The sequence below is a fragment of the Leucoraja erinacea genome, chromosome 18, assembly GCF_028641065.1.
Source record: "Leucoraja erinacea ecotype New England chromosome 18, Leri_hhj_1, whole genome shotgun sequence".
NCBI lineage: Eukaryota > Metazoa > Chordata > Chondrichthyes > Rajiformes > Rajidae > Leucoraja > Leucoraja erinaceus.
The window spans coordinates 31,369,966-31,442,054 of NC_073394.1; the positions used below are offsets into that span (position 1 = coordinate 31,369,966).

Sequence of the window (72,089 nt, forward strand, 5' to 3'; positions counted from 1 at the left end):
AAAACGTCACGTATTCCTTCTATACAGAGATGCTGCCTGTCCCGCTGAGTTACTCGAGCATTTTGTGTCTATCTTTGAGGAATAAAGGTCTACAAAAACACTGGCAATTCACATTCTTCTTTGAATAATAGCAATTTTTCCAAGATCAAGGAAAACCTTCAATATTTTAGCTACGTCTCAGCAATGACAAAAGGAATGCAGTGACAACAGGGCCCCCGCAGATTCAGAGAGATGGAAGAGAGTGGGGAGCAAGGAAATGAATAAGATTACGCACTCATTGCTTGGATTTTGGTGCAGGAAAGTGGCGAGACAAGCTGAGAAACCTATTAATACAGGTCATACCCACCCTTCCAACATTAAAGAACCAGTATTCACCACAGTGGCTCAGTACCACTACCTAAAAGGCAGCCAGGGAGAGGAAACCAACCCTGACCTTGCCAGCAATGCTCACACCAAAAGCAACAGGAGAGCTGTTTTACGAGTCGTCCTTCACTGCAGCAGAGGTGCCGGAAGACTGGAGGGTGGCAAAGGTTGTGCCTCTTTTCAAGAAGGGCTGCAGGGAAAATGCTGGGAACTATAGGCCAGTGAGCTTAACACCTGTAGCTGGAAAGTTACCAGAGTATTCTGAGGGATAGGTTACAAAGGCATTTGGACGGGCAGGAGCTTATTAGGGATAGTCAGCATGGTTTTGTACGTTGGAGGTCGTGTTTCACAAATCTGAATTTTTTTTTTGAAAATGTGACCAAAAAGACGACGAGATGTTGTATACATGGATTTCAGTAAGGCATTCGACAAGGATCCGCAAGGTAGGCTGCTCTGCAAGGTTAGATTGCATGGGATCCAAGGAGAGATCGCTGAATGGATAGCAAATTGGCTCCATGGAAGGATGCAGAGGGTGATAGTGGAAGGTAGCTTCTTGCACTGGAGGCCTGTGACTAGTGGTACGACTTAGGGTTTGGTGCTGGGCCCATTACTGTTTGTCATGTACATCAATGATTTGGATGAGAACATACAGGGCAAGATTAGCAAGTTTGCTGATGATGCAATAGTGGCTGGGCTTTGCAGATAGTGAAGATGGTTGTGAAAGATTGCAGCAGGATCTGGATCGATTGGCTAGGTGGGCAGAGGAACGGTTGATGCAATTTAATACAGAGAAGTGTGAAGTGTTGCATTTTGGGACGTCAAACAAAGGCAGGACCTACACAGTAAATGGTAGGCCACTGGGGAGTGTTGTAGAGCAAAGAGCAGAGGAATCTAGGCGTGCATGTTCATGGTTCCTTGAAGGTTGAGTCGCAGGTAGATACGGTGGTCAAAAAGGCTTTTGGCACATTGGCCTTGGCCAGAGTATTGAGTATAGAGGTTGGGAGGTTATATTGCAGTTGTTTAAGACGTTGGTGAGACCGCATTTAGAATATTGTGCTCAGTTCTGGGCACCATGTTATAGGAAAGATATTGTCAAGCTTTAAAGGGTTCAGAAAAGATTTAGGAGGATGTTGCCAGGACAAGAGCATGTGACCTATAGGGAGAGGTTGAGAAGGCTGGGTCTCTATTCCTTAGAGGCCAGGAGGATGAAGGCTGATCTTATGGAGGTGTACAAAATCATGGGAGGAATAGATTGGGTAGATGCACAGAGTCCCTTGCCCAGAGTAGGGGAATCGAGGACCAGAGAACCACAATGGGGTTATGGGGAACAAGGAAATGGCAGATGAATTGAACAGGTACTTTGGATTCGTCTTCACTAAGGAGGACAAACAATCTCCCTGATGTACTAGTGGCCAGAGGATCTAGGGTGACGGAGGAACTGAAGGAAATTCACATTCGGCAGGAAATGGTGCTGGGTACAGTGATGGTACTGAAGACTGATAAATCCCCAGGGCCTGATGGCCTGCATCCCAGGATACTTAAGGAAGTGGCTCCAGAAATCGCGGACACGTTGGTGATCATTTTCCAATGTTCTATAAATTCAGGATCAGTTCCTGTGGATTGGAGGGTAGCCAATGTTAACGTGTCACCAGCGCCATTTTGAATTGTGACGCGGCTGACGGGCCTCCCCCAACCGCGCAGGCGTAGATGGTCGTAAATATACACGTACTGTACATACTTATGTTCCGCAAATCATCCCGCGGGCCTGATTGGACACCTTTGCGTCTCCCCGCGAGTGCGCAGTGGGCTCGGTATCCGCGCTTGTGCAGTTGGGGCGGCAGTCGCACATGCGCAGTTGGGGAAGGCTTACCGGGCCAGGAAATGTCCCGAAATTATTTCATTTGCCTAAAATTACCCGAAGACAACCAGAATTTCCCAAATTTTGGGTAATTTCCTTCAAAGTGGAAACACTGGCAGACAGGAAACAAAGAGCAGGGATTAACAGATCATTTTCAGTATGGCAGGCAGTGACTAGTGGGGTACCGCAAGGCTCGGTGCTGGGACTGCAGCTATTTATAATATACATTAATGATCTAGATGATGGGATTGAAAGCAACATTAGCAAATTTGCAGATGACACAAAACTGGGTGGCAGTGCGAACTGTGAAGAGGATGTTATAAGGATGCAGGGTGACTTACAGGTTGGGTGAGTGGATAGATGCAGTTAAATGTGAGGTTATCCACTTTGGTAGCAAAAACAGGAAGGCAGATTATTATCTGAATGGTGTCAAGTTGGGAAAAGGGAAACTACAACGGGATCTGGGGGTCCTTGTTCATCAGTCACTGAAAGTAAGCATGCAGGTATAGCACGCAATGAAGAAAGCGAATGGCATGTTGGCCTTCATAACAAGAGTTGAGCATAGGAGCAAAGAGGTCCTTCTGCAGTTGTAAAGGGCCCCAGTGAGACCATTCCTGGAGTATTGTATGCAGTTTTGGTCTCCAAATTTGATGGACATTCTTGCTATTGAGGGAGTGCCGCGTAGGTTGACCAGGCTAATTCCCAGGATGGCGGGATTGTCATATGTTTATAGAATGGAGCGGCTGTGCTTGTATACTCTGGAATTTAGAAGGATGAGAGGATACCTTATTGAAACAAGATAATTAAGGGCTTGGACACGCTAGAAGCAGGAAACATGTTCCCGATGTTGGGGGAGTCCACAACTAGGGGCCACAGTTTAAGAAAAAGGGGTAAGCCATTTAGAGCAGAGATGAGGAAAAAGTTTTTCACACAGAGTTGTGAGTCTCTGGAACTCTCTGCCTCAGAAGGTGGTGGAGGCTGGTTCTCTGGATGCTTTCATCTGAGTTAGATAGAGTTCTTAAAGATAGCGTTGTCAGGGGATATGGGGAGAAGTCAGGAACGGGGTACTGATTGTGGATGATCAGCCATAATCACATTGAATGGCGGTGCTGGCTCGAAGGGCCGAATGGCCTACTCCTGCACCTATTGTTTATTGACATAGGTTCAAGGTGAAGGGTAAAAGATTTAATAGGAATCCGAGGGGTAACTTTTTCCACACAAAGGGTGGTGGGTGTATGGAACAAGCTGCCAGAGGAGGTAGTTAAGGCTGGGACTATCCCATCGTTTAAGAAACAGTTGGACAGGTACATGGATGGGATAGGTTTGGTGGGAGATGGACCAGGCGCAGGCAGGTGGGACTAGGTGTAGCAAGGACATGTTGGTCCATGTGGACAAGTTGGGCCGAAGGGCCCGTTTCCACACTGCATCACTCTATTGGTTAGAATGGTGCAGTGGTTTTAAATATCTGGGAGTTCACATCTCTGAGGATATGACATGGACATCACACGCCACAGCACTCGTGAGTAAGGCAAGGCAGCGCCTTTACCACCTCAGGCAATTGAGGAAATTCAGAGTGTCTCCGAGGATCCTCCAGTGCTTCTACTCAGCGGCGGTGGAAAGCATCTTGTCCGGAAATATTACTATCTGGTTTGGGAATTGCTCTGCCCATGACAAGAAGGCTCTGCAGAGAGTAGTGTGTTCGGCCGAACGCATTATGGGTACTTCACTCGCCCCCCTGTTGGAACTATACATCAGGAGGTGCAACTCCAGAGCCAATAAAATCATGGGAGACCCCTTCAACGGACTGTTCCAGCTGCTACGGTCAGGCAAACGCCTCCTTTGTCATTCTGTGAGAACGGAGAGGTCGAGAAGGAGTTTCTTCCCAGAGGCCATTCGGACTAAACTCCTATCTCACCAGGGACTAACTTTACTGAACCTTTTTCCTTCTGCCCACAATATTTAATATGTAAAATAATATGTGATTCTGTTTGTAGTTTGTTTGGTTGTTTTTTGTTTGTTTGTTTTTTTGCACAAAGTCCGCGAGCATTGCCACTTTTCATTTCACTGCACATCTCGTATGTGTATGTGATGAATAAACTTGACTTGACTTGAAAATCGCCCCATAGCAGAAGCGTCCACTTCGCTGGGCCTGGAAAATGGAAGTATCCTGAGCTAATTCTGCTACCACCATCATCTATTGCGACCTGATGGCTTCCACTGATTGACACTGGAAGATTGGATCCTTTTCAGGACGGACGATGACAGCTAGGTCAACATTTGTAACAAGATGGACACGAAAAAAAGGTTAGAAAAGCTGGAACTAAACCAGGAAGGAAAAAAAAGGTTTTAAGAGGGGAGAAGAATTATTGGATGGAGACAACAAAAACCTCTTCCAAGCAGCCTCATCTCAGGTGCACAGGCCCTTGTTCCTTGCAAATTGGACAGGGACAAGGTATAAGTTTCAGTCGGAGCAGAAGGCAGATCAGATCATGACTATTTAATTGAATAAGAAATATACTATCTTAAGGGGTTGGACAGGCTAGATGCAGGAAGATTGTTCCCGATGTTAGGGAAATCCAGGACAAGGGGTCACAGCTTAAGGATAAGGGGGAAATCCTTTAAAACCGAGATGAGAAGAACTTTTTTCACACAGAGTGGTGAATCTCTGGAACTCTCTGCCACAGAGGGTGGTTGAGGCCAGTTCATTGGCTATATTTAAGAGGGAGTTAGATGTGGCCCTTGTGGCTAAGGGAATCAGGGGGTATGGAGAGAAGGCAGGTACGGGATACTGAGTTGGATGATCAGCCATGATCATATTGAATGGCGGTGCAGGCACGAAGGGCCGAATGGCCTACTCCTGCACCTAATTTCTATGTTTCTATACTGCCTGCTCATGCATCCTCCTCAATATAAGTGTCCCTTCTCGTAATAGTAATCAAAAATATTTTATTTTTTTATACAATAGGCTAATATTATCTGATAAATAGGACCTAAATTCAGCTTAATCACAGAGATGCTCTGCATAGACCCATGACCCAACCTCAAAGAAATGCAGAAAGCATGGTCAACTGAAGATTTTGTAATCATCTTTACTTGGTCCCTTCTTTTAGTGGTGGTGTTGATAGATGTGGACACTTGAAAAGAAAGTTGTGCTATTTGCCTTACAGAACCAGCAACAAATGTTGTTGTTTAACTACTGCCAAGCATTGCACATTAACTTTTTCTGTTGCACAAGATGTAATGTATGGTATCAGTGCAGAACCTCCAACTGTTTACAATTTACATAGATCAATGAAGGCTCCAAAGATATGATTGCTAATTTTTCTGATAACACAAAGAGAAGTAGGAAAGTTGTCACCAAGAGGTTGCAAAAAAGGGAATAGTTAAATGAGTGTGAAAAGATCTGGCTAACAGAGTACAACGTTACTGAGGAATTGTCTATTTTGGCAAAAAAAAAAAAAAATAGCTATAGAGATTACAGAGAGTACTCAATGTCTTTGTGCATTAATTAAACGCTAGTAAACAGGTTATGCAAGTAATTAGCAAACATAGAAATACTATTTTTAATTGCTGGTGGAATTAAATATAAAAAGTAGGTAGCTTATGCTTCAATTATAGAGAACCATTGAGCATGGACAGAAGTCCCTCGGCCCAACTTGCCTATGCCAACCAAGAAGCCTTATCTAAGCTAGTCACATTTCCCCGTAATTGGCCGATATCACTATAAACCTTTCCTATCCACATAGCTGTCCAAATGTATTTTAAGTGTTGTTGTGCCTGCCTCTAGCAGCTCATACATATAACATAAATATATACCAATTTAGAAGGTAGACACAAAATGCTGGTGTAACTCAGTGGAGAGTTATTACAGCATTTCGTGTCTACCTTCGAATTAAACCAGCATCTGCAGTTCTTTCTTACCAATTTATAAGACTTTGGTGAGAGTACGTTTCGACTCGGTGCTCAGTTGGTTTTCTTATATCAAGAATTATATAAATACATTAAAGCAGTTCAGAAAGGTCAACAAGATTGATAGCTGGAATAGGCAGGTTATCTTGAGATAAGAATGGACCAGCTAATGTCATCCCACTTTTTAAGAAAGGCGGAGAGAGAGAAAACAGGGAATTACAGACCAGATAGCCTGGTATCGGTGGTGGAGAAGATGCTGGAATCAATTATAAAAGATGAAATAGCGGCACATTTGGATAGCAGTAACAGGATCGGTCCAAGTCAGCATGGATTTACGAAGGGGAAATCATGCTTGACTAATCTTCTGGAATTTTTTGAGGATGTAACTAGGAAAATGGACAAGGGAGAGCCAGTGGATGTAGTGTACCTGGACTTTCAGAAAGCATTGATAAGGTCCCACATAGATTAGTGGGCAAAATTAGGGCACATGGTATTGGGGGTAGAGTGCTGACTTGGATTGCAAATTGGTTGGCAGACAGGAAACAAAGAGTTGGGATTAATGGGTCCATTTCAGAATGGTAGGCAGTGACTAGTGGGGTACCGCAAGGCTCGGTGCTGGGACCACAGCTATTTACAATATACTTCAATGATTTAGATGAAGGGATTCAAAGTAACATTACCAAATTTGCAGATGACACAAAGCTGGGTGGCAGTGTGAACTATGTGAGGGGGGATGCTATGAGAATGCAGGGTGACTTGGACAGGTTGGGTGAGTAGGCAGATGCAGTTTAATGTGGATAAATGTGAGGTTATCCACTTTGGTAGCAAAAAAAACAGGAAGGCAGATTATCATCTAAATGGTGTCAAGCTGGGAAAAGGGGAAGTACGACAGGATCTGGGGATCCTTGTTCATCAGTCAATTAAAGTAAGCATGCAGGTACAGCAGGCAGTGAAGAAAGCAAATGGCATGTTGGCCTTCTTAACAAGAGTTCAGTATAGGAGCAAAGAGGTCCTTCTGCAGTTGTATAAGGCCCTAGTGAGACCACACCTGGAGTATTGTGTGCAGTTTTGGTCCCCTAATTTGCTATTGACGGAGTGCAGCATAGGTTCACAAGGTTAATTCCCGGGATGACGGGACTGTCATATGCTGAGAGAATGGAGTGGCTGGGCTTGTATACTCTGGAATTTAGAATGATGAGAGGGGATCTTATTGAAACACATATGTTTATTAAGGGTTAGGACACACTAGAGGCAGGAAACATGTTCCCGATGTTGGGGGAGTCCAGAACCAGGGGCCACAGTTTAAGAATAAGGGGCAAGGCATTTAGAACGGAGATGATGAAACACTTTTCACACAGAGAGCAGTGAGTCTGGAATTCTCTGCCTCAGAGGGCGGTGGAGGACGGTTCTCTGGATACTTTCAAGAGAGAGCTAGATAAGGCTCAAGATCGCGGAGTCAGGGGATATGGGGAGAATGCAGGAATGGGGTAATGATTGTGGATGATCAGCCATAATCACATTGAATGGCGGTGCTGGCTCGAAGGGCCGAATGGCCTACTCCGGCACCTATTGTCTATTGACTAGATTCGTATTTGCACACAGATATGCAGGGAATGGAGGGATATAGATAAAGTCCTTTTTTGGAGAGGAGGCTTCTTCTGGTAGGAGAATCTATAACCAGGGCCAGGGATCGCTGCTTAGAAATAGGGCAGATGAGGTGAATTCTTGCCCCCCCTCCTCTCTCTGAGGCTAATACGTCTTTTCAACTTCCTTTCCACACAGAGTATTGGAAGCAGAGCCTTTGAATACATTTAAGGCAGAGGTAGATAGATCCCTGAGAAAGCAAGGAAGTGAAAGGTCGCCTGTGGTGGGTGGGAACATGGAGTTCAGGTTACAATCAGATCAGCTACGATTTAACCGATTGGCAAAGTAAGCTCGGGGGACAGAGTGGCCTCCTCCTTCTTCTAATCCACATACATCCAAATGTATCACATTTTTATAAAAATAAAACTATGTATAAAATACAGTGTACGGTAAGTGGCTGACACTGTCAATTGAAAGTGAGCAGCCTATCGGTAGCAACCACAGTGATATAAGCATTACAGCTGGTCATTCCAAAGTCAGAAGATGAGGCATACTGTCTTTTAACGTTAATGTCTGCAGGAAGTAGATCGCCGTTTCCCTGGTAAAAGAATGTGATTACTTGGCTGCGTTGTTCTAATTCCAGTTGTGTCCCTGTTAAAACAAAGCCAGTGAATGGCAGTGGGGCTCCAGCCAGTTGTCACAGGCCACCTTCTGCTGAGCGAGGCTGGAAGTCATCCTTCCTTGCCCAGGTCTGGTCCACCCGGGTCACCACCTCGCAGCGGACAAGCAGCACGTCGTCCTTCACGTATGTGTGCTGACTGAGGGCATTGAGGTGCAGGAAGGTGACGTAGCCAAAGCCTTTGGGGTTGCGCGGCTGGGCAGGCCGCTGAAACGCCTGCAACTCAGGCTTGCTCTCCATGACCTCCTCATGGTTCTGCTTGATGGGGCCCTCAGACTGGTCGAGGATGGAGAGGCGGATGGTGCCCTGTAAAGGCCAGGGCAGGTAGCTGTCATATTCGCCCTGCATGGTGTGCACAAAGAGCGAGATGTAATTGGAGTAACGCTGAGCACTGCGTGTCTGCAGATGCAGGCGGAGGCAGAGCTTGTAGCCCGGTTTGCCCGTGTAGAACCCAGGGCTGTGGAGCACCACGGGCTGGTCCTCTGCCTGCGCCAGCAGGTGGCCACTGAACTTTTCCACCCTCCAGATATAAATCCCGTGGCACTGCTGAGCCTCCAACTCACCCAGGCGCTCCTCCAACATGCGGGCGCTGCGCTTCAACTCCCCCATCTGGTTGCTCTGCGTCTCCATCTTGGCCGCCAGCTCTCGGATCTGGTGGTCTTGGCGGACCAGGCGTCCCTCCAGCTGCTCGACAGTCTCCCTCAGGTTCTGAACCAGGGGTGAGCAGTCACAGGACACCAGGGGCGTTGGAACAGGCGGGGGGAAAGGCTGCATGTGGGAGTGCGCCGGCTGGAAGTCAACCTCAGAGTTCAGCGTGTCGATGCAAGACATCTGCGAAGTCATTCCCGTGCTTACGCTGCGCAGAGTCTGGGCCATCATCCGCATGTGGGCCTGCGTGTAATCCTGCAGGTGCATCGCCAGGTCGTTCCTCTGCATCTGAACGACAGGAAGCGGGTAACGTTAGCTGGCTGTCCTGATTGTATTTGTCAGTGTAATACAATTTTATAGATAACACCAAACAACTTTAATTTATGTAGCACTTTGGTCACTAGTTAATCTAAGGTTGGGTCACCAATAATAGATTAGGTTGGGTGGCCAAACAATAGATTAGGGCTTTGTGGCTGTTGGAAGTTAAATCAGGGACAAACAAGAGCTCAAATTTGGAGGAACCAGCAGATTTCTGAAGTTTTTAAAGCTGGATGAGATCTAGAATCACAAGGTCACAACCTCGTTACAAAATCAGGATGGAAACAATATAAGAATATGGTTACAGAGCAAGAGAAGATTGATGGGGCTAGATATCTGAAGTAAATGCTGGTGCCACACAGGTCAGTCTATGTGGAAAGGGGAAAGATCACACTTTATTTTAGACTCAGGGCACTTCATTGTAATAAACAAATACTTTTCAGACTGGCAGCCTGTGACAGAAGGGTGCCACAAGGATCAATAATTGAGGACCACCTTATTCACAATCTGGTTGAGGAGACCAAGTGTCAAACTTCCAAATTTATTGACAATACCGAACCATGTGGGAGGGGAATATGGAGGAGAATGTAAAAGGCTTCAAAAGGGGAACTGAACAAGCTGAATGATAGCATGAGAACATGTCAGATGGAATACAAAATGAAAAAATGCACACTTACACTTTGGTCTACGTACCAGGAAAGCAAAGTATTTAATAAATGATAGACTACTCATAGATTGAGTAGTGTTGACATTCAATGGGACCTAGAGGTGTTTGTATACAAGCTCCTGAAGGCTAACATGTATGTACAGCAACTGATTCGCCGAGCAATGGTATGTCTGCCTTTATTACAAGATGGCTTGATTATACAACTAAGGAAATATTAATGCAAATGTATAGGGTGTTGGTGAGACCACAACTTGAATATTGTGCAGTTTTGTTCGCTATACCCAAATAACATAGCGGAGTCAAGGGATATGGGGAGAAGGCAGGAACGGGGTACTGATTGGGGATGATCAGCCAAGATCACATTGAATGGCGGTGCTGACTTGAAGGGCCGCATGGCCTACTCCTGCACCTATCGTCTATTGCCTAATAAGGTTGCACTTACCATAGAGGGAGTATCAAAGCTCGATTTTAGAAAAAACGAATCATATATTTTTTAAAGGGCTTGACAGGTTGGATGCAGTGTGTTTTCCCTGGCTAGGGAGTCTAGGACAGTTTGTTAATGTCAGCCTTTCAAAGCTGAGATGAAGAGAAATGTCTTCATTCAGAAGGAGGCAATCTTTTCCGATTCACTATCCCACATGGCTTATTCTTTATGTTCATTCAACACAGAGATTGTCATATTCCTAACCATACAAGAATCATGGGAAATGGTGATAGCCCTGGAAAATGACACTGAGGTAGAAGATCAGCCTAGATGTTGGCAGAGGCGGCTGGGGGCCTCTTCCTACTACTAGATCTTATGTTTTCAAATTGGTAAAGGAAGAATTTTCAAGCATAAGAGCAGAGGAAGAGACTGGGCACTCTTGTTAACAACATTCAGGACTCATTCACGGAGGAAACTTTAATGACACAAGTAAGAGTAGGATCATTGGGACACTCAAAACTTTTCTTTTAAAAAAATATATAATTTATTTATTAGAAGTACAATAATGTGGCACCTTTTTTCAGGTGCCAAATATATATTGGCATGTTACATTTTATGCACAGCTTCCTTTTTTTTAATGAAAGAGAGAAAGAGAGACTAGATAATAGAGAATAGAAAAACATGTGATGTATAGTGTGTGACAAAGAAAAATGAAGAGAGAGATTGAAGAAAAGAATAAAAAAAAAGAGAGAGAAAGAGAAAGAGTAGAAAATAGGAGATAGGAGATGAGTATTTATATTCTTGGCCATCTTTCACCCAGTCCTAAAACAGTTGGTTTTTACGATTTTGTTGCACCATATGCTTCCAAGAAGTCAATAAATGGAGACCAACTCATTAAGAATTGGTCTGGTTTATCTGTTATCTGCATCCAGAGAAACAATTGATATATCTTCTTTTTCCGTTTTATGCGAGTACATTATATTAAACAGGCGTCTCAAATTATTAAATGATTGTCTTTTAGGTATAAACCCCGTTTGATCTGGATTTATCAATTTATTAATATATTTACTCAATCTTCTTGCTAAAGTCTTTGCTAAGATTTTCTGATCTGTATTTAAAAGTGATATAGCTCTGTATGAGCCCGGTTCTTCTAAATCTTTATCTTTTTTTGGTATAAGCGTAATAGTTGATTCAGCTAATGTTTCTGGTAGTTTATTTTCTTTAAAAGCGTGAGTATATAATTTAAGTAAACGTGGAGCCATTATCTCGTGAAATCTTTTGTAAAATTCATTACTAAAACCATCTGGTCCAGGCGTCTTACCATTTTTCAATGATTTTACTGTTTCTCCTATTTCTTCAAGTGTAATCTGAGCTCCTAATTCCTCTTGTTCCGAGAGGTCAAATTTTGGAAGATTACAGTTATCTAAAACATTTATAATTTTACTATCTATTTTAGTTTTAGATGTATATAGATTTTGATAAAATTGAGCAAATCTTTTATAATATATCCTCAGGTAGTGTTAGTAGTTCACCTTTCTCTGATTTAATTTTAGTGATAGTATTTTCCTTTTCTTGTTTTTTCAGTTGATGAGCTAAGAGTTTATGTGGCTTATCACCAAATTCAAAATGTTCCAGGAACACTCAAAACTTTTCAACCAAACATTAGATCATGACAAGTCCACAGTAATTCCATCTGTCAGTTGATTTTTTGATCCTGTGGTCTGAAATTAACAGTTGGAAATTTTCAATTGGTCCACATACTTGGTGAGAGAATTCCAGAGTTCCACTTTCTGTGAAGTTCCAATTTCTGACATCATCCCTGAATGTCTTTGCTCTCGATTTTAAGCATACCACCCACTTGGTTAAAATATAAAGATTCCTACTCAATTCTCATTCCCTACCTTCACCCTTTTCACCTGATCAGCTCAAATTTGGACTGAACAATGCTTGATAATAACTGAAATGATAGGCTAAATCTAAATTCAATGATTGGTTCCTGGTATACACAAGATCCCACTGGCAGAAGTAAGTGATACTATCAGGAACAATCCTTGCTCTGGAATGACCATTATTAACATTGAGGGTAATTGTTCGCATAGAAATCGCTACCATGTGTCCTCTTTAGTCAATGGATATATAATTGCCAGATATAAATGTTATTCTGCTGCTTGTAAATAAAAATATTAGGATAAATCCTTACTCTGCCGATGCACAATTATCTAGAATGTCAAGGGCGGCACTGTGGTGCAGTGGGTGAGTTGCTGCCTTACAGCACCAGAGACCCGGGGTCGACCTTGACTATGGGTGCTGTCTGCACGGAGTTTGTACGTTCTCCCCGTGACCGTGTGCGTTTTCCCCAGGCACACCGGTTAACTTCCACACCCGAAAGACGTACAGGTTTGTAGGTTAATTGGCTTTGGCAAAAATTGTAAATTGCCCAGTGTGCCAGTGTAATGGGCATCACTGGTCGGCACAGATGCGGTGAGCCAAAGGGCCTATTTCCGCACCATATCACTAAACTAAATGGTCATTAATCTGCACATACACAATGTTCAGCTAGTATGAGCAAGCATTGGTCTGGATTGTAGTTATCAGGAGTAAACCCCTACTATCAACAAAAATGTACATAACCTGTAACCTCTCCTGGTTGATGAGCCATCAGTATTAAGACAAGTATCAAAAACATGCGTGCTATCAGTGATGAATCAGTCAATGGTTTTTTTTTTGCTATGTGCTGTTTTAATAGCCACTAATCCATTTTAAATAAATGCTAACACTAAAAATAACTGGAACTCAGCTCCACTTCCTGTTCTAATCTTGCACATCATGCACTATTATCAGTGTAAGAGGAAATACATCCTTTGCTTGCAATTGCACAGGATTACATTGTCACGCAAAAATGCCTTGAATCGAGCTTCTTAGTGGCACCGATTACTCTACCATTGACTCACCTTTTCTGGGCAACCAAAAGTACTGAATGTGCAGGGAACGGGGGCTTTTGGACAGTCCAGGTTGTAATGGTTTGGCATCTGTAGAGAGAATTATTTAAGTTAAAACCAAGTAGAGCAGAATGAACCCTTCTGCAGTGCAGTTTCCTGTGGTCTGGCTCTGGGGTGGCACTATGTAATAATAATAATAATAATACATTTTATTTATGGGTGCCTTTCAAGAGTCTCAAGGACACCTTACAAAAATTTAGCAAGTAGAGGAAAAACATGTAAGCGGAATGAAATAAATAGTAGAGACATGACTAGTACATGAAAATCCATCCTTTCCCTACATAGGCCCTAGCTTCCTCTAGAGCAGAGAAAAAAGATCCCACAACTATTTTCAGTACTAGCCAACCCTCAACCACGTTGATCAGATAACCTACATTCCTCAATATAACAGTCTCAACATGACTACAGTAAACCATTAAGATCTCATATCTTAAATTAAACCCAAAGAAAGAAATACTTAAAAATTACAACAGAGCTTGTGGCCTATTGCTCCAAAATTATGGAAAAGATAATATGCATTAATTTAGATGTTTTTACTAGAAATGGGATGCATGTAGAATTGGAGTAAATGGGCAGTTATGGTTGGCACAAAGACTTGGTGAGCAGAGGACATGCTTTTGTGCTGTATGACACTATGACTCTACAAGGAAAGTCAGGATATTGTTTTGCAGAAAGGATTATGATCAATAACATTTGCATGTCCACATAAATGAAATTCAAAAAGATGCAGGTACTGGAAATATTATAAAAATAAAGGATTGGAAACACTCAGTAGATCAGGCAGTATCTCTACAAAGAGAAATAGTTACTTGGACTTGAAATATGTTTTTCCACAGTTGTTGCCTGACCTGCTGAGTGTTTCCAGCATTTTGTGGTTTTATTCATTTCCACTGATCTGGCGAAACACATTTGGGCTGATTACATCCCTTACTGCACCAGGATCATACAAGCCAATTCAGGCTCAATTTGACATCTACCATTTGTAAGATACTTTTTCTGCTTCTGAAATTGGAAGCAAGAAAACATTACCCAAACACGATAGAAAATGTTATTCTGATAAATATAGCAGGTTATCCTTTCATTCCTTTCTCCCTCACTTTGATTTCCCTAACAATGATATGCTAGAGCCAACAAGCCATTTGCTCACGCTCCTGCATTTGGGGAAGGGGGGGGGTGTGGGGGAGGAGGGAGGGGGAGGGTGTGGGGGAGGGGGAACCATCAAAACCTTCATATATTTTGTACTATTTCACCGATCGGAACAAAACTTATTTGACTTGCAGCAGAGGAGGATGGTGAGTAAGGTGGCAAAAAATCAGAGCGCTATGGAGATCGTTTTTGCGCAAATTTAATTACAACGCAGGTAAGAAGTGGTCAAGATGAGATTTTTAGTAATATATAGATAATAATTAACAGCTTCTCCACCTTAAACTCATCCACGCACAGGTCTTTATGCAGCCCTCTTCTCTGACTTGTGAGCCATGTCAGAACTCACCAGAATCGAGACTGCACAAGCCGCCATCGCCGTTACCGACGGGCCACCACCATCCATCAGCCTGGACAATTGACCTTGTGACATAAATTTAAACCTCACCTCAGCTTATGTAGTTATTTTTTTTAAATATCTGTACAAAAAGCTACTATCAGTGATGGGAACTGTGAAACGTGGATGGCCTTTAAAATCACATCTGCTTTACCAACACCCAACAGGGAAGGAAATTTCCCAATTTGAACTTAGTTGGCCTATATACGAATACAAACTCTCTAACATGGTTGCCCCTTAACTGTCCTCTGCAATACCTTGCAAGCCGCAGTTCGGGGAACAATTAGAGGTTGCTAATAAATGCCAGTTTTATGAGTGATGATGGCCACATCCAATTAAAAAAGTCTCTGCACCTGCCCTGGACACTGAAAATCTAAAGGACAATCCTCAGTAGTTGGAAAGAAACTATCTGTACAGCGAGAAGCCATTTCAATATTCTTTAACACTGCAATTTTCTGATCTGTTCACATTTCAAAAGTAAATAGTAGGGTAAACACACCAATTTTCATGTAAAATGTTAATATGATAATACTACAAAATCTTTCCAAAAACAATATATTCACTTTTCCACGCTATTATAAAAAAAAGTTAAAGAGAAGTGGGGGGCAAAAAACCTTTTTAAAAGGTCTCTTGATGGTGTAGTACATGAACGATAACAATCAGCACGGGAGCACCTCAAGGCTGCGTGCTCAGCCCCCTGCTGTACTCACTCTGTACTCATGACTGCGTAGCCGGTCATAGTGCGAACTCCATCATCATGTTCGTTGACGACACCACTGTTGTGGGACGTATCACTGATGGGGATGAGTCAGAGTATAGAAGAGAGATTGAGCGACTGTCCATATGGTGCCAGCACAATAACCTGGCCCTCAACACCAGCAAAACCAAGGAACTGATTGTGGACTGGAACGAGTAGGATGGGGACCCACAGTCCCGTTTATATCAACGGGTCAATGGTTGAAAGGGTCAAGAACTTCAAATTCCTGGGCGTGCACATCTCTGAAGATCTTTCCTGGTTCGAGAACACTGATGCAATTATCAAGAAAGGAAATCAGCGTCTCTACTTCCTGAGAAGATTACGGAGAGTCGGTTTGTCAAGGAGGACTCTCTCTAACTTCTACAGGTGCACAGTGGAGAGCATGCTGACCGGTTGCATCGTTGCTTGGTTCGGCAACTTGAGCGCCCTGGAGAGGAAGAGACTACAAAAAGTAGTAAACACTGCCCAGTCCATCATTGGCTCTGACCTTCCTTCCATCGAGGGGATTTATCGAAGTCGCTGCCTCAAAAAGGCTGGCAGTATCATCAAAGACCCACACCATCCTGGCCACACACTCATCTCCCTGCTACCTTCAGGTAGAAGGTACAGGAGCCTGAAGACTGCAACGACCAGGTTCAGGAATAGCTACTTCCCCACAGCCATCAGGCTATTAAACCTGGTTCGGACAAAACTCTGAACATTAATAATCCATTATTTGTTATTTGCACTTTATCAGTTTATTTATTCATGTGTTTTGTAGTCAATGCCTATTACGTTCTGTGTGCTGAAGCAAAGCAAGAATTTCATTGTCCTATCAGGGACACATGACAAGAAACTTGAACTTGAAACGGGGCCAAAAGTAAAATTGTGTATTAGTATGATAAGTATGAAAGAATAGGTGTGCAGCAGGGCCAAATTAGTTCATGCCCGAAGGTGGAATTGAAGCACTGGGAATACAGTTGCTGCCGTTAGAATTATTTTAAACATGGAGTACTTTAGTATCTGAGGAAATGGATATCCAATCATCAGCTATCACCATCTATTGTCTATTCCCACAACTTTCAACTTCATGATGGAGTGAACATCACTGACGAAGTTGTGGATGTTTGGGCATGGAAAGTCATTCATTCCTGCAGTAAAACCCTGGGCTAATGTACCTCCAACCATCACCATTTCATTAATGCTGGGTGAATCCATATTGTGGTTGTTTTCTAATATTCCTTCAAACTTGATCGGGTTTTTCATGTCACATCTGATTAAGCACAGTCACTCGTGTTTGGACCAAGGCAGAAGTAGTGCAGTGTTGGTGGAGTTTATCGATGCATACGTTCCACTGCCATCAATGAATCTTCCATCATTTTGCTGAAGATTAAATGTAAGTGGATTTAACAGTTCCTGCTTTTTGTGGCTAACACACAGCACGAACTGAGGGGGTTTTGAGAGCAAATAGCCCCAAACATTTCACAGGAGCATTTTCAAACAATGTTGATGCTGAACCACATATGGAGACTCTGGGACATAACCATCACCCTCCACATCTTACAGCTTCTCAGTTTTCCAGGCAACTACCAGTTCAATATCTGTAGTGGACCAGTTTAACTAAAGGCTTGACTAGTTCTGCTGCACATCGCAATGGACATTTTATTGGGCCTATGTGAATCTCGATTGCTCAACTATACACGTCTACTCTATCCACATATATCAATGTACACCTTATGCCCCGTCCCACTTAGGAAACCTGAACGGAAACCTCTGGAGACTTTGCACCCCACCCAAGGTTTCCGTACGGTTCCTGTGCAGTTCCCAGAGATTTTTGTCAGTCTCCCTACCCGCTTCCACTACCTGCAACCTCCGGTAACCACCTGCAACTTCCGGGAACCGCACGGAAACCTTGGGTGGGTCGCAAAGTCTCCAGAGGTTTCCGTTCAGGTTTCCTAAGTGGGACAGGGGCTTTACCTAGCAATATGGTTTATTCAAGAAGTTAATGCACTGTCATCTTATCCAGCCGTAGACAAAACCAAGAGATGGTTAATAAAAGCTGGCTTTGCCTGATAACGTCAATTTTAAAAATAGTGGGCAGTCACACACCATTTTTGATTAGATAATATCCACTCACCTGTTCTCTGATGAGCTCCATGTTGCAGTATTCACATGTGACATTGGCCAGTGGGCAACTTTGATCATGACCCTAAGATAGAAATGGAAATTAGATTTAGTAAATAAAATCCAAAGAGGAACTTTATATGTCAGAAGATACATAGTCTTATTGAACCTTGAGTAGCCTTATCAGACAGGACAGTGTCGTACTAAGGGAGGACCATGTTTCTGTAGGATATTCCCATATCTCTCCCCCAATTTTTCCTTCATCCAACATAAATATAGCAGAAAATCTGTCATATTGTTGTTTGTGAAAGTTTGTTGTGAACAAAGTGGCTGCAGTATTTCAACAGTGGCAATAATTCTACTTCATCGGGTGAAAAACGTCTCAGGTCCGTGATGATGAGAAAGTACCACAAGTTTAGTTTCCAGATACAACCTGGAAACAGGTCCTTCAGACCACCAAGTCCATGCTGACTATCGATCAATTGCTCACACTAGTTCCATGTTATCCCACTTTTTCCAAGCACCGCCTACACACTAGGGGCAATATACAGAGACCAATCAACCTACAAACCCGCACGCCTGTAGGATGAAACCGGACCACGTGGAGGAATCCCACGTTGTCACAGGGAGAGCGTGCAAGCTCTACAGACAGCATTCGAGGTCAGGACCATCCCGGTCCTCTGGCGTCATGAGGCAGCAGCTCTACAAGCTGCGCCACAAGTTATGCTCTATCTCTCAAAATACTCAATGCGGCGAGTTACAAAAGAGATCTGTAGGTCAATTATAACATCTCACAGCACAGCTAGGTATCAGTACGCCACCCATTTCCCCTTGGTTCCTCTTAGCTGAACTCTACAGATCGAGCAGCAAATGGATAGTGGGAGAAAGTAAGATTCTACTTACAGGGATTATGCTGACTCAAGAGCAGCAAACAAAGGGAAGCCCGGAATAACATCTCGTTTGAGGCTCTGGGGAAAAGTGATGCCTACTCATACATTCGGGATTTTTTTCAGGTCGCTTATGAATCTAGTGCCAATCATCGTCATTCTATGCCCCAGGTTCACAACCCATCTGTCAATCCGTACAGTTTTTCACCTGCTATTCTCTCCAAGCCCTTCGTCTTTTTAAAAATACTCCCCCTTATAACCACACCCGTTCCAAGAAAATCATCCAGGTGTTCCAGTCTTTATAGATAGCAAAAGTCCCCGAGACCTAGAATGATTTGCATTTTCTTTTCTGCACCTCTGAAACCTTAATACCTTTCCTAGGTATTCTGGCTTACAAAGCATGACTTACTGAAGACATTTACAGAACAGGAAGAACGCCAGCAATATAAACAAATGCAAGCTCTGGGAAATAATGAATACTTTGCAAAGAGAAGCCCTGCCTTTTTCTCATGATAGGGCATCAGCATGGCACAATTCTCGCAAGCAACAGGCCTTTTCGGACAGTCTGAACCCATGTGCTCCTGCAGTTCCTTTCTCCAGAGCACGGACTCACATTGCGGGCAGTTGACAAAGGTGTACTCACAACACACCTGGTGATCCTGCAACACACACAGTGCAAAGTATCAATGGCAAATTCAGCTGGCAAAGCACAAGTTAGATTACAAACAGTCAGGCATTCCCAGATGTCAGTTTTGCACCCTTCTCTAAGTGGCATTCTTCCTATAATTCAATGAGGAAAACTGAATCTATTTGTGGCCTAAACAATGTTTTATGCAATTTTTGGATAACCTTCTTGCTCTTACATTCTGATTCACGGTCACGGAATTAAGCTCAAGTGCATTATAAATCACTTATCAATCTACCTATCATGCCAACCTCAGGGATGCCAGGACATGTATTCCTAAGGGCTGTAATTCATCTATACTTGTTAATGTCCTAGCTTTTATTGTATATTCTTTTGTCTATTTGCCGTATCCAAATACCTGACATCAAACTTCTCTGGACTGAATTCCACTTACCATTTTTAAGCACACCTGACCTGTCCACTACAGTTTCCTGCATCCAAAGTTTACTTACTCACAATCAAAGGCATGGCCGACTTTTCTATTACAGGTGCACAACCTTTTATCCGGAGTTCCGGAAACCGAAAAGCTCCGAAAACCGGACTTTTTTCCAGGATGTCGTCTGCACACCAAAGCTCGCGTTTGGCGCCAAACTTGACCCGAAATGACCCAGGGTCAACCCAGGTCTGTACTACTGTAGCGACTGCCTCCTCCCCGGAGACCGGGGAGACACTTAAACATCTGTAAATCATTGCTTAAATGTTAGTCAGTTAGTCTGGAGGGCATTTATGTGAAGGGGGGGTGACACGGTAAGGCATTGCCCGCTCCCCGCTGGTATCCCAGCGCTGCGACCCCGCCGACTCCCAACATCGCAGAGCTGGGGCTGCAGGCGTCCGGCCGCGGGCGTCGCTGGATTTGGAGCGCCGAGCGGCCAGGGGTAGAGTTGCCGGGGTCGGAGCTCCAACCGGCGCCGCCCACGACCGGACGCCTGCAGCCCCCAGCTCCGCGATGTTGGGAGTCGGCGGCCACAGCCCTTCCGGAGCTTACTGCATGGCGACCCGGTAAGACATTGCCCGCTCCACGCCTCTCCGACCAGGTAGGGGACTAAGAATTAAAGTTTCCCCCTTCACCCCCCCCCACCCCACCACATAAAATCCCTCCAAACTAACTGACTAACATTTAAGTAATGATTTACAATGATTCCCCGGTCTCCGGGGAGGAGGCAGCCGCTCCAGACTTTTCAAGCCACCTGCGCTACCTACCTAATCTATGCTAAAAATCTTCCATTCGGAAATCCGAAAAATTCCGAAATCCGAGAAGTGTCTGGTCCCAAGGCTTTCGGATAAAAGGTTGTGCACCTGTACCTGTAAAAATTCTAGTCAATGCACTGTACATTTCATCTCAAATCATTGACACATTCCATAAAACCTAAGGGATATGATTCAGTCAAGAAAACACAAATGATTCATTCCCCTTTATTTCCTGACAACAAACCAACTCTGAAATCCATGAATGTTACTTAAGTGACCAGACGGTTATGTAGGAACTTGCCAAATCCTCGCTTTTATTCTCATCGACCTCCTTCATCTTCTCCAAAATTCAATCGTCAGTCAGATTAAAATGTCCAAAACAATTTGATGCTGACTACCCTTGATTAATCCTCAGTATTCAAACTGATAATTTACATGAAAAGATCGGGAGATATGGGCTAGGTGTGGCAAATGGAAACCTCAATCAGCATGCATGAGTTGGGCTGAAGGGCCTGTGTCCGTGCCGTATGATTCTAAAGCATCTTCTGACCTACATCATCTCATAACTATGCTTATTTCACCTCTTATTACCACCTTTCCCTCCCTGATTATTCCTCTAAATATTAAGTTCCCAGTTTTGATCATCATAAAACCATATTTCTGTTTTACCTCTTTTCCTGTTTTAATTATCTTACCTTTTTTTTTGAAAAACGATTCAACCCCATCAGCCTCTCAAACCTGATTTTCCTGCCTTCTGCTTTTGCATTCTACTCTTTTATCTGCTCTTCATACTCGCTCCCTTGTCATAATGCTTAGGTCCCCATCTTTCTGCCATAGTAGTATAAATCATCTCCGATATCATTGCAACAGCATTGATCCTGGTCCAGCATGGGTGTAAATCTCTCCATTTAACACCCGATCTTTCCAGTCACGCATTTGTCCGATCTAGTCTTCAGTTCCTGCATACGATAGTACATGGCATTGAGCCAACCGCCTTTGGAGGATGAAGGAAGGTAGACACTAGGATGGTGATAAATGTATTGATAATCTGAAGACTGGATATTAAGCAACCAAACTTACATTTATATCATGGACCCTTCTATTATTCTACATCAATGGGCTGTCCAATAAGAATCAATTACATTTTGACAAAAACAAAAAAAATAATGACAACATATATGATCAACGATGACTAAAACTGCTCCGTGAAACCAACCTCCAAATGTCGTAGTTCCATTTTCTGGTAACAGCCCTTGTTAGAACATTTGACTGTCAGAGAAAGAATTTCCCGTTTTGCAAAATTATCTGGGAAGAGCTGGATTTCCATCAACATCTCATTGTCGACCGGACACTTATGTCCAGCATCCCTGTGGAACGTTTCAAATAAAGAACAGTTACAATCCAGATTTCACTTCATTCCACATCCCAGCCTCACCCTCATCGGTCTCTCTATCCCAGCTTCTCCCTCATGGTAATCTGAATCAGAATTACAAATCTGTGGGTGTTTGTGAGGGTTTCACTTCAGAGATGATTGTGGGAGATTCATTGCAGGGGAACAACTTGGATCAATGTCCTTCCCACAATTAAGTTTTGGGAGATCTTATGTTTCAGTGAGTTTATGCTCTTTTTTTGTGATCTATTATTTTATTCCCATATGTAGTCTCTTTCAGGCCATATCTGCATCACTTGAGATTTTTGGAACCCCACAGAATATTCATTCCAGTTTCATCTGGAAATGGTGGTGAAAGGATTACTGTATCTGGAGGTTCCAACCCATTACATTTGCCAAAAATACAAAAATATTTCCTACGTATGGCATGGAAAATATGTATTTTTTTTTTTTAAACTTTTACAAATAACATGACTGAAGTCGTGGCATAAAAATATTTGGTAACCACAGAAAATAGACACAAAAAGCTGGAGTAACTCAGCAGGAGTAACAAGGTTTTGTCTCCTGTGTTTAAGAAGGAACTGCAGATGCTGGAGAATCGAAGGTTACACAAAAAAGCTGGAGAAACTCAGCGGGTGCAGCAGCATCTATGGAGCGAAGGAAATAGGCAACGTTTCGGGCCGAAACCGTTCTTCAGACCCTTCTTCTGAAGAAGGGTTTCGGCCCGAAACGTTGCCTATTTCCTTCGCTCCATAGATGCTGCTGCACCCGCTGAGTTTCTCCAGCTTTTTTGTGTAACCTAAGGTTTTGTCTCCTCTTGCACAAAGCTTTCATAGTGATGTTTCGGGTCGAGACCCTTCTTCAGACAACCACGTTTTTGCAACCTATGGATAGCCCCAAAACACTTAATTGATTAGCAAAGATATTGCATATGGGGAGCTAATTTATTCTACAGCAAAATTCAATAAACAGCAGAGATAAATAAAAAGATAATCTGTTTGGTCTGAAGATGGGTCTCGACCCGAAACGTCACCCATTCCTTCTCTCCAGAGATGCTGTCTGTACTGTATTTTGTCCAAGGGACAAAACTAGCTCTAAACCAAAGATAGACACAAAGTTCTGAAATAACTCAGTCGGTCAGGCCATTCCTTCTGGATGTCGAGTCGAGACCCTTCTTCAGACTGAATCAGGGGAGAGGGAGGTACAGAGATAAGGAAATGTGAGATGTGACAATGAGACATATGGGATGGAGATCAAAGAACATGTAGACTAGATCATTGTGTAAGAAGGAACCGCAGATGCTGGTTTAAACCAAAGATAGACATAAAAAGCTAGAGTAACTCAGTGGGACAGGCAGCATCTCTGGAGAGAGAAGGAATGGGTGAGGTTTCGGGTTGAGACCCTTCTTCAGATATATCAGAATAGATCATTGTTAGCTTGGAGAAGGTAACAACAAAGCATACAGAGATAAAATGTAAACAAGGACAGTCAGACTGGTCGGAGAACTGGGAAAGAGGGAGGGATGGAGCGTGATGGATCGCAAGGGTTACTTGAAGTTAGAGCAGTCAATATTCATACCCAAGACAGGCAACAGAGATGCTGTCTGTCCCGCTGAGTTACTCCAGCTTTTTGTGTCCATTGTCACAATATTATTGTCTTACTGCCATGAAATACAATGCACATTGTATTATGTAAGCATTAACACTGCAATAGCTCCAATGCATGGTTAAAATGTTAGAAGTGAACATTAAATCCTTGCTGCATTAAGATTCACTCTTCAATCTGGATGAAAGAAGGTGACATTGGGTCGACACTTTATCAGAGCATGCAACAGCTCCCCCCTGTGCCTTTTTTAACTGATGCGCCAACTGACTGAGTCAATCCTTTCCAGGTATCAACCTACAAATGCAAAGCAGTGGGAAATTTGATCTGAATTATCAATCTAATGATGTTAAAGGGAAATTTGTTGAGCATGATGGAGAAGTATGTCTAAGCAGAAATATCCAGAAGTATTTACAAAACAATTGGCTAATTTCTATAATTTTGATACATTCAAGCTAAGTTCTTTCTTCAGACCAAGGCAAACATTTTCTCCAAAGCCAAACCAAAGTTTCCCATGAACCAAAGCAATGTTGACTGGGAAGTGAAGTCAGAAAACAGAACACATGTTGAACAGTGAATCTTTTTACCAATGTGATATACACAGGAAGAGACAGATTGCCAAGTAAGGCATGGTAAAAATAAGCAGTGGGAATGTTTCAGTTCTTGTTACAAACTCTATCGGTTCTCTATTCATTAAATTCAACAAGATTCCATGCAAACTTCTATTTGAACTCTGATCCTATCTCTAAATCACAAAACCACCCTAATTCACCTACACAACACTGCCAGATTCAACTCCTGCCTCAGCTCATCCACTGTGAATCTTTCATCATTATTTTTACTAATCATTTAACTGACACAACACGTACCATCCAAAATTTACCCATCATCTCTGTGCCCACAGACCTGGTTCCAAACATATTATTAAAATTATAATCCTTGTGATTAAATCCCTTCATGGACTCAGACCCCCTGCAAGCTTTGACAGGCCTTTAATCCTTAAAGATAGCTATATTCTTCAGATTCTAGCATCTTGCAGTTCCTCAAATCCCTTTGGTCTGAAATTTCAGATTATGCCTTGAATTTTGAACTTCTCTTATCAGCAGCTGTGTCTTGGCATCACCTATCTCCTTCCATGACTAAACCTTCATGTTTTGAGCAAGCTTTCATGCACCTCACTTAATATCGCCTCACACAATGATTATCTATTTTTGTCTGACAAAGTCTATGAAGTGGCCTGTGATGTTTTCCTCATTGAAGGTGCTACACAAATAAAATTTCTTGCAGTTGTTATATCACAGGACAGAAAATAGTTGTAAAATTTAAGTTTGACCAGATGTAACTAAAGATTTCAGAAAATCGCAAACCTTTACAAAATTCAATTGCAATTCAAAAATAATATTCTCCAAAGTGCTTCTTATACCACACTAATAATAATTCAAGAGCTCATGGCACTTGTAAAACATTTGATTTTTACGGAATTCTTTTTTATTAATAAACCATATATAAATTTGTAACCCAGCATTGAGATCTGTTATTTCAATGTTAATTCATCCATCCAGGTTTATCGTCCAGTAACAATCATACTGGGATAACATTTCTCGAAATAAAATGTTTTTTAAGACAATAAATCAAATTAAAATGTGAGAATTTTAATTAAACAACATTACATGCAAAAAGCCACATCGTCTTTTTTTAGAGTCAGGTGAAAATGGGAAGAAATTGGCAATTCTCCTAATCTCCAACTGAATTTGCTGAGGCACAAAGGACATTTTGTTTTCTTTGTTCCAATTTAAAGTTAGAAAATGTTTGGAATTAATAATTTAAAATGTTATGTTTTTCATTTTGGTGCTTCTGTTCAGTGTTTATATAATGATTCAATCACAAAGTGTTTTTGAGTAACTAAGTTATAACATTCCCCTTACAATCATTTCTATTTTCAGTAGGTGTATGAAAGCTCCCAAGTTCCCAATCTATGTGACATGAGTAAATTAATTGATTTAGCATTGAAGGGTCAAAGAATCAGTGCGCCAATTCATTAGTGTCCCAAATGCTACTCTGTACAATTAAATGAGAAATCTTTTCATCCTATGCAATGAGAGGGAACTTGATCCATCAGGAATCTGAAAGATTTAATTGGCCATTCATACTAGTGTACATAAGGAATAGCTCCAGGCACCTTTTTTTGCATACTCAAGAATAAAATTGTATTTCCAAGTGGGAGTTGTCCTATGTCCAATAGTAGCAACTACTTTACAGATACAGTTGGATGCCTATGGTTAGAGGCAAGTGGCTGCAATGAAATAAAAAGATTTAAATGAATTCTGCCAAAAGCATTCAAGAGGCTTGAGATTAGTTATATAAACCATCTCAGTAATGACAAACTGCAATTAAATCAATTGTATGCTACAACTACAATATTAGCTGTAGCATAATCCACCAGAAATGTTGTAAACAAGAATCTGAAAAATAAGAGAAGGCATAGGTCATTCTGGCCCATGTTTTTTCCTTCGGTAAGATCATGGCTGATCTCTATTTCTAGAGGGGAAGGTATCTCGCTTTCCTCAAAACGTTCCAATCCGTTTTCTCTAGAGATGCTGCTAATGGGCCTGTCCCACTTAGGCGATTTTTTTAAGAGACTACAGGCGACGGACAAACATTTTTTAACATGTTGAAAATTTTTCGGCGACAGTGGCGACAATTTCGGCTGTCGTAGGTTGCTATAGGTTGTCGCCAGGTTAACGTAGGTTGTCGTCAGGTGACATAGGTTGTCACCAATGCAGACTTCAGTGAATTCCATTGTCCTAGTCGCTGGCAGTTGCCTAACAAAATCACCTTAGTGGGACAGGCCCACGACTCACTGAGTTACTCCAACACTACACCTTTGTTTAGCTACATGTGCTGTTACTTTCAGACGCCGTTGGACACATATACCCAGGTTCCTCTGTAGTTCAGTACTTCTTATGTTCATACCATAGATTGTGTACCTGTCAGTCTTTTTAATCATCTCAGAATTATCTGTGTTGATACATACCAAGTATGAGCCACTTCAGCCCTCCAAGTACAGAATTCTAAAGATTCACTACCTGCTGGATGTAGAACTCTACCCATCTCTGCTCTGAAAGGCTGATCACTTATTTTGAAACCAGGATCCCTGGTTGTAAGCACTTCTGACAGGAGGATGTCTTCCATCATCTATTCCTTTTAAGGCCGCAAAAGAATAATGCAGGGTTCAAGATCATCTTTTGTTCTTCTAAACTCCAGAGCATAGGTCCAGCATTAATTTCTCCTCATGAGGCCATCCTCCCATCCCAGGTATGAATACGGCAAGCCTTCACTGCACTCTTTCAACGGCAGATCCTTCCTAAGGGAGGGAAAGCGAACCTCAGCCCAATACAGGTTCTTCCAGCGTGACGTCAGGCTTCCATACCGGAGAACAGTTCACGACATGAACAGTTCACAAGTCAGAAATGCAGCTGGGAACAGTTCCCATGCGGCAGACGATGCCTGCAGCCCTGCAGCTACCAGCAAATCCATCTGGCTGGTCTCCAAAAATGTGTTTGAATGTATGGTTGTGCATAGCTCAGGTGCTGGAAATGCAGGATGACATGTATGAGCTTGCATTCATCAGGGCTCCATCTCAATAGCAGCAACACATCTTTAGTTTAGTTCAGAGAAACAACGTGGAAACAGGCCCTTCGGCCCACCAAGCTCACTCCAAGCAGCGATCACCCATACACTAGTTCTATTCTACACACTGCGGACAATTTACCGAAGCCAATTAACCTACAAACCTGCACGTTTTTTTCATGTAGGAGGAAACCAGAGCACCCGTAGAAAAGCCACATGATCACAGAGAAAATGTACAAACTCGGTAAAGACAACACCCGAGGTCAGGATCGAACCCGTGTCCCTGGCACTGTAAGGCAGCAGCTCTACCGCCACGCTACTGCGCTGCCTCTTATTGCAAGTAGATTTGAGTAAAAGGGTAGAAGGACATATCATTGCTTGCTCTACCTTCAAGTGATTTGTGTACAAGGATACTTGGGTTTCTCTGAATATCAAAAGCCCAACATGGTATTTCCCTTCCCTACGTGACATTAGATCACTTATTATATTGTTATTAATAATGTAATACATTTTTCACATTTCTGCACAGCCAACGAAAAAAAAATTGCCACAATAGGATTTCAACTCATTCTCTGGGATATTGGCCCAGTAACTGTACCTAATAATGATTGTTTCACGAGAATTTAACTCGTGAACAATTTACCAGAAACTTACATTACTCTCTTTTGCCACTACTTAAAGGCAAAAGATCGACAGTGTTGCAATTTGGCAAAGCCATTCGGTACTATTTTTTATAGGTACATCAAAGCAATTTATCCTGAACACAGGATCGCTGCAGGTACAGCAGAAAAAAATAATTAAACCACTGACCTAATAGATTTCACAATGCAGACTCGGCAGAACCTGTGTCCACAGGGTGTTTGAACGGCCTCCCTTAATGCCATCAGACAGATTGGACACTCATATTTGTTTTCCAAAGGCGGGTCAAACTCTACATCATAGCCTTGCAACTCCTCAAATGCAGCCTGGGAGTACTGGCCGTGGTTGCTGCAGTCATCCTTCATGCTGCTGTTCACAGAGCAGCATGGGCTCTGTAACAGCGAATCGCAGTTGCCGACAGAGTCCACCATTCTGCTGGTAAGGCCGACTAGTCTGGTGGTGGCTTCAGTGTGCAGTGATTCATCATCCTGCAATTGAAAACAGAATTAATCAAGGCACACACATGCTGGCCCCAGCAGGTTATCAAAGATTTTCCAGTATTAAACTACAACCCCTGCATAAATAAGCATAATTGGTCAACCCTAATTGATTTTCTATGGGGCTGCACAACAACAGTATTGAATAATGTAGGGCAGCTAAGTTGGACTGTGCTTATATTCACTCACTCCTTTAATATGCAGACAATAACATTCGTCATAGAGTAGAGAAGGCAACTGGCAAGGCACTGGCTTGGGGCTGCTTTTACCTCTGGTAATCGACAATGCCGACAGATGTCACAGTCCACATTGGTACCAATGAATCAAGTCAGTTCAAGTTTATTGTCATGTGCACAACAATGGTGAGGAACAGGTACAAGGAAAATCTTGTTTGCGGCAGCATCTTAGGCACGTTCATTCAAGCTATGTATGAAAATTACCAAGAGTCAAGGGGGAAATTAAAGATCAGAATTTTGAGGGGTTACAAAACGAAAAAGCAGAAATTGAAAAATTCTAAAAAATAAGCAGAAGCAATTTAAATTGCTATGGCAGCAGGTGAGCCTAATTTAATATTAATAATCAGACCTATAAAGGCTACACTTCTGAATTCCACTTCCCCCTCACGCCGCACTTTTGAAGCACCTTCCCCATTTCCTTCTCTTCCACAGCCCTTTTCAAACCCACCTCCCCCAGTCTGTACCAAATGCATGCATGTGCCCTCGATCATACCCCTCTCCCACCTGCCCCTCTCCCACCTGCCCCTCTCCTACTTGCCCCTCTCCCACCTGCCCCTCTCCTACTTGCCCCTCTACCACCTGCCCCTCTCCCTTCCTCCTGCCCCCAACACTCCCCTCACCAACCCTCCCCTCTCACTTCCTCTACAATCCTCCCTCAATTCTATCTCCCCAACCCTCCTTCCTCTTCTCTCTCTATTCCCACGCCCTGTACCCTCACCCCAACACTCCCTTCCCCAACGTCCCCTTCCTCGATCTCCCTCCCATCTCTCCTCACCCCTCCCACCCCCTCGCTCCCTCCAACACACTCTGTCTAATCCTCCCTCCCACCCATTGCACCCTTCCTTTCCTCCCTCCCTCCCTCCCTCCCTCCACCTGCTCCGGAACCGCCTTCAACTACACCGCTTACAGCGGCGCCGCCGATGCCCGATTCACCGGCCTGGCCCGGCCCGGCCTCACCTCACGGCCACAACCCCCGCCCCGTGATCGCTAAATGGGCCCGGGCTTGAACCTGGACCCGGCGCTTCCGGACAGGCGCCCGCCCGTCCCCAACCCCGAGCCAACCAGCCCGGCCTCCCGCAACCGCCCCGCCCGCTGGCGCACCCCGGTACTGCACCCGGACGTGCGGCAGCTGCTGCTGCAACCCTGCAACAAAAGCTCGCCTGTCTGAAGCAAAGGTATTAGAGGAGCTGAAGAAGGGTCTCGACCCGAAACGTCACCCATTCCTCCTCTCCAAAGGTGCTGCCTGTGTCGCGGAGTTACTCCAACGGTTTAAACCAGCATCTGCAGTTCCTTCTTACACAAATGCTCTACTTGCAGCGTTTGTCAGCACCCGTGGAGAGAGAAACAGAATTAGTGATCCAGGTGAAAAATCATAATTTGGTGAAGACAGACACAAAATGCTGGAGTAACAGCGGGACAGGCAGCATCTCTGGAGAGAAGGAATGGGTATTGACTTATTGTTGGAGAAAAACTTTGTTTTCCAGGCAAATCATTACTATACATTCAGCTTCTGCTTGTTTAGAAACATAGAAATTAGGTGCAGGAGTAGGCCATTCGGCCCTTCGAGCCTGCACCGCCATTCAATATGATCATGGCTGATCATCCAACTCAGTATCCCGTACCTGCCTTCTCTCCATACCCCCTGATTCCCTTAGCCACAAGGGCCACATCTAACTCCCTCTTAAATATAGCCAATGAACTGGCCTCAACTACCCTATGTGGCAGAGAGTTCCACAGATTCACCACTCTCTGTGTGAAAAAAGTTCTTCTCATCTCGGTTTTAAAGGATTTGCCCCTTTGGTGCTGTGACCCCTTGTCCTGGACACAAAATGCTGGAGAACAAGCCTGATCAGCCAGCATCTTTTGGAGTTTCTATAAGATCCCCTCTCAATGGGTCTGAATTGTAGAGAGTATAAACCAAGTCTATCCAGAAAAGACTTTGTTTTCCAGGAATCAGTCTGGTGAACCGTCTCTGCACTCCCTCTATGGCAATAATGTCCTTCCTCAGATTTGGAGACCAAACTGTACGTAATACTCCAGGTGTGGTCTCACCAAGACCCTGTACAACTGCATTACTGCACAACCGCCATTAGCTGGGCTATCTCGTGCAGGTAACATTATTACATTAGGTAGCGCCAAAGAGAATGTAGAGTGTAGTGTTACAGCTACAGAGAAAGTGCATAAACAAAGTATTGGGGCCACAGCAAGTTAGAATGGGGCATCAGGAATAAGTCCTTAGCATGTGAGAGATCCATTCAAGAGTCTGATAATACCAGATCTGCTGCTACATGCTTTAAAGCTTTTGTATTTTCATAAGGTCATAAGGAATAGAATTAGACCATTCGGCCCATCAAGTATAATCTGCCATTCAATCATGGCAGATTTATCTCTCCCTCCTAACCCCATTTTCCTGCCTTCTCCCCATTAACCTCTGACGCATGTACTGATCAAGAATCTATCTATCTCCGCCTAAAAAATATCCACTGACTTGGCCTCTATAGCCTTCTGTGGCAAATAATTCCACAGATTCACCACCCTCTGACTAAACAAATTTCTCATCATCTTCTTCTTCCTAAAATAACGTCCTTTAATTATGTGGCTTTGACCTCTAGTTTTAGACTCTCCCACTAATGGAGACATCCTCTCCAAATGTACTCTATCCAAGCCTTTCACTATTCTGTATGTTTCAATGTGGTTCCCCATCATTCTTCTAAACTTTTCAACCTGGCAAGAGAGGGGAGAAGAGAGTGGTACCTAATTATGTTTGCTCCATTGCTGCGAAGGCAATGGAGTCAATGCAGGTTGGGGGTGGTTTGCATGATATTATTAGGCTGTGTTCACAACTCTGCAATTTATTGCAGTCTTGGGCAGAGCAGTTGCCATACAAAATTGTGATGCATCAGGATAATATGCTTTCACATAGTGTATCTGTAGAAAATGGTGAAAATCAATGGAGACGTGCCCTATGTCCTTAGTTTCTGATATTCCCTGATGGCGTTGTGAAGGTTGTACCTAGATTTCTTGTACAGGTTGGGATGATCCAACTTGAATCCCCAGACCGGGTCTTCTACACGGAGTGGGTCCACCGTTAATTCATGGTTGGGGAAGACTCAGATTGAGTTCTTTGGCACGCAGTCCTCTACACACTTGCTGACGATGCCTGTGAGAGCAGTGATCCCTCATTTTGGTTGGCAACTGAGTCGTGTATGAACCGTGTATGGACCAATGCACTGACTCAAAGCAGTCATGTAGGAGCTTATCTGCTTCCTCAGACAAACACTGTGACTTTCTGTACTGGATCCCCCTGCTTCAGTTTTTGCTTGTAAACAGGTAGTGGTTGCACACTCTGAAGGTCAGATCTTACAAAATGCGGCAGGATAAGGAGTGGTTGATGATTGTTTTGCAATAGTTCAAGGATGTTGAGTGGAAAAGAGTGGCATAGTGAGAGAATGGGTGTGCAGGAAAGAAGGGGGAAGGGAGAGGGAAAAGAGTGGGTTGTTACCTGAAATTGGAGAATTCAATGTTCACAACATTAGGTTGTAAGCTACCCAAACCGAATATGAGGTGCTGTTCCTCCAATTTGTGTGTGTGTGGTCTCATTCTGGCAATGAGGGAGACTCAGGGCAGGAGGGTCTGTATTGGAATGCGAGGGCGAGTTAAAATGGTTAGCAACCAGTAACTCCAGCAGGCGAAGTTTATCCACAGGAATTAAATTGATTGAGCAGAGGGAGAATATGTAATAATAATGGATAAGAACGGCATTGGGTAGAGCAGAAATCAAATAATATGGTAAGGGCAAAGACCAGTGGGGAAAAAAACGAGGAAAACAAGGACATGCAAAGTTAGTGCATTCATTTTTTCAAGGGAAAGTACAAACGAACCAATAAACCCAGAACAAAAGCAGAAATGCTGGAAGAAGTAATCTGGATAAAAATAGTCACACAAAGCTGCTTTTACCGTGCATCCATCTCATGGAAATTATCTCTGATGTATTTTACTGTAATTATTATAATCATTATTGTTATCATGATTACATTGGTTTAAGGACATTCTTGTCTCCGGTTCAATGGTAGTTTCCTTAGTATGTGTGATGTATTATTCTCTACCTCTGTTATATATAGTGATGCAATCTAAACATTGAGTGTTCTTAATTTCCTTCTTTCCATTACGGTTTCATTGTTACCCATTTATATATTTTTTCCCTTTACCCTCTTTTTCCACATACAATAGAAACAATTGTGTTGATGTTAATACAGTATATGAATAATTTCTTTACATACTCCCTTTTTTGTGGCTCTGTCTTTCAATTTTTATTGTATCACCCTAGTCACCAGTATCTGTAATTATATCCACCCTTTTATGAGCAGCACAATGGTGCAATGGTTAGTGCCCCTGCCTCACAGCACCAGGGGCCTGGCATTGGTCCGAACTTCCCAGGCTGTCTCTGAGGAGATTCTGCCTTTTTCCCACGACTGTATGGGTTTTCACGTAGTCTTGATGCTGTAGGGATGGCAGTTAAGGAACTACTATGTTGCTCCTGCAGGATGTGGGAAAGCAGGGAAGCATCCAATGTCCTCAATGACTTTTCACCTGTGGGAAGTGTGTCCAACTGCAGCTCCCGACTGACCGCATTGGGGAAGTGGAGCTGCAGCTGGACATCCTCAGGATCGTCCCAGGGATTTCGGACTTCATGGGTAGAAGATATAGTGAGGTCGGCCCCTATGGCCATTCCCCTTGAAACCATGTATACCTTTTTGGATATGTGTACGAAGGAACTACAGATACTGGTTTATACAGAAGCATCTTTGGGGAATAAGAATAGGAGACTTTTTGGGTCGGGACACTTCAAACTGGGAGGGGTGCAGGGGAGGAGGGGAGAGGGGAGAGGGGCGAGGGGCGATGGGATAGGGGAGAAATAAGAAATAATCAGGACTGGCAACACGGGAGTGAATGCAGGAGTTATTTGAAATTAGAGAAATCAACGTTCATACCGCTGGATTGTCACCTGCCCAAGCGAAATATGAGGTGCTGTTCCTCCAATTTGCGTATGGCTTCACTCTGACTGCGGAGGAGGCCCAAGACAGAAAGGTTAGGGGAAGGGGGGTTAAATTGTTTGGCAACCGGGAGGTTGCGTAGGCCAAGGCAGATTGAGTGTAAGTGTTCAGCAAAACGATTGCGCAGTCTGCACTCCTCAATATAAAGGAGTCCACAACTAGAACAGCAGATACAGTAGATGAGGTTGGACGAAGTGCAAGTATAGTAAACCTCTTCCTCACCTGAAAGGACTGTCGGGGTTCTAGAATGGAGTCGAGGGAGAAGTTATAGGGATGGGTGTTGTATCTCCTGTGGTTACAGGCTAAAGTCCCCGGGGAGGGGGTGGTTTGGATGGGAAGGGATGAGTGAACCGGGGGATTGCGAAGTGAACAGTCTCTGCGGAAAACAGAATGACAGGTGATGTCCCATTGGAGGTGACGAAAATGTTGGATTATATGGCTGGTGAGATGAAAGGTGAGGACTAGGATGAGGGGGTGCAAGAGGGGGAACTACGGGATAAAGAGGAGATACTTGTGAGGAGCTCATCTGATAGAAGGGGGTGGAAACCCTTATTCCCTAAAGAATGAGGACATTTTAGATACTATTGTTGGGATGGCCGTTCAGAGGAGAGCAGCAAAGTCAGGTCTGTGGCATCAGGCCTGAGTCTCAGGCACAGCAGGGTAGGATGAAGTCACACAGGGCTATAGTGATGAGACTCGTTAGTTGGGGTGACAATCAAGTTATTCTGAGACAGCAAATGGGACTCTAGAATAGTGTGTTGCCTCCCTGGCGCCAAGGTGTCTCGGAGTGGCTGCCGAGCATTTTCAAGGCAGAGGGTGAGTGGGCGGATATCAATGTATACATTGGCACACATGACATAGGTAGGAAAAGGGAAGAGATCCTGCCAAATGGGAGTTAGGCAAAATAATAGAAACCAGGACCTCAAGTATTGTAAACACGGATTAACCTAGTAAAACATGATCGTGTGGTTAGGAATAGGAAGATTGAGTTCTTGGTTCTTGGTTACTTGGTCCTCCAAAATATTCCAAATGGAATTTAAACTGGAGGTGGTGAAGGGAGAGCTTAAGCCAGAAAGGGTTATTGGGAAGAAAGAGCTACTTTAAATTTAGTTGCATCTGGTCGGGCAACTATAGTTGGGTGGAGATTATTCCATGCTTTAATTGTGCAGGGGAAGAACGAATTGCTGTACACATCTGTCTTTGTAGCTGGGATCACAAATTGGATCGAATGCCCTCGTCTGCTCCTAATTGGTTTGGGTTTGGTGTAGGTCTTGTAGTCTATGTCAAGCTGACCATTTAACATTTTGTAAAAACAGGTCAAACGGTGAGCTTCATGTCTGTCTTGGAGAGGGTTCCACCCCAGAGAATTCAGAAGTTTGGTGACACTCGCTTCTCTCTCATAGGTGTTAGTAACAAATCAAGCGGCCTGTCTTTGGACACGTTCGATGGAAGAAATGTTTTTATTTGTGTATGGGTCTGCAACTGCGTAGTCCAAATGAGGTCTAACGAGGGTGAAGTATAGCTTCTCCTTGACAGAAGTTGAACAATGATGAAAGTTGCGCCTCAGAAAGTTTAGGACACCTGTTGCTTTCATTGTTGCATGATGAGTCTGACCATTCCAACGCAGATCATTCTGCAATTTGATGCCAAGATACTTGGTTTGTTTGGATTCTTCAAGGGTGGCACCAAGTATATTGTAAGATGTTTCGCCTGGATTTCTCTTTCTGGTGACACGCATAGTTTCACATTTGGAAGGGTTGAACTGCATGCCCCATTGTTGTGACCACTCAGCCATAGTATCAAGATCCTTTTGGAGAGCATCTTCATCATCAGCTGCCTTAATTGGACGGTACAGTAAACAATCATCAGCGAAAAGTCTGGTCGTACTTGCGACTTTTTCATAGATGTCATTTATGTAAAGCAAAAATAGGTGTGGGCCAAGTACTGTGCCCTGAGGTGTACCACTCAACACTGGATGCCAATTGGAGTTCTTTCCGTTCACACACATGAGTTGATGAATACATGGATAAGAAATTGGTGCAGGGGGCAGGGATTCAAATTTATCGATCATTGGGATCTCGTCTGGGTCAGAGGTGACCTGTACAAGAGGGATAGGATGCACCTGAACTGGAGGCAGCTCAATATCCTGGCAGGCATGTTTGTTAGTGGTATTCGGGAAGGTTTAAATTAGGTTGGTATAGGGACTGGATACAATGCAGTAGTGAGGCAGGTGGGAGGCTGGAAGTCAGTACAGATAGCAAAGATGGAAAGTTTAGTGGACAGAATAGACAGGGAGTGAGGAAAGACGGTTGGATTAAATTGCATTTATTTCAATGCGAGAGGCCTGACAGACAAGGTGGATGAACTTGGGGCGTGGATAGCTACATGCGTCTGTGATGTTATAACCATTACAGAAACCTGGCTAAGTGAGAGATAGAACTGGCAGGTTTATGTTCGAAGGCACAGGTGCTACAAACAACATAGATTTGGGGGTAAAAGAGGAGGGGTTGCAGCTTTATTAATTAAAGTGAATTGTCCAGTGAGGCAATATGGGTGGAACTGAGAAATAAAAAGGGATAATCACCTTGTTGGCATTGTACTATGGGCCCCCAAGCAGTCAATGAGAATGAGAGGAAAAAATATGCTGGGAGATTGCAGACAGCTGTAAAACTAACAGAGTTGTCATATGAGGGGATTTTACCTTTCCTGGGACTGGGCTCTAGACTGGGGCTGCTGTAGTGTTGAGGGCTTAGATGGGGTGGGATTTGTCAAGTGTATTGAGGAAAATGTCCTCAGACATTACATAGAAGGCCCTACGAAGCTTGAGATACTCTTAGAGAATTGGGCAGGTCAAGTTTAGTTTCAAGGTACAGCGTGGAAACGGGTCCTTCGGCCCATCGAATCCACACCGGCCAATGATCATCCATACACTAGTTATTCCAAGTTTTGCATCCTATACACGAGGGACCATTTACAGCAGCCAATTAATCTACAAACCTGCACGTCTTTGGAATGTGGGAGGTAACCAGAGCACCGGTCACAGAGAGAATGTACAAACTCCACACAGACAGCATTATTGGTCAGGATCGAACCTGGGTCTCTGGCGCTGTAAGGCAGCATCTCTACCAATGTGCCAGTGCTCCAGTGAATGAAGTGTCAATGGGCAAGCCTTTTGGGAGTGGTGACCACAGTTCTATTAGCTTTATAACAATTATTTGCTAAGGGCAGGGCTGGTCCACAAGTTAAAGTTCTAAATTTGGGCAAGGCCAATTTTAATGATATTAGACAGGAACTTGCAAAGGTGGATTGGAGTAGGTTGGTTGCGGGTAAAGGGACATCCCTATAGTGGGATGCTTTTAAAAGTATGATAATGAGAGTTCAAGGTATGCATGTTCCTGTTAAGGTGAAGGGTAAGGCAGATTACAGTAAGGAACCCTGAATGACAAGAGAAAATTAGGCTCTGGTCAGAAAACAAGAGGCAGGTACAAGCAGCTGGTTTCAAGTGTATCTCTGGAGGAGTATAATGGATTGAGAGCATACTTAAGAAGGGAATCAGGAGGGCAAAAGGGGGGCATGAGATATCCTTGGCAGATAAGATTAAGGAAAATTCAAAGATATTCTATATCAAGGAGTTCGAGTCATAGAGCATGGACACAGGCCCTTTGGCCCAACATGTCCCATATACGCTAGTCACACCTGCCTGTGTTTGGCCCAGTTTCCTCTAAAAATATCCTATCCATGTACCTGTCTAAATGTTTCTTAAACATTGCGATAGTACCTGCTTCAACTACCTTCTCCAGCAGCTCATTCCACACACCCACCACTCTTTGTGCAAAAAAAAGTTAACAAAGGGAATAGGGTAACTAGAGAATAGGCCCCCTCAGAATCCAAAACGGTCACCTACCTGTATGTGTGGAGCTGCAGTAGATGTGCAAGAGCGTAATGAATATTTCGCCTCTGTTTTTACCACAGAGAAAGTTGTGAAGACCAGGGAACCCATGAATGCTAATGGCGATGTCTTGAGATCAGTCCATATTACAGTCAATGGCCAAAGGAGGTGCTGAATATCCAGAGACATGTGAAGACAGATAAATCTACTGGACTTGATCAGTTATAACTAAGGACAGTGAGAAGCTAGAAAATAAATTGCAGGAGTCTTGGCTGAGAGATATGAATCATTGTTGACATTGGTGAGGTGCCAGAAGATTGGAGGGCGAATAATATTTCTATTTAAGAAAGGCTGCAAGGAAAAACCTGGGAACTGTAGACCACGAGGCTTAATATCTGTAGTAGATAAATTTCTGGAAAGAATTCTGAGGAATAAGAAATACATACATTTGGGTACACTGACTGATTAGGAATAGTCAGCATGGGTTTGTTCATGGAAAATCAATTCTCACAAATGTAAATTAGTTTTTTGAAGAAGTAACCAAGAAGATTGACAGGGGCAGGGCCATAGGCTTGGTCTATATGAACCTTAGCAAGTCCTTTAATAAAGTTGTGTATGGTAGGCTGGTCCAGGAGGTTAGGTCACATGGGATTCAAGGAGCACTAGCTAACTGGTAGCAGAATTATATTCATGGTAGGAAGCAGGTGGTGGAAGGTTGTTTTTTGGAATGGATGCCAGTGGTGTGGCTCAGGGATCAGTATTGTGTTGGACCCATTGCTGTTTGTCATCTATATTAACAATTTGGATGAGAAAGTATATGGCATAACTAGTAATTACTCTTAGGTGTAATAGATGCTTTTGTATACAGCATTCTTGATCAGCTGGACAAGTGGGCAAAGGAACTGTTAATGGAGTTTATTTCAGACAAATGTGATATATTGCATTTTGGGATGTCGAACCAGGGTAGGACCTTTACAGGGAATGGCAGGACTCTGAGGAGTGTTATAGTGCAGAGGGATCTCAGAGTACAAGGCCATTATTTCCTGAAAGAGGCAGTACAGGTGGATAGAGTGGTGAAGAGTGCTTTTGTCACGTTTGTCTTCATCAGTCAGGGAATTGAGTGTACAAGTTGGGATGTTATGTTACAGTTGTACAAGACTTTGGCGACTTGGAGTATTGTATTCAATTAAGCTGGACAAACTGCAAAGAAGGTTTACAAGGATATAGCCACGAATCAAGGTTATAGAGATTAGGTACACTGCAACTTACTTCCTTTGAGTGCAGAAGGCTGAGTGATCTTATCAAGGTGTATGAGATCACGAGGTGAATGCACGAGTTATTTTCCCATGGTGCTGAAACTAAGAACTAAAGGACATAGGCTTAAGGTGAGAGAGAAAAGATTTAATAGGAAACTGAGGAACAAGCTTTTTAACACAGATGGTGGTGGGTACAGAACAAATTACCAGAGGAAATAGTTGGGCAGGTATAATAACAACATTTAAAAGACATTTGGATAGGAAAGCTTTCAGGGGATATGGGCCAAAGTAGACTGGATTGGATGAGGCAGCTTGGTTGGTGTGGACATGTTAGGCTGCAGGGGTTGTTTCCGTGCTGTATGACTATGGCTCTTTCTGCTCCATCTCTGCCCATGTTCCAAACGTATTGTGACAGTTTAATGGGCTACTCTACATTACTCCCTGGTGCAGATATGGCAAAAACATCAAAGGAGAGTTGATGAGTATTTGAGAATGAATAATTTGTTGGGTTACAAAGAGATGAGAATTTACAAGATTACTCTGCTGTGAGCTGGCAAGGATGCATTGTCTGTCACTTGGTGATAACACTTTTGGGCAAATAATCACACTTAACAGAGTTCAGTATCCATATTACTTTATTAATCACTACATATACTAGGGCAGCGCGGTGGTACAGCGGTAGAGTTGCTGCCTTACAATGCCAAAGATCCGTGTTCGATCCAAACCTTTTCTTTGCAATGGTTGTTCTCCAGAGTTGTTTTCTCTGACGTTTTCGCTGATTGTCTAAATGTCTAATCCTCCTACATAATTTCTTCCAAAACGTCCCTGTTCTGCGCATTCCTGTTACTGCACTTCATCTATTGGCTTTTAATTTTCCACTTCATTCGCCTGTTATTAGTCTGCTGGTTAAGTTCCCATCCAGCTATGGATCAGACCGAGACCATTTATTTACTTTCCATAGAAACCTGATGTACAATCAAACATCTGTTTCCTTTACATGTCATCTGGTACAACCCTAAGGATTCAACAATTTTGTATCCTCTCCATTGTCCATGTCCTTGACCCTCTCTCTATTCAGCTACCTCTCTGGCAGAAAGAGCTCGGCTCCCAAGCCTGAAGGGAAACTTGACAAATCATCTGCGGCTATATTTCCCCTTATTTGAACAACATCGTTCTCAGTGAATGGATCAAACTCCTCACTGGCCACCATTCATGCGCTTGCAGTATCCCAGTTCACACTTTTACATTTCTGTTCATTTCAACATTTTCTACATCAGAATTTTAGCTGTCATTGTTAGCATACACGTTTGCTTCAATTTGAAAGGAAGCAAAATGCAAATATCATTATAAGGATTACAATGATTATTAAAACTACAATTGTTTCCTTCTAGTGATGTCTTGGAAAGTACCTTAACATTTATTACCTGGTATCTCTTATCTTTGACTTCCTCAAGTCCATGTTTGTCAGAAAAGATAAAGGTAAGGATTGCCCATCTGCCAATGTGAATCCCCTTGCTTGCTAGGGGTAGGAGAGAAGGTGCAGCCAGAAGCAGCGAGAGCTAGGATTGGCAGGAAGTTGGCATGTTGGAGCTGTGTGTTTCCTGCAGGATGTGGGAAGACAGGGACACTACTAGTGCTTCTGGAAACTACTCCTGCGGAAATTGTGTCCAGCTGCAGCTCCTGAACGAATGTGTTAGGGAACTGGAGAAGCAGCTAGATGACTCAGGGCCACCCGGGAAAACGAGAGTTTCCTGGACAGGACCTACAGTGAGGTTGTCACGCCAAGGATACAGGAAGACCGAAGGTGTGTGACTGTGAGAAAGGGAAGTAACCGTGGAGTGCAGGAGACTCCCGTGGGGGGGGAGGAGGAGGGCGGAGGGTAGGGGGGGGGGGGGGAGGGGGAGGGGGGGGGGAAGAAGGGGAGGGGGGGGGAAGGAGGGGGGGGGGGGAGGGGGATTGGGGGGGGGGGGGGGGGGGGGGGGAGGGGAGGGGGAGGGATTGATAAATTGGGAGTTTATAGATGGAGTTAAAGGGGAAGTGAGTACGGGAAAAGTTTAAAAAAAAGACTCCCGGATTAATGGGAAGGAAAGTACGAGAAGAGATAAGAGAGTAAGGTCAGGGCCAATAGTGAGTCAGTATGGTTAAACTGAGAAATTGTAAGGGTAAAAAGACCATAGTGGGCATTATTACAGGCCCCCAAACAGTAGCCTGGATATAAGGTGCAAGTTGAATCTATACATAACTAAAGCCCTGATCTTATTAACTTCCGTTTTGCATGTACATTCTATTTGCGCGAAAGCGGTACGTGATAGCGCTACGATTTTTCGCCAGCTTACTCACTGTTCTCCTGTGCTGCGATTGCACCAAGTTTCGTTCCGATCGATGGTCTGATGTAAAAGTTAGCGAGGTTCAAAAAAATGTCTAAACGGCGCATGCGCAGATCGATCTCCTCTCCTGTGGTTCAGCGCCGCATGGATTGGTCTTTTCTCCTGTCACTCCGCAGGATGGTCCGCCCCTTGCGGCACCATCGCGTCTTTACTGGAGCTGAGCATGACTGGCGGAGGCTTCCAACCGGACACAATTTTCGGAGGGACCGGAAACGGCCCAGCCCAACCCAAAGCAGCCCGGCCCAACCGGGGAGATGTCGCCAAATGTAAAGCAGAGACTTTGATCCCGGCAGAGGTGAACATCCAGCGACCAGCGCCCGCCGTGAGTCCCCATCGCCATGTCAGCTCCAGCTCCTTCCCCTCTGGTCCCCCTCACTGACCCCTCCCCCGTAATACTTCCCTCTCCGAGCTCTCTCCCACCCGCACACACACACCCTCCCCCCTCACCCCGTAGACCCCCTCCCTCCACAGACCCCCTCCACCCGTACCTCCCCTCTCCTGCTCCACAACGCTCGCTGCACTCCCCCCCCCCACACACCCCACCAAAACACCCAGCCTCCCCTCACACCCCCCTTCCACACAACCCCCGCCCACACACACCCCCCCCACACACAGCCTGTCCACCCCACACACCCTCACACCCACACACACCCTCCCCCAAGCACACTCCTCCTCCCCCCACACCCCCCCCCCACACACACCTCCATCTCTCCCACACCCCCTCCCACACACCCCCTCACTATTCTCAACTGTAGGATGCTTCCCCCCTCCCCCCCACCAGACCCTGCCTAAAGCCGTCCCCCTCCCCGTCTGCAGGATGCTCCCCGCCTGAAACCGTCCCCCCCCCCAGCTGAGGATGTCCCCCTCCGCGGCTGCAGGGCGCTCCTCTCCCCCTACCCTCACCGCCCACAACAGTCCCCCCGCCTGAAGCCATCCCCCTCCTCAGGCTGCAGCATGCTCTCCCCCCACCAGCCCCGACAGCCCCCGCCTGAAGCCCCTCCCCCTCCCCCAGCTGCAGGATGCTCTCCCCCCCCCACCGGCCGACAACAGTCCCCGCCTGAAGCCATTCTCTCCCCCCCCCCCCCCCCCCCAGCTGCAGGACGCCCCCCCCCCCCCCCCCCCCCCCCCCCCCCCCCCCCCCCCCCCCCCGCCTGCAAGCCTGAAGCCATCCCCCCGGCTGTAGGACGCTTACCCCTGGCATAGACATGGAACAACATGATGCCAACTTGAAGAACGTACTCGAGCATGCCAGGGAAGTGAACTTCAAACTGAATCCCCAAAGATTTTGTTTCCGTGTTAACCAGGTGAGCTTCGTGGGGCATATTTTCACGGCTGATGGTCTCAAGGCGGATCCTTCTAAGACTGTGGCTGTTAGTGAAATGTCCCACGCCCATTGATGTTGCAGGCCTGCAGAGATTTCTGGGCATGGTTAATTACCTCAGAAAATTTGTTCCCAACTTCCCGAGATCTCGGCTCCCTTAAGGCAACTCACAAGGACACTGCCTGGACATGGCATGAACAGCAGCAACATGCATTTGACCCACTAAAACGTCAGATGTCATGCCCACCTACCCTGGGTTATTACGATGTCAATAAACCTGTTACTTTGACCAGTGATGCATCCCAGTACGGCCTCGGTGCAGCATGTCTGCAGGATGAGTGGCCTGTTGCTTATGCCTCCAGGACAATGACAGACACGGATCAAATCAGCAATACTGTTTGATCTACACCCCCCCCCCCCCCCCCAGCCACCGACAGCCCTCTCCTGAAGCCGTACCCCTCCCCCGCTACAGGGATGCTGCCCCCCCCACTGGCCCCCACCTGAAACCGTCCCCATCCCCAGCTGCAGGTCCCCGAGCTGGGGACTGGGACGGTTTCAGGCGGGACCTGATTGGGGGGGGGGGGGGGGGGGGGTGGAGCATCCTGCAGCGGGGACGGGACGGCTTCAGGCGGGGGCCGGTGGGGAGGGGACGGCTAAAATATAACAACAATTTAAACGTTAAAGACGAGATTTATGCGGTCCATTCTTTCTTGTTGTATCCCTTGTTGCGTTCTGCAGCCGGTGGACGGGGACGGCTTCAGGCGGGACTTGTCGGGGGCCAGTGGGGGGAGAGCTGCCGTGGCCTACCGCTGTAGGGCGCTCCCCGACAGCCCCTTCCTGAAGGCTACCCCTCCCCCGCTGCAGGACGCAACAAGAGACACAACAAGAAAGAATGGACTGCATAAATCTCATCTTTAACATTTAAATTGTTGTTATATTCACATTTTAAACTTTAATAACTCCCTTTTCCATTTGCCGTGCCTGTCAGCTGCGCCTGCGCAGTAAACCTTCGTGTTCTATGTCACAATGGGAACCCAATGGGCGGGAATGGCTGCACCGCAATGAGTGGATGATGGGGGTGGGTTTGAGGGGGGGGGGGGGAGGGCAAGGTGTGGAATGGGGGGAGAAGGGGGGATCAGGGGCGTCACAACGGGAACCTGTCAGCTGCGCCTGCGCAGTTAGGGGCTATGTGTGAGTGGTGGAATATTGCATTGTGGGAACGGGTTGGTTGGGGGAACGGGTGAGTGGTGGAATATTGCTTTGGGGAGTGGGTTGCGTTGGGGGACCAGGCCTCCCGTGTGACTGGGACGCAACGGGTCCCACTTAGTCTAGTTAAGAGTTAAAATTGACAGGTCATAAAGGTAATGCTACGGTTGTTATTGGAGATTTCAACATGCAGGTAGACGGAAAATCAGGTTGTTACTGGACCCCATGAAAGGGAGTTTGTGGAGTGTCTCCATGATGGATTTTTTGAGCAGCTTGTATTGAGCCTACCAGGGAGAAGGCAGTTTTGGATTTAGTGTTGTGTAGTGGACCGGATTTGACAAGGGAACTCGAGGTAAAGGTGCCATTAGGAGGTAGTGATCATAATATGATAAGTTTTAATCTGCAATTTGAGAGGGAAAAGGTTAAATCGGAGGTGTCAGTATTGCAGTTGAACAAAGGGGACTATGGACCCATGAGGGAGGAGCTAGCCAAAGTTGGCTGGAAAGATACCCTAGCAGGGATGACAGTGGAACAATAATGGCAGGTATTACACAGAAGGTGGAGGACCAATTCATTCCAAAGAGGAAGAAATATTCCAAAGGAAGTAAGGGGCGACCGTGGCTGTCAAGGGAAGTCAGGGACAGTTTAAAAATAAAAGAGAACAACTATAACATAGCGAAGATGAGCGGGAAGCCAGAGGATTGGGTATTTTAAAGAGCAACTAAAACTAAAACAGATAACTAAAAAAGCAATACGGGGAGAAAAGATGAGGTACGTAGGTAAGCTAGCCAAGAATATAAAGGAGGATAGTAAAAGCTTCTTTAGGTATGTGAAGAGGAATAAATTAGTTAAGACCAAAATTGGACCCTTGACTGAAAATGGGGAATATTATGGAGAACAAGGAAATGGCAGACGATTTGAACAGGCACTTTGGATCCGTATTCACTAAAGAAGACACAAACAATCTCCCTGATGTACTAGTGGCTAGAGGATCTGGGGTGACAGAGGAACTGAAGGAAATTCACATTCGGCAGGAAATGGTGTTCTGTCTGATGGGACTGAAGGCTGATAAATCCCCAGGGCCTGATGGTCTGCATCCCAGGGTACTTAAGGAAGTGGCTCTCGCAATCGTGGACACATTGGTGAACAGTTTCCAATGTTCTATAGATTCAGGATCAGTTCCTGTGGATTGGAGGGTAGCTAATGTTATCCCACTTTTTAAGAAAGGCGGGAGAGAGTTAGCCTGACATCGGTGGTGGGGAAGATGCTGGAGTCAATTATAAAAGATGAAATAGTGGCACATTTGGATAGCAGTAGCAGGATCGGTCAGCATGGATTTACGAAGGGGAAATCATGCTTGACTAATCTTCTGGAACTTTTTGAGAATGTAACTAGGAAAATGGACAAGTGAGAGCCAGTGGATATAGTGTACCTGGACTTTCAGAAAGCATTTGATAAGGTCCCACATAGATTAGTGGGCAATTTTAGTGCACATGGTATTGGGGGTAGGGTGCTGACATGGATAGAATTAGAATTACCTTTATTGTCATTCGGACCTTACGGTCTGAACGAAATTTCGTGCCTGCAGTCATACATACAATAATACAATAATAAACAACAATAAACACAAATTAACATCCACCACAGTGAGTCCTCCAAGCACCTCCTCACTGTGGTGGAGGCAAAAATCTTAGGGCTGCAGTCTCTTCCCTCCTCTTCTCCCTCTGCGCTGAGGCGATACCCCACCGGGCGATGGTACAAACAGTCCCGCGGCTCACCGAACCCCGCAAACGGGCCGGCTCAAACACCACGGCCCGGGGTGGTCGAAGCTGCCGCCCTCCAGTCCAGCGGACGCAGCCGCTGGCCCGCGGCTGAACCCCGGACTCGGGTCACCACCGCCAGAACGCCGTCCCAGCCACCGGAGCACCGTTCCAGGCCCTAGCCGGATCGCCCTCACGTGAGAGCCGTTCCCCCCTTGAGCTGGGCCGCTCCGACGGGAGCGCCACAGCCCCTCACGGGAGAGTCTCAGCCCCGCGCCAGGCCGCCCTTACGGGAGCGTCACAGCCCCCTCACGGGAGCGCCGTTCCAGCCCCGAGCCGGACCGCCCTCACGGGAGCAAGCCCAAGGCAAGTCCTGACTGGCTCTGCCTCCGGAGTCTCGAGGTCTCCAGCTCTGCCATTAGGCCTCAGCGCAGACGGAGGCAGAGAAGTGGGATATGACAAAAAAGTCGCATTCCCCCGAAGGGAGAGACAGCAAGCCCCGTTTCAACCCACCCCCCCAGTTTTGGTCTCCAAATTTGAGGAAGGACATTCTTGTTATTGAGGGGATGCAGCGAAGGTTTACGAAGTTAATTCCCGGGATGACGGGACTGTCATATGTTGATAGAATGGAGCGGCTGGGCTCATATACTCTGGAATTTGGAAGGATGAGAGGGGATTTTATTGAAGCATATAAGATTATTAAGGGTTTGGACATGCTAGAGTCTGGAAACATGTTCCCGATGTTGGGGGAGTCCAGAACCAGGGGGCACAGTTTAAGAATATGGGGTAAGCCATTTAGAACAGAGATGAGGAAATCACACAGAGTTGTAAGTCTGTGGAATTCTCTGTCTCAGAGGCCAGTTCTCTGGATACTTTCAAGAGAATGTTTGATTGAGCTCTTAAAGATCGCGGAGTCAAGAGATATGGGGAGAAGGCAAGAACGGGGTACTGATTGTGAATGATCAACCATGATCACATTGAATGGCGGTGTTGGCTTGAATGGCCTACTCCTGCACCTATTGTCTCTAAGGGCAGAAACTCCATCAGGCTATTGCACACGCTCATACTGTCTGAACATATATCTGATGGATCAGGATTTCTAGCACCAACAATGCTGCTTGTGCACTCATAGTTATAAGGAGTTTTAATAACTAGTGCCTTATCTAGGTATGTTACAAAACCTACCTGAATCGTGTCTGAGTATCTGCCCCACCCCGTGTGCGCGATTCTGGCGCTGTTTAGAGGGGGTGGGTTTAAAACGCGATTTTTACTAGGCTGTTGCAATCGAAAATGTTCAGCCTAGTAAATCATTAACGGAAAATCGCTGGAAGACCCCATCGCAAAAGGTATTATTAGTTTTTATGGCCTTGTATAATAGTTATAGTAGTTTAAAAATCACTCTCTCATCCCGCAACCTCTCGCAGCCCCAGGGTTTTATAAAGCAAACAATTAAAGGTATGTACCTTATTTTTACATTAAAAGGGGTTTCTTAAGAACCCTGTATATAAAGTTTTCTAGAGCGAATAGTTCATTTTGGGCTCTTTATATCCCGCAGTATTTTTCTGGGCATTTGAGGGCCCAAATCCAGCGCAATGTGAACGTTCTAAACCAGCGCGTTCACAGGAACCCACTAGAAAGCTGATTTAAATTGACTTTAATTTACAGCAAATGAACACTAAATTCCTTCCATTTGGCCTATAAATTGATGTAAAAGATTTAAAAATCATGTTTTATTGTGAATTATTTGTGAATATTATTTGGACACTTAGGCTATTTAAAAATGTTAATCATTTATTAAGAAATTGATAGATGTTTAGATCTAGTAATTGAAGTTTGAAATTAGCTACAATTGGGTAACTAACTAATTATATGCTTTAATTTCAGGTCCTCCAAGTAAAATTATTTTATATTTGTTTCAGAATGGTTCAATCTATGATAACTGAAAATTTCATTCAGTTCTCTTAATTTTTAAGAAGGTTATGGGCTTTTGACTGTCCTCGATCACAGCTTTTTTGTTATGTCCATAGAAAATCAATAGGGAACAAGATGCTAATTTCCGAGTATGAAAATGGCCATAACTTTTTTATTACTTGAGATATGAAAGTGAATTAGGTGTCAAATTAAACTTATTGTTATGCTTTATCTGATGGGATAAATTGCAGACTTGATTTTTTAAATCTCAAAATTTTGTAACATTGCTACCTTATCTCCTTTCCTTTTTGGTTTTCTACATAAATTTCACACCCTATCTTTCGCTCCCCGCCCCCAACCATTAAAGAGCAATTAACCAAAATGTTTTATTTGACCTGTGAGTTCCCGTGTTCCTGAATTCTCTGAGTTGTGGTTTCTTCCCCGTGCTCTCTTTGCTTTTGTTTTGAAACAAATAGTCCCATGGGACTGTCACCTGACATTCATGGGGTTCTCAACAGTGGTTGTTTGTCACATGCATCGAATATATATGGGAACAAAATGTCTTGTTCAGATTTACAGCTACATTAGATGCAACAAACAAAATATTCAATAAATTATCAGTTATTCTCCATAAATTAGACTGCGATTGTCCAAAAACCAAAGTTGGTGGGACAACTATAGCAAAGTCCACAGTAGTTTGGTGCTGAGGTAGGTTGTGAGTAGGGTTGTGCAGGGTAATACAAGAGCCTGATGGTTGAGGTCCTGTGTCTATAAGATTTCCATAGAGATCACTTCTTCCACAGCACCTTAGCTCACTTACCCTTTCCCTCACAACCCAGCCCCTCACCGGGTACTTTCCCCTGCAACTGCTGGAGATGTAACATTAGCCCCTACACTTCCTATCTCATTTCTATTCAGGAACCCCAGCAACTCTTCCAGGTGAGACAGAGGTTCATGTATCCATTTCCAATCTCATCGACTACATTTGAGAATTTGACAATTGGAGACTAGGTGACCATTTCGCCAATCACTTGCACTTTGTCTGTCAAGGCTTGCTGAATCTCCTGGTTGCTAACCACTATAACTTCCCTTCCCATACCGATATTTCTGTCCTCGCCCCCTCCACTGCCAAAGTATGGCCACACAAACTTGAAGAACAGCACCGCATATTCCGTAACTTAAGGGCCTGTCCCACTTGGCCGTCATTTGTGCCTCATTTACGCGTCATATGTAAAATAGGTTGACGCTTCGTGATGTGCGACGTCGCACGCAAATCACGCATCAGCACAGCCGTCTGGTACGCGTGACGTCATTAGACTACCCTGCGGCGCGGCGACGCATGGTTACGGAAGTCGACGCATGATGACGTAACCATGCGTTGCCACGCGATACACGTGAGGCGTCGGGACGCTAATGCGTCAGCCAGGTGGCGCGCGAGGATTTTGTTACACTACGAAATCCTGGAGCGCCGCGCAATACCGCGTGCCACCACATGCGATTCCGCGCCTCACCATGCGCACTGCGTGCGTCACCCACGCGTCGACCTATTTTACAAATGACACGTAAATGAGGCACATAAGACAGCCAAGTGGGACAGGCCCTTTACGACCTAATGGTACGAACATTAAATGTTCCGCTTTCAACCCTTGAACTTTCCCGTGCCCACATACCACAGTTCACATTTCTTCTATGATCTTGCACACCCTCCTCCAGAAACCCTGCTCTTTTCCTTTGCACACAAATCTCCCATCCCCCAGTCCATTTCCCTTTTATCTCCTCCCCCCCCTCTTATCCCCATCCCCTTGCACCATATCCCTCTCCCTGCCTTTACATCCCTCTGCTCCTTATCTGACCTATTTGTCTCTTTTTCACCTCTCTAACCTCTGAAACTATCTCCACCAATCTGCCAACCAACCTTCCCCTCCTATCAGTCTGATTAAGTGTCCTGACCCTAAACGTCGCCTGTCCATTCCCTCCATGGATGTTGTCTGGCCTGCTGAGTTCCTCCAGTACTTTGTGTCTTGCTCATGTTTCTCAATCATTTGTACTTTGCGTGGAGGTGGATTAGAGGGGAGGAGGGGAGGGGGGACGGTATAGACGGCAGAGACGGCAGAACTGGAAAGAGCGTCCGCAGCGAGCGAGCGGGGCGGGGAGGACAGTAAATAGCGTGGGACCGGGGTGGGACGGGTTCCGCTTCAGCCGCTGGGAGTGAGTTTTGTTGTTGACGGAGGCGCAGGTTCCTGAACATCGCCGGCGGAGGAGGCGGTGAGAGGCCGGGCGGGGGGGGGGGGGGGGGGGAGACAGCGCCGAGCGACCCGACACCCGGGGTGTTCACACACCACCCCCCCCTCCCCTCTCTCCGGGGAGCGCCCCAGCTTGCGGCCGTGCCCCCGCCCGCCGCCGCCGCCTCTCCCCGGGCATCGTCCCCGCTCCTGTAACCGGTTTCATGCCCATCCTCCCCCTCCCCCGCCCAAGCGGGCGCTCCCCACCACCCCCTTCCCAACGACGCCCCAAATGTCCTCTTCAGTGGAGCCCCCCCACCCCCACCCCATCCACCTGACCCTCCCTCTCCATCGGAATCTACTCACGCCCCCCCCCCCCCCCCGGCCCTGTAACCCGTCTCATGCCCCACCGCCGGCCATTCGGGAACTCTCCGCGACCCCTCTCTCCCATGTCTCCCCTCCAGCGGAGTCCCTCCTCATCCATCAGAGCCCCCCCCCCCCCCCCCCCACATTCATCAGTCTCCCCCTCCCCATTCATCGCCCTCCCCTCGCCTCCAACCCCCCATTAGCGGACTCAACCTACGCCCCCCCCCCATCAGACCTTTCCATCCCCCCCACGCCCCCCACCATAAGACCCTCCGCCACATATCCTCCCCCCATGTATCCCCACCACTAAAACCTCTCACCCTCCATCAGACCCTCCTTTCCCCCCTCTATCATTTCTCCAGTGTTCCCCCAGCCCTGTCCCCCCCCCCCCCCCCCCCCCCTCTCCCCCTCTCCATCGGCTCTTTCTCTCCTCGTGTTCCGCACCCCCCCCCCCCCCCCATCGTCCACCAAGTTCCTATCACTTTGCTCATCTGGATTTGGTAGTACAGGTATTAAGTATCCTGATGTACTATGTGAATCCAATTAACACACTTCAATGCCATGAATATTATTTTGAACTAGATGTGAAAATTGCAATCTGATCAGTCTTATACGAACTGAGCAATGGATTCTGTATTATTTTCCATGTTGGGTTTAACCTTATTCATTTTGTGCAAGTTGTTTCTGTCACTGGAACATGTTATTTGATAAATTGACTGGGCATAGATTGATAGTTTGGCTGTGACCACTCCTCAAGTAGAACCATATTGTAGCTGTGTAGTTGGGTGTTATCATCACCTCCATTCTGGTTTGGTGACGTCCATGAAACATACAGATAAGATTGTCAAAATTGTGACATTAAATGTAACTTGTAATGTAAAATCCCCCAAAATGCTTACAATCAATGAACACAGAAAAATTACTTATATTTGTTGTATAGGTTTGATCATTTGTTTTGGCTCAGTATATTTGAGTGCAGAATTGAAAAGAAAATAATTTGACAGGATAGAACTGCTCATTAGTAATAGGAGCAGAATTAGGCCATTCGGCCCATCAAGTCTACTACACCATTCAATCATGGCTGATCTATTTTTTCCTCTTAACCCATTCTCGTTCCTTCTCCCCATTAACCCTGACACCCTTAATAATCAAGAATCTATCTATCTCTGGCTTTTACTGAACCTCTGTTCAGTGAATAAACAGAAAAAAACTTGACGTGGTCAGCAACATTTGAGGAGGTGGTAGCATTTTTTAGATTGGTAACAATTATCAGAACTGGGAAAGAATAGATAAAGTTTTAAGACACAAGAAAAAACATGGGGCAGGAGAGAATGTACTAAAGTCTAATAGGGCGGAAGACTAAATGAGGAAAGAACTGACGGAGAAAGGTGATTAAAATAATTAGTTAACAACAAAAAGCAGGTTTGAAGGAAATACAAATGGACATTTGACCATGTATTTAAAGTTATCTGCAGAGAAGGAAATAAAATAACATGTTGGAAAAGTGAGATATAAAGGCTGGAGTTGATGATTCTCTGAAATTACGAAAGTCATTGAGTCCAGATGGCTGGATCGTGCCAGGTTTAAGCTTCCAGTTGCTATTCCTTTATTTTTCCAACTCATTCTCACTTGGACCACTTGTCTTTGGTCTCCTATACTCTTCCAATAAAGCAGAGCACAAGTTCAAAGAACAAGCTCTGGGCTGGACACATCTAAGTCAACTGGGACATCAAGAATATATTTTTATTAAGTTTTGTTCCTTATCTCTCCACTTCCTTGTCATATCGATCGCCTTTTCAGAGCCTTATACTCTTTGCTGAGTTAGCTGATTTCAACTAGAATGCTACAAATAACAAATATGCTGGATTAGGAAGAAAGAAATGGTCAGGGTTACTGCAGTTAATTCTTATCTAGTGTGTCCTACTGGCAAAGGAGAAATATGAACCATGGATAAGACGATGTTTGTAACTTATAGAATCTTAGCATACAGCATTGGCTGTTGTGAATAATAGTCACATGCACTTCCTCTGGTCTCAGCAACTTAATATATTGTGGATCATGCTATGTCATGCATTTTCATTTTCTGGACAGAGCATTTCCAGATCCAAACTGAATCAAGCTTGGTGTTTCTCACACTGACACCTCGTCTTTTGTAGAAATTATGGATGTGCAGAACTTCATTCAACTGCTATCTGTATTTTATACGTTACCAAACAAAAAAATGTTGCTTTTCAATCTGTATAAATGCTGGGGTATTTAAATAATTGAAATGTCAGCTCCCTCAGACTGCCCTCATCCCATATGCTTTCATCATTCACAGCATTTAGTTTGATGAAGTGCTTTATCCTGATGGTTGGAATTCTTGCACGAATATGTCACTTGTTGGGATCAATAAATGATACTCAGATAATGGGGAAAAAATGTTTCCATCTTAACTAGACCAGCACCTCATTTATGTTTTGAGATACACTGCCAGGGAAGAGTACCGATGGAATTGACAGAGGTAGAGCTCATTATAGTGCTATTTATGGGTTTCTGACTTTACTACGGTCTGGAAACCTAATGCAAACCGTTGCTCTCCACTTTTGCCCGCTTCCATGCCCGGTACATGGCCTTCTGCCCTCCTCGCCAGCAATGAATTATGGCATAACTTGGTCTGGAGCTTGGGGCCAGGGTGAGCAATGTGGTTGCTCGCCACTGAGATGCAGGGCTTGGGTGCATCCGTTAGAAGACTGCAGGCTGCTGTTGAGGATGTGAAGATTTCTCTATGGTGACATGGTTTATGTCCAGCTGCTGCCATTGAGCTTGTTCCCAGCCAGGAGAGAACTTGCAGCCAAACAAGGAGAGAAGGGGCACAGCAGCTTCCATCATATTCAGCAGGAGGTGATGAGAGGCTGTGATATCCAGACGGCCTATCAACACATGGAGTAGGTGCTGCTGGTCCCCACCATTGGCCCACACTCACCATGTCAGCAGGGTGCAGCATTGAGCCCCAAATCTGCAGCAGAATCAGCAAACTCCTCACCCCTGCCCCTTGCAACTATCCCTCACTGCAGTGCCTCTACATGGAGTCTTGAGTGATCCATAGCTGGAGGAGTGACAGCTATGCTGGGATTTGCACCAGCTCCCCAACATAATAACAAACAACTCACATGGATGACCCAATACAGTTGAGGGGATTATACTTGTGAGTTCTTGGACTCAGGGCCAAGAGTGCAATAATGAATCAGCGTTGTACACAGCAGCACTGAGAACGGTACCGTGTTATAGTACTGATATACTAAAATATGGATGCTTGGCTGATTATTTTAAACATCTGCTTTTGATCAGGGTAACTAATAGGTTAATTTTGTAAATCCTTTCCCCCCCAGATTTTTTACAGTTTAGTTAAGGGAAATAGCAACAATGGCAACAGCCGATCTGTTGGTGGATTTACAAGATGATCTTGCAACCGACGATGCTTCCAATACACTGGGAAAACTCAAACTTTCACCATTGGATGACAAGACCTGGCCAGCAGAAAATGACAATGATGAGGATTTGAAGTCAGGTTAGTTTTTATTTTGGTGAATTTTCTGCTCAGCACCAGAACTGAGTAAGCACCAGGATCAAGGTGCCACTGTGGCAATTAGCACAGTTGTAAATGCTAAAGAGATGGAAGATGTTATATAAAAGGAATTATATAAAATTTCCAATAATAGATGAACATTCCATACACATGACTAATTATCTTCTCCATTGATGTTAACTTGGGCTTCATCAGTAATTCTGCGTTTCTGCAGCATGTCCTTGGTGCATGTCACAATATGAAACATTGGATTATTTCCATAAAATTCATAGAAATGCATTTGTCTCCCTTCTCTTCCCTCCCTGTCTCCTTTTGTCTACTTATATTGCTCTCTCTGGCTTTACATTTCACTCCTCTTCATATTTGTCTCATTTATCATTTATTCCACTTTCTGTCAATCACACCCCCCTCACCAGTTTCCACTTATTCCTTGCCTGGCTTTGATCCAACACAATCTCTATTTTCAAATTTTCTACTCCCTTCTGTGCAGTTGTACAAAAGGGACAGGTTGCTCCTTAACAGGCGGGGGACCAGCATTCTGGCAGCCAGGTTTGCCACTGCTACACGGGTGGGTTTAAACTAAATAGTGAGGGGGAGGAGACAAATTGGAAATACTAGGATGGAGTATGAAGGGATGATGGGAAAGAGAGTATAGGAAAAGTTAAGAAAGACGGGGCAGAAAATTCACAAAGGGATAGGATAGTATGCCCAAGTGAAATAGGAATCGATGTGAAAGGTGAGGTGAGCAATTGATTAAAAGTATTATCTATGAATGCACAAAGTGTAAGAAGTAAAGTGGATGAGCTTGATGCTCAGTTAGGGATTGGTAGATTTGACATTGTGGGGATTACAGAGACAAGGCTGCAGGCAGATCGGGACTGGGAACTGAATATTCCGGGTTATATGTCCTATAGTAAGGACAGGCAGAAGGGCAGAGCTGCCTGTCCTTTGTTACATACCAGTTTTACAAAGTGTTGGTGAGGGATGAAATGCTCTGTTGATGGGGGATGAAATTCAGTCCCTTGTGAGGGGTGACATAGGGACTGACGATGTGGAGTCGCTGTGGATAGAATTAAGGAATTGTAAAGGTAAGACAACACTAATGGGGAGTTATTTACAGGCCCCCAAACAGTAGCCTGGATGTAGGGTGCAAGTTGCTGCAGGAGTTAAAATTGGCATGTAACAAAGGTAATGCCACTGTGGTTATGGGAGATTTCAATATGCAGGTAGACTGGGAAAATCAGGTTGGTTCTGGACCCCAAGAAAGGGAGAAAAGGAACCGCTAGGAGGTAGTGACCATAATATGATAAATTTAAATTGGCAATCTGAGAGGGTGACGGTTAAATCAGAAGTGTCAGTGCTGCAGTTGAATAAAGGGGAATATGAAGGCATGAGAGAGGAGCTGGCCAAGATCGACTGGAAAATGATCCTAGCAGGGATGACAGTGGAACAGCAATGGCTGGAATTTCTGGGCATAATCCAGAAGATGCAGGATAATTTCATTCCAAAGAGAAAGAAAGATTCTAAGGGGAGTAAGGGGTGGAATAAAACAAAAAGAAAACATAACAAAGAGTAGTGGGAAACAAGAGGATTGGGAAACTTTCAAAGGACAACTGAAGATAACAAAAAGGGCAATACGGGGTGAAAGGATGAAGTACAAGGGTATGCTGGCCAAGAATATAAAGAAGGATAGTAAAAGCTTCTTTAGGTATCTTTACAAAAAAAGATTAGTAAAGACAAATGTGGGTCCCTTGAAGGCAGAAACAGGTGAAATTATTATGAGGAACAAGGAAATGGCAGAAGAGTTGAACAGGTACTTTGGTTCTGTCTTCACTAAGGAAGACACAAATAATCCCTCAGATGTATTAGAGGACAGAGAATCTAGGGAGGCAGTGGAACGGACAGAAATTAGCATTAGGCGAGAAATAATATTGGGTAGACTGATGGGACTGAAGGCTGATAAATCCCCATGGCCTGATGGTGTGCATCCCAGGGTACTTAAGGGGGTGGTTCCAGAAATCGTGAACACCTTGGTGATCATTTTCCAACGATCTGTGGAATCTAGAATTCTCTGCCACAGAAGGTAGTTGAGGCCAGTTCATTGGCTATATTTAAGAGGGAGTTAGATGTGGCCCTTGTGGCTAAAGGGGTCAGGGGGTATGGAGAGAAGGCAGGGATGGGATACTGAGTTGGATGATCAGCCATGATCATATCGAATGGCGGTGCAGGCTCGAAGGGCCGAATGGCCTACTCCTGCACCTATTTTCTATGTTTCTATGATCTTATAGATTCAGGATCAGTTCCTGTGGATTGGAAAATAGCTAATGTAATCCCGCTTTTCAAGAAAGGAGCGAGAGGGAAAACGGGGAATTATAGACCAGTTAAGGGCCTGTCCCAGTTAGGGGATTTTTCACCGGACTGCCACTGAATCAAGTTTGTGGCACTCGCCTAAAAAAGCGGGAACTGGAAGGGCGACTGTCAAGAGTGCAGCATACACACACACAAGCTCTCGCTCTCCCACTCCCACTCCCAGGTCATCTCTCCACACAGGAACGTCTGTGATGATCCCACCTCCATGGGATTGTACACAACCAAGAGTAGGTGCATTTCATAGAAGAGCAGGATAAAAACAAACCTCGGGATTCCGGGAAATATCAGAAACCAAGTTATTGACAAAAATATAGTGGGCGGGAGAATGGAAGAACCTTTGCTGTGAAAATTCATACTTTGCCGTTAAGTAACCCCTCAAACCCACCCACAGCAGTCCATCCGCAGAAATCTCTCCTCAGGATGCAACTCTTGCTTATTGTCGTTGATGGGGCCACATGTGTTGGCCTTCTAGATGGTCATAAAGTAGATCAAACTAAGATATTATGAAACAAGATGAGGTACTTGTATTAACTTTTGCAAAAGTGATAGCAATTAAAAATATTAGTTGTTAATAAGACTGCAAACAAATTGCACGAACAATTTCCAACAGCAATCAAAAAAATCTGAACAACAATGAACTCCACTGATTTGTAACTCAGCAGCTAAGACCTTATGAATCTTAACAGTTATGTTCTGTATTGTGAATCTGTATCGAAGTGAATCGGGGTTATCCACATCAAATGCATCTGAATAGGAAAGTACAAATTCTGATTTAACTTTTAATTTTCTTTTCTCCCAAATTACCTTGTTTCTATTTCATCTTTCATTCTGCCGTTTGGAAGGATTTCTCTCTTTTATAAAAATAGAGTATTTAAGGCAGAAGTTCAGAGGCTGACTCGTTTCTTTTGTGACATCATTAGCTTGTATCTATCCCTGATTGGCTCTCCGGCCTGTCAGGTGGTCTTGGAGGCCCACACTGCCACCCACCAATTGTAGAATGCCATTTGACTGTTTATTTTGCACCTATTTATTCAAGCTATTCACACTAAATACGAAGAAAGAGCGTAAGAAAAGTAAATTTAATGTTATCTGAGGGGATCGTGTGAGAGACCAAAACAAAATGATATATGTGTGTAAATTTATCGTAAGACAGTTCATTGGGATTGTGCACGACTTGCTTCTCTTCACCTCTGTAGGGTCGAAGATGGCTGAAGAGGTCAATGTCGAATCTGCAGTATTGGGTAAAGTTGGATTAGGAGGTTTTGGACGCAGATAATTTGGGAGATGGTCCACTGATTCCACCATATGTGCTGGGCTTGTGTGCGCTCCCAAGAATGAATTCCGCTCCCTGTGTTGCTTTTGATGCTTTTGACCCGTTTGGGCCTGGGATTCCTTGCGGTCAATGGGTATTTTACATTCTTTTAAGGAGGCTTTGAGAACATTCTTTAATCTTTTCGTCTGTATATCAGGTCATCTCTAGCCATGAAAGAGCACAGAACAGTGCCTGTTTTGGTAGTCGGGCTTTATGCCCTAATGAGACAAATGGGCAGGAGGAGATGTCCAAGGAAGAAGGTAGTGTGTACAACCTCTGAAAGAGCAAACTGGATTTTGAATGACCTGGCATCTTAGTGATTAACCCAGTGGGACAAATGATTGTCCAATGATCCTGTGGCACACTCTAATGTGCAACGGGCACTCATTGATCATTATGTGATTGGACCAACCCAAAAAACAAATGTAGCCAAGGAGGATATCTATTCCAACTTTGCAGGGAGGTTCTACTGCAGTTGTACAGGGTCTTGGTGAGACCACACCTGGAGTATTGCGTACAGTTTTGGTCTCCTAATCTGAGGAAAGACATTCTTGCCATAGAGGGAGTACAGAGAAGGTTCACCAGACTGATTCCTGGGATGTCAGGACTTTCATATGAAGAAAGACTGGATAGACTTGGTTTGTACTCGCTAGAATTTAGAAGATTGAAGGGGGATCTTACAGAAACTTACAAAATTCTTAAGGGGTTGGACAGGCTAGATGTAGGAAGATTGTTCCCGATGTTGGGGAAGTCCAGAACATGGGGTCATAGTTTAAGGATAAGGGGGAAATCTTTTAGGACCGAGATGAGGAAAACTTTTTTCACACAGAGAGTGGTGAATCTCTGGAATTCTCTGCTGCAGAAGGTAGTTGAGGCCAGTTCATTGGCTATATTTAAGAGGGGGTTAGATGTGGCCCTTGTGGCTAAAGGGATCAGGGGTTATGGAGAGAAGGCAGGAACAGGATACTGAGTTGGATGATCAGCCATGATCATATTGAATGGCGGTGCAGGCTCGAAGGGCCGAATGGCCTACTCCTGCACCTATTTTCTATGTTTCTATGAACATAGAACATAATACAGTACAGGAAGCAGCAGTACAATTGTGGTTACATGCGCTTTACTGACTTTGGCTGCAGTTAAATTGAGAGTCAGATGACTTGACATGAGAATAATAAAAAACAATGTCAGCGCAAAAGGAAATTCTCTAATCCAGGAAGACAAGTTCCTGGAAACTGCACTGAGTGATGTGACTCGTACTTCTATAAGACCCACTAAGGGAAGCTATCGGGCCCATTCATGCCAACTCTCAATTTTATGCCAACATTGAGCACTTGGATCAGTTTCATTCTTACACTTTATTCCCTGCAATCTATTGTATCATACGTATCTTTTAACTCCTCCTTAATTCTCCTGCCACTTGCCTAAACTCAGGGTGTACGGTGCCCAATTAACCTCTACCAGAACATCTGTGGCATCTGTGAGAAAAGCAGAGTGATCGGGGAATCTTGCGTGGTTACGTCAAGAACATGTAGCTACCGGACAAGACACCTTACATCAGGATTGATCCCAGATCGTTGGAGTTTTATCGCAGTGTTATAACTTGCTGTGCCAGAGTGCTATCCCACTCTTTACTAACTTCCTACAACTTGCGATTTCCACTCACAGGAAACTCTCAGGAGTGTAACATTTTATTTCCAATTTAAAAAAACAAACATATTTTTTTTTCCTGCTGAATGTCAGGCAGAGGTTAGAATTGTTAGAGAGGTTAGTTTTGACTGGATATTTAATGTACTATAATTTATCTGGTATTACCCATGTTAAGTCAGAGTTTAGGTTATTTCAAGACTCCCCGCAATGATGCGGAAACTAAGACAGAGCACAAAATAGCAATGATGCAATTTGTGACAAAGATTCCTGCTTGGTCACTTTAAATGTTTTTCATAAAATTAAATATTAGTTTTGGGTGTGATAATTGAGAATTTATATGGAGGCTATTAAGGTGCTAAGGCCACCAAATAACATGTAATAAGTATATAAATATACAAGATCAATTTATGTGTGGGAAAGAACTGCAGATGCTGGTTTAAATCGAAGGTAGACTTAAAATGCTGGAGTAACTCAGTGGGACAGGCAGCATCTCTGGAGAGAAGGGATGGATGACATTTTGGGTTGAGACCCGAAATGTCACCCATTCCTTCTCTCCAGAGATGCTGCCTGTCCCGCTGAGTTACTCCAGCATTTTGTATCTACCCCAGAACAATTTATGTCTGTTTAATCATTTTGCATTTATGCTATAATAATAGAGGTACAGGAAGAAGCCTTTAGGCTCACCATGCCATACTAAAAACCAAGCAGCCATCCACACTACTCCCATTTAGCTACACAAGGTCTGTGTCTTCTGTACCTTGGTAATTCACGTGCAAACATCTCCATTAATTTTTTAATTAGATACTTAAAGTATATAAAATAACAAAAGGGTTTTTAAATTTCCTCCCATGTTATTTGGTCCATTTCCTTCACTCCCCACAGTGCTGATTTGCTGCAGTTCTGTAAATGAGACCTTTATATGTGCAACATCATATTATGACATGGGAAGTTAAGAAATGTAGTGGCAGTACTTGGGTAATAAGTTCAACACTGCATGGCAGTACTTGGTTAATAAGTTCAACACTGCATGGCAGTACTTGGTTAATAAGTTCAACACTTCATGTCCGTCAAATTTAAATTTCAAGAAAATATCAAAGAGAGAAAGCTCAGAACTCGAGGAACTTCCATTGTTGTTGTCGAGAGCTTTGTCTTATAGTTGTATGAACTCCACTGATATTTACTTATCTGGCATGATGAATATTTGCATGGCTTGGAGCACAGCACGTTCTCTGCCATGTAAAAAAACACACATTTAGTGAAATGAACATTTGACATATCTGACAAGCATGTTTAAATATTCAATATTCTCTTCATCTCAACCAGACAAAGAGTGTTCCCCAGAGATCGTTGAACCTCCCCCGAATCTGAAGTGGGATGATCCATTCTATGACATTGCAAGACGCCAGATAGTGGAGGTGGCAGGTGGGTGCTATGAAATGGTTCTGAACTGTAAATATGTGAACCCGTTGATGCACAGAATAAAAATGAGTGTGTATTTCTTTGTCCGAGGGAAGGAAAGCAAGGATAAAGAATACTCAACCAAATCATTTCTTCATAAGGACTTTGTTTGTTGCTTCCATAGTATTAAAATGAAGTAATATTTGTGAGTCCTCTTCCAGTAGCTACAACTAGTAGTTGTAACCTGAGCTGTGTAGATAACATTATCTATCATGACTTATTGTTACCTTCTGAGAGATCATGATCTTTTTCCGCTGCTGGCGTTCCATATAACCATATAACCATATAACAATTACAGCACGGAAACAGGCCATCTCGGCCCTACAAGTCTGTGCCGACACAACTTGTTTTCCCTTAGTCCCACCTGCCTGCACTCATACCATAACCCTCCATTCCCTTCTCATCCATCTGCCTATCCAATTTATTTTTAAATGATACCAACGAACCTGCCTCCACCACTTCCACTGGAAGCTCGTTCCACACCGCTACCACTCTCTGAGTAAAGAAGTTCCCCCTCATGTTACCCCTAAACTTCTGTCCCTTAATTCTGAAGTCATGTCCTCTTGTTTGAATCTTCCCTATTCTCAAAGGGAAAAGCTTGTCCACATCAACTCTGTTCCAAGCTGTCTTTTAAGTGTATTGGGGACATAGGAAGCAAGATTCTTGCAGCAAATGCATGGGACCCATCATTTCCTCCAAATATTTATTTGTGTTGTCAAGTGTCTGATAAAGGCAGAAGCATACTCCAATATAAACAAGATTTGTATTAGCAGTCTTACATGCTGCAATGTCAATCCTCCTTCTATAGCATAACCAACTGTATATTATTGGTTGGACTGCTATTGTGAGAGTTCTATAGATTCCCTATCTCCCATGTTTTGGATTGTTGTGGCCAGAAGGTAACCCTTCAGATTGCAGGAGGAGAAGAAGAAGTATTTTAAACCTCGCAAAGAATTTCACAGAAGGCACAAGGCAGAAATTAGTCCTTCAGGCCCCCTGGTCCATGCAGTTGTTCATGCACCATATATGTATCTTCCCAACCTACATCTGCTCATCGTATCATCCTTCTATTCCACTGTGTTCATGCTTTTGTAAATTCTCCCCATATGATTCACATTGCTGCTAAAATGTTTAATTTAAAAAAAAACATTACTAATTTTAATTTTTACACTAAATTAGAGCTGTTTAGTGTAATGCACTTTTCGTTTTTATGCCCCTTAAGGTGTGGGCACTGGAATAATGGCATCATGTTAAAGAACTGGAAAAAACATCAGGATATATGTGTTTAGAGGGTTCGGAGCACTTTTGTAGTCAGGATCTGTTTTGCCCCTCTCAAAAAATTGTCTTTGCTTTTGAGACTTCAGTAAATTGTCAAGGCAGTAAGAGAGCCTCAGTGTTTTTAAATGCAGTAAAGTGCTCCATAAACTAACTGTGAAGCTACACATTTCCCCCAGCCTTAAGTTACTGGGAAAAGCACTGACTTTTAAAAATGAACTGACCTATTACTTCTGTTCCTGTAGGAGATGATAACTTTGGGAGGAAGGTGATTGTGTTCAGTGCTTGTCGGATGCCTCCCAGTCACCAGTTGGACCACACAAAACTGCTTCAGTGAGTTTTCCAAGATACTTCAATTGTTACTTAGCTGGTAAAAGTCCAATTCCAAAAGGAAAATAAAATGAATGGTTCAGAATGCAATGTGATTAGTGCAGTTTGGCTGCCAAGATTTCTAACTTTAACTTGAACGTGAACAAAATGATAAAGTGTAGAATTTTTGTAGTTATACTGCAGAGGTTACTTGTTGCAGTATACCAGTAAGTATTTTCTACCGTATTGTTTTCCTGATCTCATTGTACAAATGACACACACACTGGAATTTGGAAACTTTTTGAATGAATAATTGTTATAGTAACTGACGTCATAATTAAATGCATCACGTGTTACTATGAATCAGAAACATCAGCGGACACATGTTGCGAGGACTTAAAGGAATGGCGAACAAATAAACCAAAGTTTATGCTCATGTCTTTGAAGCATGTTTATACATTCGGATCAAGGCGAGGATCTGACATTGGCGACGAGGATGAACTAGTAATTGTTCAGTTCAACTTTAGAAGCAAATATGGTATTTTAAGAAGCAGCTGGAATGAGAAGTTTGAGTTCATTTGAACTGAATGGGGAGGCGAGTGTTGTGAGTGCAATGTTTGAGGCATGGCTAGAGGAATTTGAGTGGGGGGGTGGAAGGGGGGGAACTGCTTTTCAAGTCCCTACTGGTCGGAGAGGCTGCCTTCCCTCGAGCAGCACTTTCGACCTGTCCTGGCGGCCTACCAGCGGGTCCTGGAGCTGACGTTTCCCTGAGGGGACCTGGCCAGAACATCGGCTTTGGCGGCGGCGCGGCGCTGGAGCGCTTTTTGTGGAGCGGGGGATGCCTTTCTGGTCGCCGCGCTGGAACTCCAGTATGCTGGGACCGCCTACGCAGAAACTTACATCGGCTGGGATCTCTGGAGGATGGCTGCTCGGCACCCCATAGCTTAGGTCTGCTTATTGAAGGAGTAATGCCGGTGCAGCACGCATGATGGAGAGTATTGTTATTGTACAGTGTTGGAGCTTCAGTTCAGGAGACTTTCTAAACACTTCCAAAGACAGGAGGAAAAGAAGATTATGCGATGGCAGTTGCTGCTTTGAAGAAGCATTATGTGGTACAAGCAAATGTTACATATCAACGATATATATTTTGGCAATCAACACAGAGAGAGGGGGAAAACATTGCTCAGTTTGTTACAAGATTGCATCAAGTTTCTGAGGGCAACAACTATGGAGCTGAGTTGGAGAATCAAATCAGGGATCAGATTGTACAAAGTTGCAAATTAAATGACTTAAGACACAAGTTGATGGCGAAAGGTGACATGCTAACATTTGGGGAAACACTGAAAATTGCCTGTTCATTTGAAGTCTTGGAAACCCAGATTCAGACCATGAGATTGGATGGAGGAAGCAAAGTTAACAAGATAACATTTACTGGCATTCGCAAGGGACTTGGACATGGTAAGGGTCATTCCAAGCTGAAGATGACTGTGAGTGTTTTAGATGTGGGAATTTTGGAAATATTGCCAAGGATTCATGTTGCCCTATCAGGGGTCAAACAGGCAGAAGATGTGGGGGGAAAAAAAAACATTTTAAAAAGAAGTGTCGACCTACAGACAAACCATAGCGAGATGATGGAAAAACAAATACATTTGGAGGAAGAAGAGGGAGAGAGATGGATGCGATGAAAATTTATGCCGATGATGAATGTTCAAGTTAATTTAAATGTAACGAGACATGGATGGATGCAGGGTATGCTTTTGCTATCAACAATAAGCACGCGACGGTGCCGGTGAGAATTGGAGGTGTGTAACTAGACATTATAGTAGACTCGCGAAGTGATAGCAATGTTATTGAGCACTGTGGGAAGACCTAGAACGGAATAATATAAAATGCACTTTAAGAAAGTGTGAGAAGAAATTGTATCCTTATACACCATCAAAACCACTCTTGGCAATAATAATAATATATTTTATTGTCATTGCACATAGGTGCAACGAGATTTGGTATGCAGTTTCCATCCGATAGTCATAACTTAAACAACTAATAAAATTTAGATACCCCGAGAAATATGATTTAAAAAAAAAAAAAAGAACAGTAAAACAGTCTAGTGCAAATATGTCTGTGCTGGGTCGATGTGCGTGAATATAGTTCGGGGGGGGGCACGGCACTCAACAGGGCCGGTTCAGAGCAGCTATAGCTCTGGGGATGAAGCTGTTCCTGAGTCAGGAGGTGCGGGCGTCGAAGGCCTTGTAACGTCTGCCAGAAGGTAGGAGCTCGAACAGACTATTATAAGGGTGTGAGGAGTCTTTGTGGATGCTGACGGCCTTCCTGAGGCACCGTGTGTGGTAGATGCCCTCCAAGGCTGGTAGCTGTGTACCAATAATCTTCTGCGCTCTGTGGACGACGGGCTGAAGAGCTCTCCTCTCTGCCTCCATGCAGCTGAGATACCACACAGCGATGCCATGTGTTAGTATGCTCTCTGTGGTGCTGCGGTAGAAGGTTGTCAGCAGCTGTTGGGGCAGACCAGTCTTTTTCATTGTTCTTAGGAATAACAGTCGTTGCTGTGCCTTCTTGACCAGCGCAGCGGTGTCGGTGGACCATGTGAGGTCCTCCGAAATGTGTGTGCCCAGAAACCTAAAGCTGGACACTCTCCACATTGTCCCCGTTGATAGAGATTGGGTCGTGTTCCCCATTTTGTGCCCTCCTGAAGTCGATAATCAGCTCCTTGGTCTTGGAGGTGTTTAGGGACAAGTTTTTACGTGAGCACCAATCCGCCCAACTTGCCCGCACTGGCCAACATGTCCCAGCAACACTAGTCCCACCTGCCTGCGTTTGGTCCATATCCCTCCAAATTTGTCCTATCCATGTACCTCTAACTGTTTCTTAAACGTTGGGATAGTCCCAGCCTCAACTACCTCCTCTGGTAGTTTGTTCCACACACCCATCACCATTTGTGTGAAAAAGTTATCCCTCAGATTCCTATTAAATCTTTCTCCTTCACCTTGAACCTATGTCCTCTGGTCCTCGATTCCTCTATTCTGGGCAAGCGGTTCTATGCATCTGATTTATTCCTCTCATTGTAAGATCACCCCTCATCCTCCTGCACTCCAAGAAATAGGGAGACCCAGCCTACTCAACCTCTCCCTATAGCTCAGACCCTGGCAACATCCTCGTAAATCTTCTCTGAACCCTTTCAAGCTTGACAATATCTTTCCTATTACACTGAGGCCAGAACTGAACACAATACTCGAAATGTGGTCTCAACAACATCTTATACAACTGCAACATGACCTCCCAACTTTTATATTCAATACTCTGACTGATGAAGGCCAATGTGCCAAATGTCTATTTGACTATCCTTTCTACCTGCGACCATCTTTGCGGCAATTTTGATGAAAATCTTCGGAAGACACGGTCTACCAGTGACAATATATTCAGACAATGGGCCTCAGTTCATTTCTCAGAAGTTTGCTGACTATATGAAGAACACGTGTGTACCATCACAAAGTTATACCAAAGTAGCCTAAAGCTAATGGGAAAGTGGAATGTCAGAACCAATCTCCAGAGAAGAGGATAAGCATTGCCCAAGCAGAAAGCAAATATTTGAAGGAGATGCCTTTATCATATGTAGTAGCATATAGAGCTACACCACACAGCACAACAAGGAAGAGTCTGACAGAATTGTTGTTTGGAAGGAAATTCTGGACCAAGATACCATGGGTTAGTGACATGGTAAATGATCAAGAGGTGACAGATCAAGATGCTGAAAAGAAAGGGGCATCAAAGCTCCATGCAGATAGGAGATGCACGATCATCAGATGTGATGCCAGGATATGATGTACTAGTGAGGAGAGAAAGTCCAAGCAAAATGAACACACCCTTCTTTCTACAGCCATACACAGTGGCGTGCAGACAGTGACATCCAGGTCTCAGTCCAATCGCCAGAAGGAGTCAAATATGATCGAAACACATTGTATGTGAAAAAGTATTACCATTGTGATTGTCCAGAGACACTGCAAACTGAAGTTGAGACTGTGGGGGTTCAGACACAAGACTATAAAATTGAGAAGCCAAGAATGCACAAGTTTGAGGAGGAGACTATGTGAAACCAGAATCGAGATGATGAACTCGTTGAACAGGACATGACAGATCAGAATCCAGTTCCAGTGCAAACAGAGGCAGTGGTCATACCAAAACATCAGAGAAGGCAAAGCAATATGAGATGTATTGACATATGAAAATGATGTGTTATCAACGTAATGAATGCCATGTCGTAAAATGGTGAAATGTTCAGTTTACAATGCGATGATGCGGATATATATTTAGTTTGATAAGGGAGGGAAGAAGTCATGGTAACTGACATATTTAAATTCATCAGTTGTTACTATGAGTCAGAAAGGTCAGAGGACACATGTTGCGAGGATGTAAAGGAATGGCAGACAAATAAACCAAACCGATTATGTTCAGTGTCCTTGAAGCGTGTTTATTAAATTCGGATCAAGGCGAGGGTCTGACAATAATGAACCAATCCACGACCTCCAGAGACTCACTCAAACCCTCCACCATAGGATGCCTTCCTCCCTAAACTGAGGTGACTGGAGACGGGTTCCACTATAAGTGGACCTAAGTGGAGCATTTTTTTGTTAAACCCATCAATTTGCCTATTAAGTTGAATTGGTGTATGGCTTAATCCTGGGTCATCGCCAGCCCTTCTGAAAGTTGGGGACTGTATTAAGTTGCTTAAACTAATAATGTTGGGTGTCAGAGATTAAAGCAAGGAGCTAATAAAAAGGTAAATAGCAATATTTACAGGATAAATTCATTACTTTTGTAAACTTACAAAACAAATCTCATATTTGACCACCCTATATAAAACCAGCACATCCAGTGAACAAGCAAGTTCAAGGATTTGGAGTCAGTCTGAGAGTGGTTGACGTTTCAGCATTCCCATCTGTTGCCCATTTTGTGTGCATCTGCATCCTGAGGGTGCACCACCGCGCCTTGGATTTGTGTTGAATAGCATCTCACCATAAGGCGACTAGTGCTTGTTGTAGTGCCTCATCTTCGGAGAGCATAGGAAAGAATCTTTATAGTGGAACACACAGCTGTGTTACTCCAACATAGAATTAATCATGTGGGTAAGTGGTTAATTTAAAATATTTTTGCCCTGATAAACAGTCCATTGTTTTTGAGAATTAATTATAATATTTGAGACAATGAGCCAAACCTAAATGAACAGCAGTATATTGCAGGGATCTCGATTCCTTTCTGGTTAGCTGATTATTTGGGATGAAGAATTTGATTATTTTTTTTAGAATTCTCTGAGTTAATTAAAATGATACAGAGGTCACAACGTCCATTCTCTAGGCAATTCCAAATTTTGTAGGCAAGTCCAAGTTCCATAGACATTGACTTGCTCTCAGGGTGAAATCCACGACTGCTACAAACTGTGTGATTCACTAACGCCACTTCATAGCCATCAGGTTCATCTTTAATCTGTTACTTTGGTGGTATTTTTCCCATTCTTGATTAATTTGACTTTAAATCTTGCAAACCACCCATGAATTTTATTTCCCCATTTTATTTTCTATTCAAAGATTAGCAGATGGCAGGAGAAAAGAAAGCCACAATTGTGGATGTTTAGGTCATGATTCAGTGCTGCCCGGGTTAGAGATGCCAATTAAATGCTTTCTACTGTGTCTTCAAACTATTGAAACATCTCCTACTGGTGTTAAAAGTTGGTATCTTGCTACTGTCTATATTAAGGTGATACCTTTGAAGTTGCCACAAAGAGGCAGATTTGGTGTTCTAAGCCATGTCACTTTATCGAGATGGTATAGACTAATTTCCTGATATCTTGTATAAGATTTCCATTCACTAGTTTGCAATATTTTTCAATTAAGAGACTGATATTGCCAATGCAGTGAAGTTTGTTTTGGTCTCCATGTTTGGTTGAATTGAGTGTAAAGCATATTAATTGGTCCATTAATGTACTTTGTACTGGGCTTTGAGCAGTTCTGTGTTTGTTTCTCTTTCCCTGTTACTAGATACCTGAAGGTCACACTGGATAAGTATGTTGAGAGTGACTACTCAGTTGTATACTTTCATTATGGACTCACCGGTCAGAATAAACCTTCATTTGGCTGGTTGCTAGACGCCTACAGGGAGTTTGACAGAAAGTAAGTACACTAATACCTTGCAATGGTTTTTAGCATTTTGATGAACCTAGCACGATTGTAAATGTAACACAGAATACAAACGTTGGGTGTGGGAATGCTGCTGCACCATGCTTGGTAGATTCCTGCAGACGACCTATTTAAACTTAATCTGGCAAAATAACATTGTGCATATGATCAGTTTGCATCTTTCATACTTGTTATCCTAGGCTTCCTTCCCAGCCACGAGATGGGGACAGAGGTTTGAGCAGTTGGTGTGGAAGTACAAGTGAGATTTAATGGGGTTTGGAGGTGATGCCAATGAAAAAATGTGCTGTGAGCAATAATTACTCGTGCTGCTTTCATGTAGAAACATAGAAAATAGGTGCAGGAGTAGGCCATTCGGCCCTTCGAGCCAGTACTGCCATTCAATGTGATCATGGTTGATCATCCTAAATCAGTACCCTGTTCCTGCTTTCTCCCCATATCCCCTGATTTTGTTAGCCCTAAGAGCTATATCTGACTCTCTCTTGAAAACATTCAGTGAATTGACCACCACTGCCTTCTGTGGCAGTGAATTCCCCAGATTCACAACTCTCTGGGTGAAAACGTTTTTCCTCATCTCAGTCCTAAATGGCCTATCCCTTATTCTTAAACTGGGACCCCTGGTTCTGGACTCTCCCAACATTGGGAACATTTTTTCCTGCATCTAGCCTGTCGAATCCCTTAAGAATTTTATGTTTCTATAAGATTCCCTCTCATCCTCCTTCTAAATTCTAAATATAATGTTTGTGGTATAATGCAGTGTTTTAAGAAAATGGGTTTGGTGCAATTGACTGCTTCAGTTTATGTGAATGCTGATCAGCAAGTGTGAGGAAAAAGTTAAGCAGTCGGCTCATACTTTACATCTTTCTCCTCAATATAGAACAGGTCATTGTGCTTATGAAAGAAACAGCCGATATTTGGAATTGCTATGAGATATTTGCATTTGCTTGCTCAGGCAAAGCAGACTCTTTTAATGTTGCAGTCTAATGTGACAGTGCAGCATTCCCTTTGCACTTGTACACTTTGACATATTATTAAACTTATTCAAAACTTCATATTGGTTTCATTTTTATCTCTTCAAAATTATGTAAATAAACCAGATTCAAAAATGTGAAACAGACTTGACCTGCTCCACTGCTCAGTTGTAGAAGACTATGACTGAGGCAAACAATTTGGAAACTCAGCCTGTATTGCATTTGCTAGTTTCCATAAAATGGCAAATGATCTTGGTCACTGGATATAGGTCATGTTTTTTTTTTTTTAATTGTTTGTTGTGTGAAGTCCGAGGATTGAGGGGCATGTGGTCAACTTGGCATAGATGGCATTCATAGTCGTGAATGAGTCAGCGGGTAAGGTTTACCAAGTTTGTACTGGCCATCGGCACTCGTTAAATCTAATCCCAATTTGTTCTCCATATTCCTTTCAATCTCCAATTTCCACACTTGCCTGCCCACGTGACAATTTACAATGGCAATTTAACCGAGTAATTTGCATGGATTTGGGATGTTTACTTTAATTTAGCGATATAGCACGGAAAAAGATAATTCAGTCCACTGAATCTATGCCGACTATCGATCGCTCGTTCAAACTCGTTCTGTTATCTCACTGTTGCATCCACTCCCTGCACACTCGAGGCAAGTTACAGAGGCCAATTAACCTACAACATTTCCTGTGTGGGAGGAAACTGGGGAAAGCCTCGTGTTCACAGGGAGAATATGCAAATTCCCCATGGATAGCATCCAAGATCAGGATTGAACCTGGGTCACCGGAAGTCTGAGACAGCAGCACCACGAGCTGTGTTTTTACGCTGCAAGTTGATCGGGTTGGAATGCATTCTAGGAGTTGCAAAAGAAGCACCTTCAATTGCAGCATTCAATCAGGAGCTGGATAGACATCTGAAATGAAGGAATGTGCAAGGGTCTGGCAACAGGACAGAGGAATGGGATGAGCTGGATTGTCTTTAAATAGAGCTGATACCCTGAATGCTTTGCTTCCATGTTGTAATCATTCTATGATTTGCAAGGAAACTTGTACTTAGCCATAAAGTAAACCTCTCTACAATATGTATGTTATGATCTTAGCTGAGATGGCCCATGGGTCAAGGATCCTTGTGACAAGGCTCTCACATGAATAATCTTGTATCCCACATTTTTTAAGTTCCCTGAAGGTACATAGAAACATAGAAAATAGGTGCAGGAGTAGGCCATTCAACCATTCAATATGATCATGGCTGAACGTCCAAAATCAGTACCCTATATCCCTTGATTCCCTTAGCTCTAAGAGCTAAATCTAACTCTCTTGAAAATCTGGAGGATTTCACCAACCTGTTGCCTCTAAGCCCTGCCCATGCTGAACAATGACATAACTCTTTGTAGTTTTCCCAATTAGTTACCTTTCATTTTCAGCTCCCCGTAATTTCACATCACCATATTTCATACCATTGAAATTTCAACTTTGTTTCTCAAAACTTTCTTGTCCTTGACCTTGAGAAGAAGCACTGGTTGATTCATGATTAGTGCAATGAATACAGTGTCCCAATTAGTCTAAACCCAACACTCAAAGGGGCATCCTTAGTCCAGATCAACACATCTACAAGGTTCAAAGATAAGATAAGTTGTAATCGGCCTTGCCAGGAATTGTAAAGTGAAAATAATTGAAGGGGACTTTAATGGGCTTATAAAATAAAACGATGTTACCAGAAAAAGTCTGTGGATCCAAATGTAATAGAAATGAACTGCAGATGCTGGTTTATACCAAAGATAGACACAACATGCTGGAGTAACTTAACCGATCAGGCAGCATCTCTGGAGAAAATGGATCGGTGACGTTTTGTCTGCCGGATCTGCTGAGTTACTCCAGCAATATGTGTCTAGCTCTGGGTCCAAAGTTTGGTGTGCTTCATTGACCCCAACACATGGCGGATATGTAGCAAAATGTTGTTTAGTTCAGTAAACTCCACAGTATCCAAGTGTAAAATGAGGATGACTTTACACTTTACACCTGCATAAAACTTCATCAGTGTTATATATTAATCAGTATTTAATTTGTCTGCATAGGAAGCAGGATTAGATACTGATTATGATAAAGCACCAGGATGCATGCTGATATTTTTTTGTTTAGTGTTATGGTATAAATTATTAAATTGATGAATTGTTTTCTGTAGAATCAGAATCCTAAACAGAATAATTAGTGAATTAATTTTAGATGCCTCATTTTGCACACAGGTACAAGAAGAACATAAAAGCTCTCTACATTGTGCACCCCACCAAGTTCATTAAGGCAATCCTCGTCCTCTTCAAACCCATAATCAGGTAAAGGATACGATGGAAAATACAATGAAAATGTCATTCTTTGCTCCTTGCCAAATGGACTTTGTGGTCATGGTTGAGCATCCAAGCCATCATGAGGTCAGTACATTTAGGAAGGTGAAAAGCTGTGTTCCTCATGCAGAAAGGTAAATGTCTTGGATTGGACGGCTGCAATCAACCACCTTATTTCTTTCATGGCTGCAGATCCTGCCAGCAAACACAGATGTACATGCTCGTTCTGGCTCTCCATTCATGATCTCTTTTACCCACCATCTCCCAAATTCATCATTTCCCTATTCAAGCACAGCTTGTGTGTTGCAGGCACCTTGGGCGGAACCTCCCTCTCTCGTGCACATTCTCTTAGCCACACACGCATTTTCTCATTTTCCTCTTTACATCTTTATATATCGGCATCCTCTGCTCCCACATGCTTGTGTGTGTACTGATACATGAGTGTACATTGGTAGACATTGCACAGATAAGCATTCTGTCTGTAGGTTCATATGTTTGTGTGCTCACTTTTCTCAATGGTACATGTAATCCAGATCCATAAGAACACAAGAAACTAAGAGCAGAAGTAGGCCCCTCAGCTCCTCAATTCTATGTCATTGTGGTTGATTTACGCAAGCCTCAACTCTTCTTGTGTGCCAGTTCCACATAAAACATA

General features: G+C 43.9%; 2 protein-coding genes across 5 annotated transcripts in view; one reads left to right on the plus strand and one right to left on the minus strand.

The window, feature by feature from the left end:
- Positions 1 to 5,296: 5,296 nt before the first annotated feature.
- On the minus strand, positions 5,297 to 29,662 carry traf6 (TNF receptor-associated factor 6). Of its 3 annotated transcripts, XM_055649733.1 has the most exons (8): positions 29,511 to 29,645; positions 28,042 to 28,358; positions 21,826 to 21,976; positions 19,237 to 19,395; positions 17,863 to 17,934; positions 13,402 to 13,479; positions 8,957 to 9,329; positions 8,596 to 8,735 (listed from the first exon to the last, which is right to left on the minus strand). In XM_055649733.1, the coding sequence occupies exons 2-8, from the start codon at positions 28,299 to 28,301 to the stop codon at positions 8,725 to 8,727; spliced, it is 1,104 nt and encodes a 367-aa protein (XP_055505708.1). In that variant the 5' UTR covers positions 28,302 to 28,358; positions 29,511 to 29,645; the 3' UTR covers positions 8,596 to 8,724. The 3 variants fall into 3 exon arrangements, with proteins under 3 accessions (XP_055505707.1, XP_055505706.1, XP_055505708.1); XM_055649732.1 differs by having other exon boundaries at positions 5,297 to 9,329; positions 29,561 to 29,662; XM_055649731.1 differs by having other exon boundaries at positions 5,297 to 9,329.
- A 19,866-nt stretch (positions 29,663 to 49,528) lies between these two features.
- Positions 49,529 to 72,089, plus strand: part of arhgap1 (Rho GTPase activating protein 1) — a 37,519-nt gene continuing 14,958 nt past the window's right edge. The window contains exons 1-6 of one of the 2 annotated variants that reach the window (XM_055649734.1): positions 49,529 to 49,652; positions 53,347 to 53,525; positions 60,196 to 60,294; positions 61,851 to 61,938; positions 67,962 to 68,093; positions 71,339 to 71,425. In XM_055649734.1, the coding sequence (XP_055505709.1) occupies positions 53,381 to 53,525; positions 60,196 to 60,294; positions 61,851 to 61,938; positions 67,962 to 68,093; positions 71,339 to 71,425 (551 nt within the window). In that variant the 5' untranslated portion in view covers positions 49,529 to 49,652; positions 53,347 to 53,380. Of the gene's footprint in view, positions 49,653 to 53,345; positions 53,526 to 60,195; positions 60,295 to 61,850; positions 61,939 to 67,961; positions 68,094 to 71,338; positions 71,426 to 72,089 lie in introns of both variants that reach the window. The other variant, XM_055649735.1, reaches the window with a different exon arrangement.

What these genes read in the sequence shown, in the direction of transcription:
- traf6 (XM_055649732.1), bottom strand. Translation starts at nt 28,301, where the DNA reads ATGGTGGACTCTGTCGGCAACTGCGATTCGCTGTTACAGAGCCCATGC. An exon ending in TGCATTGTGAAATCTATTAG is followed by an intron (nt 21,977 to 28,041) that starts GTCAGTGGTTTA and finishes AACGTTCCACAG; the next exon opens with GGATGCTGGACATAAGTGTC. An exon ending in CTTTTGGTTGCCCAGAAAAG is followed by an intron (nt 9,330 to 13,401) that starts GTGAGTCAATGG and finishes CCTGTCGTTCAG; the next exon opens with ATGCAGAGGAACGACCTGGC.